The sequence below is a fragment of the Heptranchias perlo genome, chromosome 31, assembly GCF_035084215.1.
Source record: "Heptranchias perlo isolate sHepPer1 chromosome 31, sHepPer1.hap1, whole genome shotgun sequence".
Lineage (NCBI taxonomy): Eukaryota > Metazoa > Chordata > Chondrichthyes > Hexanchiformes > Hexanchidae > Heptranchias > Heptranchias perlo.
In genome coordinates, this window is record NC_090355.1 from 8,176,533 (window position 1) to 8,248,621 (window position 72,089).

Genomic DNA, 72,089 nt, shown 5'->3' on the forward strand with positions numbered 1-72,089 from the left:
GATCGGGGGGTGTAGAAGGGGAGATCGATGGGTGAAGAAGGGGTGATCGGGGTGGGGTGTAGAAGGGGAGATCGGGGGGACGAAGAAGGGGAGATCGGGGGGACATCGGGGATGTGTAGAAGGGGTGATCGATGGGTGAAGAAGAGGAGATCGGGGGAAGATCGGGGGGGTGAAGAAGGGGTGATCGGGTGGGTGTAGAAGGAGCGATCAGGGGGAGATCGGGGGGTGTAGAAGGGGAGATCGGGGGGTGTAGAAGGGGTGATCGGGGGGGTGTAGAAGGAGAGATCAGGGGGACATCGGGGGGGGGGTGTAAAAGGGGTGATCAGGGGGAGATCGGGGGGGTGTAGAAGGGGAGATCGGGGGGTGAAGAAGGGGTGATCGGGGGGGTGTAGAAGGAGAGATCAGGGGGACATCGGGGGGGGGTGTAAAAGGGGTGATCAGGGGGAGATCGGGGGGGTGTAGAAGGGGAGATCGGGGGGTGAAGAAGGGGTGATCGGGGGGGGGTGTAGAAGGAGAGATCAGGGGGAGATCGGGGGGTGTAGAAGGGGTGATTGATGGGTGAAGAAGGGGCGATCGGGGGGGTGAAGAAGAGGAGATCGGGGGGAGATCGGGGGGGGGGGGGTGTAGAAGGGGAGATCGGGGGGTGGAGAAGGGGAGATCGGAGAGGGAGATATTGGACATTGGAGCAGGGTGGAAAGGTAGGTTGATTTTGTGTTTTAACTTCGTGCAATGGTTTTTAATGTAATTTATTTTGTTTCTTTTTCCCTGATCCGGCCCTTCACACAAAGGGTGGTAGAAGTTTGGAACTCTCTTCCGCAAATGGCAATTGATACTAGCTCAACTGCTAAATTTAAATGTGAGATAGATAGCTTTTTGGCAACCAAAGGTATTAAGGGATATGGGTCAAAGGCAGTTATATGGAGTTAGATCACAGATCAGCCATGATCTTATCAAATGGCGGAGCAGGCACGAGGGGCTGAATGGCCTCCTCCTGTTCCTATGTTCCTATGTTTCACGTCTGGTTTCACCAGGCATGAATCAAAAGCCGTGGGAAAGCCGCCCAGGTAAGTTTAAAAAATCGTTCTAACTACGTAATCTGTCACAAGTAAAATGCCTTAAGTACCTCAATGAGGTACATTTGGCTCTTTAACTGTCATCCCACCGGCTTTAATTGCCGGCAGGACTTTCATATTCAGGACGCCCATGCACACACAAGTGCGTTGGTGGGGAACTTGGCGGGTTGGAGCCGGGCTCTGAACCCGAATGGGATTTCCCCGATTTTCGGAGCCCCCGCCCGCCCCCAACACACCTGCAATTTCCCAGGAAAATCGAGCCCTATGTGTTGTAGAATTAAAGACGTTGCAATTGGCCTCTAGAAAGATAATTTCAACTCACCTTGCAGCAGATATGGAGCTCATACATTGTTGCATAGCCAGTTCATTAAGAGTTCAGTGGTTTATCTGGCTATTTCTCCAATGGTTTGTAAATGGTGAGGAACACGTAAACGATGCACGTAACTCTTAGCTCTGTCGTACTTTTGAGCAGTAACATGACTTGTGGGAATGCAAGAATTTCAACTTGCCAAGATGCAAGGTGAGTTCCTACAATCATTGCGTTTTGTTGAAATATTTTTATCTGTGTGCAGTGTGTGTGTGCTTGGATGGAAATTGTCAATAAGACGCCAAACCTAAATGTTCTCAAAGCACGTTTAGGTTTGCTGTCTCTTCACATAATTTCCTGTCAGTGAAATCACTGTCAGGGCTTTCTGTAAATTTTACTCATCTGTACAGTTGGCGCTGAATAAATAAAAACGAGCACAATCTCTGGGAAATGGCCAAATAGTGAGGATATCTAATTTTATTTGTAACATCATGTTTTAAAGAATGCCACAATTACTGGAATATGACTGCAAATAAATCCATTATCCGATTCCAACGCCATTCTCAAACTGCCTCTTAAAAACACAACTTGGCAGCACAAGCCACTACTCATTTTATATTCAATCCTTTTCAAAAATGAACGTTTTGGCAAATGAATTCACCAGAGGCATGATTCTTAAAAAGAAAACACTAAAATGTTCTGCAGTTATCTCTCAACCATTTGGTATAATGTCTTTAAATCCCCAAATCCCCATAATCATTTTTGGAGGTTTTCTCATTCTCCCTGTTTTGATCAAATCACCAATTACAAAAGGGAAATGAAGCTGCAGGGACCCAAATGTTGAAGGATAATTTTTAAGTGATTTTTAATTATTGGGATGAGGGATATGATATTTTTTTTAAAATCTGGAAATCACAAAACAATTCTGTGCTTCAAGTAATACCACCTTCTCTTTCTCTCGTTTTCATAGATCTTTCAGGGACAATGTCACTCCCAAGCTTCACTAATAAATTCAATTGTTCTTGTGCTCCTCACAGTTTTTCTGCCAAAAATAAGAAATTTCAACTTGAAAGTAAACTGGCAAATTTTACACTCCTCTGTTGCATCGGTGCTAGGGAATGGAATGTTTTGGCTTACTATTGAAAGAAAGAAAGACTTGCATTAATATAGCACCTTTCACAATCTCAAGATGCCCTAAAGAACTTTACAGGCATTGAAGGACTTTTTGAAATGTTGTCACTGTTGTAATGTAGGAAATGTGGCAGGCCAATTTTGCACACATCAAGGTCCCACAAACAGCAATGTGATAATGACCATATAATCTGTTATAGTGATGTTGGTTGAGGGATAAATATTGGCCAGGACACCGGGGAGAACTCCCCAGCTCTTCTTCGAAATAGTGCCATGGGATCTTTTATGTCCACCTGTGAGAGCAGATGTGGCCTCGGTTTGACGTCTCATCCGAAAGATGACACCTCCCTCAGTACTGCACTTAAGTATCAATCTAGATTATGCGCTCAAGTCTCTGGAGTGGGACTTGAATCTTCTGACTCAGAGGTAAGAGTGCTGAGCCATGGCTGACACCTTCAGAGCCTAGTATCAGGTCAGGTGCACAGTGAAACTTCATTTACTGTGTCCTGTCCTAACAATTCACTTTTTGTCCCACCTTAGGACACCTCTGACTCTGCCAGTCTGAAGTTATTTATCGCCTCAGCCACTTTTGTGGCCTCTTTCAGTGAGATTGCAAATTTGTTATGACTGAATTGTGGGGGAGTTCTATTCCCATTTCACAATTGTGTTCAGATGACTCTAACTGGCTTCACATTGAACCTTTGCTGGCATCAAGGAATGTCAAGTCTGCCATAAATCAAAACCCAGATCTCAAGTGCAAGGACAGTAATGTTACAACTTAAGATGCTAGATTTGATGACTCTTGACGTATTATAACTGATCCAAGGTCACAGGGAGAAAGTAGCCAAGGGAAATAAAATAGATCTTGGAATTCCATGGTTCTTGTGCTGATGCAACCAAGGAAAAATCACTTGTGAAAAGAAACAAGCCACGATTGGTTATTTGGAAGTGGGTCAAGATAGATAACTTGAAGTTTTGTATTATTACCTTGCCAGGTTGAGAAGAATTTTTTTTGCAAAACTTTCCAAGAGGAGATATATGAGGTGGAATCCATGTTGGGCAAGATTGTCAGTGGTCTGTGGAAGGAGCAAGCTTGATGCCTTCATGGGCCTTTTCTAGTTCCTTGCCTTGTGTTCTCAAAGTGAGTAAAATCTGAAAGCAAAGTACTTTTGAATTATTCAGGCCACATCTGTTGGGGAAAAACCTTCCACAGCTGTGTAGAGATGACCATTTTTGCTGTGTATTGTTTGTAGTGCATCTTCAAATGGGACACACCCAAGTAGATTGGTGAGATTTGTAGGAGACTACGTTCCTGGAAGGTCCAACAGCTAGAGTAAGGAGCATAAAATCTTGGAATGCATTCATTCACTTCTTTAGAAAGAAATAAGTTTGGAATTATTATAAATGGAAAGCAGCAGATTTTAACAGCAGGGTCAAGATATCAGGGGAGATTTTCTGTATCTTCATCTGCCACAAGCACATTTTGGGAAACTACAAACCCCCAGCCATGATTTTCCATACAGAAAAAAGTTGAGGGCACACAATTGCCTGACACTCCTCGTCTAAGTGGGAGTGCTAAAATGGCCCATTTAAGATAATCCAATTGATACCTGTCAAAGTTGCAGAAGAAGTAATGTCATACCATCACCAAAGTGTTTGTGTCGTAATATCGCACAGCTTAATTTTTAGGCTCCAGTAATGGTTTTGCAAGAGATTTCAGCACGTGCCATTGCTCCTTCAAGTTCATTAAAGGTTTACAACTTAAACCATAAACATTTCACAGATTGCTGTTGGCCTTACTGTCTTGGATCCCTTATGTTTTCTTTGGTCCATGTCAGTCAATTTTTGCTTCAGCAGCAAGCGCTGTGACATCATTAGGGACATTGGCTAATGAGGGTTATTACACCCAACACTCAAGAAGCTTCAATAATGAACACAGCTAATGCTCAATTATCTCTGGGTTATTGGTTCTATTGATGTTAATTCTGCTCCTTCATAATCAAGCTCACTAACTCTTTTAAGCGGGTACACTCATAAGGGAGATTGTGGGAGTATAATTTATGATCGGAAAGATGGACTTTAGGAAGGAAGTCAAGGCCTTCAAGGGGGTGCAGAAGAGATTTACTAGAATGGTACCAGAGATGAGGGACTTTAGTTATGTGGAGAGACTGGAGAAGCTGGGATTGCTTTCCTTAGAGCAGAGAAGGTTAAGGGGAGATTTAATAGAGTGCTCAAGATTATGAGGGGTTTTGATCGAGTAAATAAGGAGAAACTGTTTCCACTGGCAGGATGGTCGGTAACCAGAGGACACAGATTTAAGATCATTGGCAAAAGAACCGGGGAGTAGTTGTGGAAAAAAAAAATTACGCAGCGAGTTGTTATGATCTGGATTGCAGTGCCTAAATGGGTGGTGGAAGCAGATTCAGTAGTAACTTTCAAAGGGGAATTGCATATGTACTTGAAAAATAAAAATTTTCAGGGCTATGGGGAAAGAGCACAGGAATGGGAGTAATTGGATAGCTCTTTCAAAGAGCTGGCATAAGCATGATGGGCTGAATGGCCTCCTTCTGTGCTATAAGATTCTATGATTCTAAGGACAAAGATTGCAAACCCGTTTGAACATGTGGAGCTGTTTTTAGCAATGGCAGAAGCACATTCAAGTTTAACAAGTGTCACTTAGTAGCTTAAACAAAAGTTGCACAACAAATTGAAACATATGGGTCTTATTCTTTGTAATAACTTAGTTTTGTTCTTGTTGTTTAGCTCTCCTTTTGTGTATTTTCAGTATTTTCTTATCCACTTCTCCCACCTCCTGAAAGTGTTGACTCAAGTAATGGTTCTTGTGTGTTTACAGGCTATTTGAGTGTACCAAAGTCAGCCCTGTCCTAACCTAGCACCACGTGGGTACACCTTTTAGAAGGAAAGTAGATAATGATCAGGAGTGGGAAAGAAAAGCTCATTGATGTTATCTTGCCCCTCTTCCCTATGGATATTTATACCAATTATAGATCTCCTACCTCCACTGCGATTGAATGTAGTTTACTCATCACAGACCGGGGTGGAACCTTGGAGTCTGTACCAGGTATCTTGCTACACCAGAAGGCGTTTTTACCCACTGTCCCATCAGGAGAGTGCTTTTAAGATTTAATAATTTCCAGTATTTAACTGTCACAATACTAATTTGATAATTAAATAGAGTTTTTTATTTTTGACAAGAATTATTATTGTATTGTAGACTTTAATCCGAAAAAGACATAACAGGTTTGCCTTAAGATATTGGGGGTCATTTTCAGCTTTTCGACCTGGGCAGTCACCTGGTGGAGCGGATCGTCCACCCATTGTAGATCCCAACTGATTTCATCCCACTGAAATCACTCCCAATGTTAGGCTCACTGGTCTACAGTTACCTCATTTATCGCTTTCTCCCTTTTTGAACAGAGGTGTTAAATTGGCAGCCCTCCAATCCTCTAGCACAGCTGTAAAGATTAGTTCGAGCTTCTGCCACTTCCTCTCTGATTTCCTTCAGCATTCTGAGATGCATGTCAGCAGGGCCTGGTGCCTTGGCTTCTTCAGTTACACCAACTTTTTTTCAATACTCCGATATCTAATTGCTCCTGCTCCTGCTCTTATACAATTTCATTCCACCAACACACTCCTCTATGAAAAACAAAGCAAAGTACTCACTTGGTATGTCTGACATTGTTCCATTCTCCATTAAAAGATTTCTTTGATAATATATAATTGAACCATCCAATTAAGTATTCTTTTTTTTAATGTTTTTAAAATCCTTGACAATTTCCCATTATGTTGCCTGCCAGTTTTTTTCCGTAACCTCTCTTAGCATTTCTAATCTTTTTTGTTACTTCTCCTCTCCATTTTCTATATCGGACATGTTTTTCTTTTGTATTTTAACCCTAGATTTATCACATTCCTCATTTTAACTTTAATTTCTCTATTGATCTGAGGAACTCCAACATTTGTTGCACCATTTTGGAGTTCTGTGTGCAGTTCTGGTCTCCATAAAACAAAAAAAAGAATATTGAAGCATTGGAGAGAATGCAGCAAAGATTTACAAGGATATTACCAGAATTGAGAGGATGCAACTATCAGGAAAGATTGAGCAGGCTGGGGCTCTTTTCTCTGGGAAAGAGAACACTGAGAGGAGACCTGATAGAGGTTTTTAAAATTATGATAGGGTGGAAGGGCAGAAACTATTTCCACTTGTAGGCGAGTCCAGAACAAGTGGGCATAAATATAAGATAGCCACTAACAGATCAAATAAAGAAATTAGGAGGAATTTCTTTACACAGGGAGTGGTGAGAATTTGAAACTCGCTGCCACGTGAAGCAGATAGCATTGATGCCTTTATGGGAAGGCTTGATGCATACATGAGGGAGAGGGAATAGAGGGATATGGGGTGGGGTTGGAAGAGATAGTCAGAGTGGGAGTAGGCTCGTGTGGAGTATAAACACTTACATAGATCAGTTAGGCTGAATGGCATGTTTCTGTGCTGTAAATTCTATGTAACCTTGAGTATTGGGTACAGTTCTGGGCATTGCACTACTGTGGACACCAAGGATGCTTAAATTGGGAGAAAGGTGGAATAGAGGCTATATTAACATGATAGTTGACATCTTAAAAGGTATCGATAAACTGGATCTCAAAGAGATGTTCAGTATCAGCCAAAGCTCTAGAGCAAGGGAAGAAGTATTCGATGTTAGATGGGAAAAGATTTATACGCAAATTGAAAGTTACCTTTTCACGTGGAGGATGCTGAAGATGTGGAATAGCCTACCCTGGGGCACAGTGGATGGAGGCCATTTTAAATTTTAAGCAAGTGGTTTAATATTTTGGGTACACAGGGCTATTGATGAGTTTGGCAAATAAGTGGAGTATGAAGTCTCTAACTTTTGCAACTGACCCGATGAATAGAAATGGTTTTTTTCTTCATCAATTTCAATGGATATTGGGGCATATTTGGGGGGAGGGGGGCAGGGAAGGGAGGAATTGGACCCCACAATGCCTGGCAGTACAGTGATGTCCTGTAATACATTATGCATAACTTTGGTTTCCTGGAGCATACTTGATTGCTTTATGGAGTGGATGATGAAATTTCTCGAATTTTCCCCGAAATTGGCCAAAGTTATTTTTGCTTTTTCTCTTGCCACCCCAGGAGTTAGATTTACTAGGTGGTGTACATAGTTTCCCTGTTTAACACAAAGGTGAGAATTTATGGGCCTGCTGGGGTGTTTTTTTGTATGCTGTGAACTTTGTCAGCTGCATTCTGAAAAGAATTCTTTTGTTTTTGAGGGAAATGAGCCAGGACATAAATATTACCATTAGTTTCATGGGGAAGTGATTAACCAGTTTCCATAGTGCTGTTGATTGCCTGTACATCAAAATTAATTGCATCACCAATTCCCTTATGTTTTTGAGAAGTTATTTCATGTGAGCCGACTGTCTCAGATTGGTGTCAAGCTATCTGTTCTAAAACAGCCATGACATTTGATATGTTATTTGGATGTCTCAAGCAAATGAACTCCTTTGAATGCCAGAAGTTTGTGGGTCACACTATTTGCCTGAAAGGTGAAACTTATGAATAACATGTTTCCTTGTGAAAGGACTAATTTGATCTGGGATGTCAAATGACCAATTGGAATAGTAAAAGTACTTCTGGCTCTCCCTATTCTGCATCAGTTGTTTGTTTACCTACTCCAGCTATTTGTTTCCGCATTGCAGTAGTGAGATGTGACTCCACTTAGCTACGAAATATCTGTATTATGTTTATCAAAGTTTCAAGTCAATAGATTCTGAAAAGGAGACTGTAGCCCGATTTTAACCTAACCTGCCCGGCAGGAACAGGACGTGCTTGGGTCGTGTGCCTGTTCTACACCTCGCCCCGATTTTACGTTCCATTGAAGTTCCCACTGGGTGAGTTAGGTTACAATCGGAGCTCATGATTGTAAGAACTATTAGCTGGTTTTGGAAACCATTTCAAGCATTCTGTAAGTCCAGCAACGTATTACTGATTGTTTGCTGGATTTTTTTGCTTCTGTGAAAATATAAACCTTATGAATAAATTCCATTACTAGTTTTAGCTTGAACAATGTGGCATTTTCCACCTTTCCGAGTGGGCAGCAATGCATGGTAGGAAAACTGTGTAACCTGTCATGCATTCCTGACTCGCTTTAGCTTTCAAGTTTCCAGGTTATAGCATGTGCAAGATTGCCACTGAGTGGTTAGGATCTGGAATGCACTGCTCGAGGGGGTGGTGGAGGCAGATTCAATCATGGCCTCCAAAAGGGAACTGGATAAGTACTTGAAAGGAAAAAATTTGCAGGGCTACGGGGATAGGGCGGGGGAGTGGGACTAGCTGGATTGCCCTTGCATAGAGCCGGCACGGACTCGATGGGCTAAATGGCCTCCTTCCGTGCTGTAACCTTTCTATGATTCTATGGAAACTGCCTTTTACGGTGAACATGAGTTGGGAGACAGCCCAAGTTAGAACAATAATGTTCTCATTTTAATCATGTCACCGTGGGCAGTTACCAAGTGGAAGCTAACTTCCCAAAGGAAGAAACAAAAAAACTATAGGAGCAATAGTTCTATTAAATAGTTGTACATCAATAGGGCCCTTCCACTCACTATAGGGAACCTTAGATCTGAATGGCATTCTTTTGCTGGCGAGCAGGAGAAGGAGAGGAAATAGCACTGAATCTCAGCTTGGTAAACATCTGACAGCAGGCTGTGTGCGAATTGAGTCTTGGAGGGGCACGGAACAGTACGTCAGCCTTCATGTGTAAAGGGGAGGTAGGCTGAAAGTAGCCGTTGTCTTGCACTACCACTGTGCAACATAGAGACCTCGGAAATCAATTGCACGCCACTCTGCTTTTGAAGAATATTAATATCAGTTTCTCCAAATATGGCCCAATTATAGGCAGGAATTTCTCGTCACAAGTATTTGATAAACCATTAATAATAGTTCAGGAAGGATATTCCCTTTTTGCAGTGGTCTTTATATATCTGAAGATTATGTACATGTGATTGCAGCTGTAGTTTTTTTCTCCTTAATCAGTTGTGGGTAAGCTGAGCTCTGGTCAGACTCGAGCTGACACAATGGAGCAACTTTGAGCCAATCACTTTAAGCATTTGGTTTTAACGTACCATTCTATGGGTGGCATGCCCTTTCAGTGCAGTGTCGAGAGGATGAAAACCTGATTATAGACTTGATGCTACATCATCATACTGGGGATTTACCTTGAGCCTGCTGAGCGACCTTGCTTGCAGACTGAAGAGAAGCTCATCTGCAGAAATTCGGAGCTCTAGACTTGAGGCCAATTTATCGTTCTTTGATTTGATTCCTGCAGCCAGTGTAAATTACCGTCAAAGTCAAAACGGGCTGCAGAGTTTGACTTCTTGCTTTTCAGTAACATATCACCAGCACAGTTGGCTACAGATGGCAGCATTGCAAAACCTAGCTCCGCAAAGTCTCCCATGATGTTCTGTGGCCTTTCAACTACAAACATGGTTTTAATTACAGCCCCTCCAAAGACACTGGTAGGAATATGCAAGTCTCTTTTGCTGAACTGAACGCTGGAGTATACTGGGAGGGTTTGCTGTTTCTTGTACAGATGTGCTTAATTGAGTCTTTAGAGCCTTAACACACATGTACTTCTTGCAACTGAGATCGACAGACTTAATGAAGAAACCGCAGAACAAAAGGTGGGGAATTGGATAACCAGTGCAGGTGAAGCTGACACTTACAACACTTAAAAAAAAACTAATAAGGTCTTGCTTTGGTTTTAATTTGTTCTCTTGTCTCTGAGCTCCAGGCATTCACAACATTTCCAGCAGTCGGCATAGCGATTAATAAATAAGAACTTGGTGCGTGGAGAGTGAAACTGACTGTGTGATGCAAGTATTGCAAGTCCAATAAAGAAAAAGAAAGTAAGACTTGCATTTATATAGTGCCTTTCACAACCTCAGGACATCCCAAAGCACTTTCCAATCAATGAGGTATTCTATGAAGTGTAGTCACTGCTGTAACAGTGGGAAACGCTACAGCCAATTTGCACACAGGAAAATCTCACAAACAGCAATGAGATAATGACCAAATAATCTTTTTTAGTGATGTTGCTTGAGGGATAAATATTAGCCAGGACACCAGGGAGAACTCCCTGCTCTTCTTGCAATAGTGCCAATGGATAGTTGACATCTAGATAGGGCCTCGGCTTAAAGTCTCATCCGTTAGACGGCACCTCCGACAGTGCAGCACTACCTCAGTACTGCACTGAAGTGCCAGCCGATATTACGGTGCTCAAGTTGCAGGAGTAGGACTTGAACCCACAAACTTCTGGCTCAGAGGCGAGAGTGCTACCACTGAGCCAAGGCTGACACAATGTTTTTCTCATATTTCTTCAGGAGGTAAAATGTCTGAGTTTACTGAATAAGAGGGTGTTTATTACGGGGAACATTCTGCAGTGCTATGTGCCAGTTGTGCCCTTGGTACAGAGAATGGCTGTATTGGAAGATTCTTAATGAGCTGCAATTCTGAGTCTGCCACATGTTGGGGGGCTTAAACCCATTTTGTTCCTTGGCCTCATCGAAGGCCCCAGATTTGATGCAAAAATAATGAAATTAAATAACTAGTACAATACTGCAGGATTTGTCCTGGTATGTGCCCACACTTGCAATGGGAGCAGGGTGAGGAGTCCTTAAAATGGCCCAGACTTTGTATTTTTTGCACTGATTACGATGCTGCTTAAGTGCTGTGTTTTATCAGATATGTTTCCATTTCTATTAAATTTATTGTCATATTTTTGAGAGAACATTTTTGGGAGACCTTGATACTCCTGGGTGTAAATTTGTTTTTAAAACACCTTGAATGACAGAGCTTTACCAATGTATACACTGCTGCATTTCCCGAAGCACCAGGGGGTCACTCCTTGAGGAATGGGGGATGCACAAGAGGCCAGAGTCAGAGGGCTGGAGAGTTTTGTGATGGCGGGGGGGAGGGGGGGTTGCGTTGTAGGGCTGGAGGAGCTTACAGAGATAGTGAGGGGTGAGGCCATGGAGGGGATTATACACAAGAATGAAAATTTTAAATTTGAGGGGTGGGTAGGGGATGGGGGGAACAGGTACTAATGCAGCAAGGGCATGGTTGATGAGTGAGCATGATGTGGAGCCGGATGAGATACAGGTGGCAGAACTTTGGATGTGCTGGAGGATGAGAGACTGGTTAGGAGTGCTTTGGAGGAATTAAGTTTGAAGATGTCAAGAGGTTTTCAGCAGTGGGCAGGAGCAGAGGCGGGCGGTGTTATGTCGGTCGAGGTATGTGGTCTTTGTGATGGAGAAGATATAGGTCCAGAAGCTCAGCTCTGTGTCAAACAGGACCCCGAGTCTGGTTCAGCGTGAGAATGTGGCCAGGAATGGGGATGGAATTGGTGGTGAGAATATGGAGTTTGTTTGGGTAGTGGGAGCGAAGATAATGGCACAGTCTTTCAAACATTTAGCCGGAGGATGTTGGTCAAGCAGTCTGATGATACAGAGGCAGTAGAGATGTCAGGAGAGGTGGGAGAGAGGTCGAGCAAGGTGTTTTGGCATATATCTCCGAGGATGATGTCAGCATGTGATTATTTGCACTTCCATTAGTGGGTTTTAAAATCCTGGTCCCAATGCTGGGCTGCAATGGAACATCTGCTGAACAGATGCTGTCCATATTCCTTTATTGGGTCTTTGAGCAACATCGGCCCAGAATTTGCAGGGAAAGTAACGGCGAGTTTAATGCGCACGCCGTTATTAATGTGTAAACAACCCAGCAATTTGTGGCGATGGAGAAATATCCCGTGAGTTGCGAGTCGTCACAAATTGCTGGATGATTTGCGCCGCTCTGCCGTTAACCTCGCAAAAACGGGAGCTCGCCCTCAACCTTCCTGTGAGTTTCAAGATATTGCTGCATTTGCACGCTTAAAACAAATTAAACTCGTCCCAGGAAGTTAGAGTTGGTACTTAACGAAATGAGGACCCTTTTAATGAGAAGATTTATGTTCCTGCAATGCCACTCAACCTCTCTGGCCCAGAAAGGGAAAAAATTGAAACTGTGGAATCTCAGCAGATAGTAAATTGTTCTTACAGGTTTTTAAAATTTAACATTTACATTTTCTTTTTTTCTCTCTCTTAATCCAATCTTTCTTTCCCTCCCTTTATTTTTCTTTTTGTATCTAATTTCACTCTAATTCACTCTATTTCCTTCTCCATCGTTCCTCTGTTTCTTTCTCGATCCTTAAATCTTTTTGGTTAAGGAGATAGACTGTTGGTCCCGTCGTTTACCAGGGTCCCAAATGCCCCGTTGACCTCGTTACGCCATTATCAGCTGGCACTTCCAGCAAGTTAAGGCACAAATCAACTTCGAGCTGAAGGGTGCAGGGAAAAGTCGAACAAACGGGGCACGCCGCGAGATGCTGTGCTCCAGCAAGTTCTGGTCCATTGACTTGGAGTCATGATAAGGAACATGGACTATCTCTGTCTACCCTCCCATCAGATACGAATGCCCATCTCACTCCAGCTCTGTGGTTATTGTCATTTCATGATGCGCTGGAAAGAAGCTTTTGTTTCATTCGTTATTATAATATTAACTGTCCAGACACTCTGGACCAAACACAAATTATATAATATTAGCGGAGATCCCAACACACTGAAAATGATTAATGCTCACCCCACAATGCCTGGCATTAAAATAATACATTAACTGATGAAACAGAAAAGAACGTTTATCAATTATTTTCTATATTTCCTGAAGCATTTATCATTTATTTTCTAGATTTTATGAAGCATTTATCATTTACTTTCTGCAATGTTCAGTTTCAGTAAGAATTTACTTAATGGTCAGTTATGGTGATCAGATGCTGGCAACCCAGGGACAGCAGCACAGATAGAGCTGTACCGTCCGCTGATTTTGGGCTGAATGAAACCTTGAAGAGGACCAGGTAGCACAATGGAGAACATTGTCCTCTTTCCTCTGAGTCATAAGTTTTAAGTCACCTTAAGTTTATGGGATGAGAGTTATTGTATACTTAGCACCTGCGGGAATGGGAAAAGCACACAGTCACATACATGCTTACATATGCAGACATATCAACGCACAGGTATACATCAATGTATATAAAATATATATTTTAAAAAATGCACATCAATGCACACATACACATATATCTATACAACATATGCATTTATATAGCGCCTTTAACATAGTAAACCATCCCAAGGTGCTTCACAGGTGAGTTATCAGACAAAATTTGACACTGAGCCATGTGAAGAGATAATAGGAACGTAGGAACAGGAGTAGGCCATTCAGCCCCTCGTGCCTGCTCCACCATTTGATAAGATCATGGCTGATCTGTGATCTAACTCCATATACCTGCCTTTGGCCCATATCCCTTAATACCTTTGGTTGCCAAAAAGCTATCTATCTCAGATTTAAATTTAGCAATTGAGCTAGTATCAATTGCCGTTAAAAAACGGGCCAGAAATCGCGCAAAGCCGCATGTCAACGCTGAACGCAGCTCCTGCGAATTAAATTAACAAAAATACATCCTGCAGGCTCTCTGGCGTCGAATTGCTTGATTTTGAACTTTAAAAAAATTGTGCGCTATCAGCCCAGCCTCTGAGCAACGTGAGTTGACGGTCATGGAACAGTCTGTGAGAATAGAAGACACGCCCACAAAATCTGTCAGGAAGAGAAGTCCCGCCCACAGAATCAGGCTGCATTGCTCAAGTGGGCAAGCAGACTTCATTCATTTAAAGTTAGTATTCTGGGTGTCATTGTAAATAAAAAAAATTAATTTTTTAATAAGACAAATAAACATTTGAACTAAATTAAAGAGTCAGAAGGGAAAAATAAAAAAAATATTTTTTTTATTTTTCAATTTTTTTTTAATGACCAAAAACTATTAAAATAAGGAGCAATATGAGACTTCACATTTTTAAAATTTAATTTTTAGTTGTTTGACAGTCATTAAGACTAAATGCGCTTTTAAAACTTAATTTAGACCTGGTAGTTTTAAGCGTACCCGTTTGGCGTAATTAGTTACTTTCCAGCAGGTCAGAAGAGCAAGTTTGTGATTTTTCAATGATTTCTCTGATTGGAGCACGCAATGGCCCTTTAATTTGAAGCTGTCACATCGCCTGCGCACCAATAGGAGCAAGTTCACGATTTCCACATTTTAGTCCGCATGTGCAAACACGGGAACTTGCTCCTTTGATTCGCCATTAAAAACGGAAAGCACTGTAGAGCTCCTCCGTAATTTCGGGGGCAAGTTCTGGCCCATTAGTTCAGGTGACCAAAAGCTTGGTCAAAGAGTTAGGTTTTAAGGACCAACTTAAAGGAGGAGAGAAGGTAGAGAGGTTTAGAGCTTAGGGCCTAGATGGCTGAAGGCACAGCCGCCAATGCTGGAGGGAAGGAAATCAGCGATGTGCAAGAGGCCAGAATTGGAGGTGCGCAGAGATCCTGGAGGAGGTTACAGAGATAGGGAGGGGCGAGGCCATGGAGGGATTTGAAAACAAGGATGAGAATTTTAAAATCGAGGTGTTGCCAGACCAGTAGATCAGTGAGCACAGGGGTGATGGGTGAGCAGGACTTGGTGTGAGTTAGGATACGGGCAGCAGAGGTTCGGATGAGCTCAAGTTTACTGAGGGTGGTAGGTGGGAGGCCGGCCAAGGGAGCTTTGGAACAATTGAGTCTGGAGGTAACAAAGGCATGGATGAGGGTTTCAGCAGCAGTCGGGCTGAGGCATTGGCAGAGAAGTGCGATGTCATGGAGGTGGAAGTAGACGGTCTTATCTCCGTTAACATATATATTAAAAAAAACGAACACACGTTATGGAAACCGTTTGAACTCTGGATAGAAAATACCAGTTTCTCTTAGTTGTGGCTGTTCTTTGATGGGTTGTCTCTTTATTCTAAACTGAAGAATTCTGCTGCACTTTAATAAAATACTCCAAAAGTCTCCCCCCTCAGATGGCAGTAAGGCCTAAAGGTAATGTGAGTTTAGACACTCTCGATCCACATTTTAGTACACGTAGGTTCACAAACAGTTGACACAAACTTACTAGCTTCTCGCTCAGATGTCACAAGTGTGCTTATCGGGCTCGTCTGAAAATGGGGGCAAGGTATATTTTTGAGGTAGAGCAGAGAGAGTGACATCAAACCTCACCTAGGAGCTCATAATTCTGACGCTGGGTACCAGAAGTGGAAGAGCATTCAATTCTCCTACATTAGTATCTGTTGTCTTCAGGAATGGCAAAAACACAACCTTCCAATAAACACATCAGAATAAAGTCCACGACTAATCCACATAGATTCCCAATAACAGTAAAATCAAATCCTTGGCCTAGTGTGGGGTCATTTCTGACAACTAAATTTGTCCTATAGGAAATTAATAATAAACCTTGCAGTTAACAGTTTGTATAGAATTATTTTCTTCAGACGGATAAGAAAAGTCTTTATGGATAATAAAGGAGCTGTTTAAATAAAACAACACAATGTTTTCATTAACAAAAATGGCTCTTTCATTGAGGTCAGCATCCCAGAGTATAATTGCTCAACCTCCTCACTTCTTTCCAGCTGTAGTAGATGTTGCTGACCTCAAGTTAAAATGTCCAGAAATGCAAGGAGTGCTACGTGTGTGTGTTGATGTTGGAGCAGGAGGAAAATGACAGGGATGAACGTCTCAAGAATCTGACCTCAGTGGCTCGCTGGAAACCACAGAAAGACTTTGGGGGAGTTTGCTGTGTGACCAAATGTGTTTTAGGGAGTGATGGTTCAATCCTGGATATTATGGGGATAATGTCGTGAGATCTCATTCCCAGCAGGGAGCCTCACCCACAGGTTGCAGATGTTGTAATTTTGTGTGTGTGTGTGAGAGAGCGGGGCCAATTTTCCATCCATTAAAACTAACGCACACCAGAATTTTCATTATATGCTGACTGTGGGCGAGACTCCCTGCCAGGAATGACAGCTCAAAAAAATTACCTCATGACTATATTCTTCCCGCTGTGAATTCAAATTCTGTTTCTTCAACGTTTTGCATTTGAAGTGCAATAAAATATATATTTTATATATATATATATATGTTATAAGTTTAGCTCCAAAGATCATGGTATAAATTGGATTGGCCGTCAAGTTGTTTGAAGGACCTCTGGGCTGTGTAGTTCAATGAGACAGCTTCTGATGAGTGCGAGTCTGGAAAAAGAAACCTTGTAGAACGCAGCCCCAAGCAACCTCACTTTTCTACCTACATGACATTTTAAAAATTAAACCTACCTCTGCAGGGAGCAACCATTGCCTTTCACATACAGTGATTTAAACTGCAAATCTGCTTTGATTTCCCCCAAACCCCGCACCTCCTCAGATTCCGAATTCTGCATATGACTAGATTTATTTACAAACCAAACTCCCATTAGGAGCAGAAGCTTTGAAGCAAGACAGGCCAACTTAACGGAATGGGAATGTCTTGGGATGAGTATTGTTACTGGTTGATTATTTTAGCTTCCCATGTACCCCTCTAATTGTCTGTTTCTCAACAACCCTGGGACAACAGGCAGAAGGATTTTGATGTTATGTGTTGGTTGCAAGGTACAACTACGTTTGGTGTCTGGCTATTGAGGACAACCAGCGGAAATAACTAATTGACTTGTATTTTTGGTACCTATTTAATAAACTTCTGCATCTGTTAATTTTAAAGGTGAGTACTAATGGAATTAATGGCCAATTAACTGGTTAGATTGAAAACTGGCTTAGCAATAGAAAGTGGAATGTAATGATAAATGGACAAAGGTTTACTTTAACAGGGCACTGGACCATGTTATTGCTGCCCCATTTTGGTATGCATCAAAACAATCGGCTAAGATACAACTGCAACCAAAGACAAACAACTTAAGCATTTAAGCGTTGAAGGAGTTAATGGCAGCAGTAATACAAAAAAGGGTTTTTTTTTAAAAAAAGCTTCTTAAGTCCGACCTGTAGCAAAACATTTTGCAGGAATTGAATCATCTTGATCCCATTATAATTCAGGTTTGTTTATCCTGTGAAATCTATCAAGCAGAATCTGTGATTGACTTCACTAAATTGAAGAAGAGCATCAGTGCTTGTCAGTAAAACAAAGCCGCTCATTGTGTGTATGGACACAGGTGGAATTAAATTTAAGTTGAAAACTAATGTTTTATAATTTGGCACGTCATCCAACTGGCTTCTTGCAACTTCCTTTTATCAGTGTGCTGTTTGCTGTGGTAACTTTTGAAACAATTGGACACCTTCTTTTGATTGCAGCCTTCAAAAAGAAATGTAACAATCTGCCAGGTTTAACACCAATGCTGGAGATTGCAGTGATCCAATTCTGGCAAAACTTTGCCCAATTATAGAATTATAGATACCATTGGTATTAAGTCACCTGGGAAATATTTGCCAGTATTCCTAATGGCTTTGCCACTGAACTGTTTGGAGATAGAAAGAGGCTCCTCTCTCTGGTCAAATCCCTTCATGGCCTCACCCCCCCACCCCCATCTCTGTAACCTCCTCGAGCCCTCCAAGATCTCTGTGTTCCTCCAACTCTGGTCTCTTGTCCATCCCCCACTTCCTTCACCTTACCACTGTCGGCTGTGCCTTCAGCCGCCTAGGCCCTAAGCACTGGAATTCCCTCCCTCAACCTCCCCGCCTCTCTGCCCTTCTCTCCTCCTTTAAAATGCTCCTTAAAACCTCCCTCTGTGGCCAAGCTTCACCTGTCCTAACATGTCATTTGGCTTGGTGTCAATTTTTGTCTGATTACGCTCTTGAGAAGCGCCTTCATAGTATCATAGAAGGTACAACACAGGGGGAGGCCATTCAGCCCAAAGAGCTATTCAATTTGTCCCATTCCCCTGCACTTTCCCCATAATCCTGTAAATTGTTTCCCTTCAAGTATTTATCTAATTCCCTTTTGAAAGTTACTATTGAGTCTGCTTCCACCGCTCTTTCAGGCAGTGCGTTCCAGATCATTACAACTTGCAGCCTAAAGAAATTTTTCCTCATGTCGCTTCTGGCTCTTTTGATGATCACTGTGTCCTTTGGTTACCAACCCTTCAGCCACTGGAAACAGTTTCTCCTTATTTACTCTATCAAAACCGTTCATGATCTTGAACACCTCTATCAAATCTCCCCTTAACCTTCTCTGTTCTAAGGAGAAGAATCCCAGCTTCTCCAATCTCTCCACATAACTGAAGTCCCTCATCCCTGGAACCATTCTAGTAAATCTCTTCTGCACCTTCTCTAAGGCCTTGACATCCTTCCTGAAGTGTGGTGCCCAGAATTGAACACAGTACTCCAGCTGAGGCTCAACCAGTGTTTTATAAAGGTTCAGCATAACTTCCTTGCTTTCATACTCTATGGGCTCAATTTTACAATGGTGGCAGATTGGCAGTGGGGGAGAGGGGGGTGAAGGTGCGCGTGGCAAACCTGCATGAACCAAACTTACTGTTTCTGACACAATCGCACGTTGATTGATAGTGATTAATGTCCTCTCCGGGTTTCACGCCAGGTAGCTAGCCTGATTGACAGGCTGGCTGCCGTCACGAGCTGCAACGTGAGGGGTGGAGGGGTGAGAAAGGGAGAGAGTGAGATATCATCCGGTGCTGGAATGGAAGATCGGGGTGGGGGGGACATGGGGGGAAGATCGGGAAGGTATCGGAGCGGGAGACATCGGATATCGGAGCAGGTTTCAAAGGTAGGTTCATTTAGTGTTTTCACTTCCTTCCATGGTTTTTTATATAATTTATTTATATTCTTTTTCCCTGATCCAGCCCTTCATGCCTGGTTTCACCAGGTGCGAATCAGAAGCGGTGGGCAAACCGCCCAGGTAAGTTAAAAATCTTTCTAATCCCTTCATCTGTCACAGGTAAAGTGACTTAAGTACCTCAATGAGGTACATTTGGCTCTTTAACTGTCATCCCGCTGACTTTAATTGCCGGCGGGACTTCTGTTATCGGGTCGCCCGCGCGCACACACGTGGGTCCCTGGGAAACTCGGAAGTCGGCGGGTTGGAGCCGGCGTCCAAATCCGAACGGGATTTCCATGATTTTCGGAGCCCCAACGCACCCTCAATTGCCTCCTAAAATCACCCTCTATGTCTCTATTAATAAAGCCCAGAATCCCATATGCTTTTTTAATCGCCTTCTCAACTTGTCCTGTCACCTTCAAAGATTTGTGTACGTGCACTCCCAGGTCTCTCTGTTCCTGCACCACCTTTAAAATTGTACCATTTAGTTTTATTGCCTCTCCTTATTCTTCCTACCAAAATGCATCACTTCACACTTCTCTGTGTTAAGTTTCATCTGCCATGTGTCTGCTCATTTCACCAGTCTGTCTGTGTCCTCCTGAATTCTGCTACTAACCTCCACATTATTTACTACATTTCTGAGTTTCGTGTCATCTCCAAACTTCAAAATTATACCCTCTATACCCAAGTCCAACCAAGTACAGGACATTAATATATACCAAAAAGATCAGTGGTCCTAATACTGATCCCTGGGGAACAACACTGTATACTTCCGTCCAGTCTGAAAAACAACCGTTCACCACTGCTCTCTGCTTTCTGTCCCCTAGCTAATTTTGTATCCACACTGCCACCGTCCCTTTAATCCCATGGGCTTTAATTTTGCTAACAAGTCTATTATGTGGTACTTTATCAAATGCCTTTTGAAATTCCATATACACAACATCAACTGCACTACTCTCATTAACCCTCTCCGTTACTTCATCAAAGAACTCAATCAAGTTAGTCAAGCACGATTTTCCTTTATCAAATCCATGCTGACATTTATTTATTAGCCCATACTTTCCCAAGTGCCAATTAATTTTGTCCTGGATTATTGTCTCCAACAGTTTTCCCACCAGCGACGTTAGGCTGACTGGCCTGTAATTGCCAGGTTTATCCCTCTCCCTTTTCTTTGAACAGGGGTATAGCATTTGCAATCCTCTAGTCCTCCGGCACCATCCCCATATCTAAGGATGATTGGAGGATTGTGGCCAGAACCTCCGCAATTTCCACCCTTACTTCCCTCAGTAACCTAGGATGTATCCCATCAGGGCCAGTGACTATTCTACTTTGAGTACTGCCAATCTTTTAAATACCTCCTCTTTATCTATTTTTATCCTATTCACTATCACTACTACCTCCTCCTTTACTGCTACAATGGCAGCATCCTCTTCTCTCATGAATACGGATGCAAAGTATTTGTTTAGTACCTCAGCCATACCCTCTGCCTCCACAAGAAGATCTCTTTTTTGCCGCTAATCGGTCCCACCCTTCCTTTGACTACCCTTTTACTATTTATATATTTATAAAAGACTTTGGGTTCCCTTTTATGTTAGCCACTAATCTATTCTCATACTCTCTCTTTGCCCCTCTTATTCCCTTTCTTAGATCTCCTCTGTACTTTCTATATTCAGCCTGGTTCCTTGCTGTTTTATGAACCTAACATTTGTCATAAACCTCTTTTTCTGTTTCATTTTAATCTCTATATCTTTAGTCATTCAGGGAGCTCTAGCTTTGGATGCCCTTCCTTTCCCCCTTGTAGGAATGTGTCTACTCTGTACCCGAACCAACTCCCCCTTGAAGGCCTCCCATTGTTCAATTACTGTTTTGCCTACCAATTTTTGATTCCAATCCTGAGCAAGATCCCTTTTTAACTCAGTGAAATTAGCCCTCCTCCAGATAAGCATTTTCACATTTGGTTGTTCCTTGTCTTTTTCCATAACTATTCTTAAGCTAATGATATTATGATCACTCGTCCCCAAATGCTCTCCCACTGAAACATGCCTTGGGACATTTTACTACGTTAAACGCGCTATGTAAATGCGAGTTGTTGTTGTTGGTAGCTACACTACCTTTATACATGTCTCCTCCAGGAGCTGTATTTGCTGATGTGACTGAGAGCTCCTTCATCAGGATTTCATACTGATAAGCAAATGGTTTGAACCACACTTATGTTAAAGGGAAAACAAACAACAAAAAAATATTGCCGGTGCTGGAAATCCAAAAATAAAAACATCGGAAGGTGAAAGCATCCATGGAAAAACAGCAGTCAATGATTCAAGTCCTTGGCCCTTCCTCAAGACTAAAGGGACACCACCCACCAGGTACATGGTTCATACTCCTGTGACTCGGCCAACGTTGTCTACCTCATACGTTGCAGGAAAGGATGCCCCGGAGCATGGTACATTGGCGAGACCATGCAGACACTGCGACAACGGATGAACGGACACCGCGCAACAATTGCCAGACAGGAGGGTTCCCTCCCAGTCGGGGAACACTTCAGCAGTCAAGGACATTCAGCCACCGATCTTCGGGTAAGCGTTCTCCAAGGCGGCCTTCGAGACACACGACAACGCAAAATTGTCGAGCAGAAATTGATAGCCAAGTTCCGCACCCATGAGGATGGCCTCAACTGGGATCTTGGGTTCATGTCACGCTACACGTAACCCCACCAGTGAAAAAAAGTTATCTGTTTTTAACACAACGGGTCATTCTCTGTCTTTCTCTTCCTTTCGGATGTTTCTCTCTCTCTCTCTCTCTGTCTGTCTTTTGTTCTGGCCGTCTGTGTATTCGGTGGTCCTGTAGGTAACATCACTCTGTCTGAATACTTTGATTGCCTTGACAACAGGCAGTTGGAAAGATTATCTGTAATCACCAGCTTTGTTCTCTGACTATAAATGCGGTAACCTTCCATGGAATCCCACACTTGCTCACCTGACGAAGGAGAAAGCCTCCGAAAGCTTGTGATTTTCAGATAAAACAGTTGGACTATAACCTGGTGTTGTAAGATTCCTTACATTTGTCAACCCCAGTCCATCACCGGCATCTCCACATCAAGACTAAAGGGCCCAATGCCTGCTGGTATTGCCTTGGAATTATATTTTCATTCTCTATGATCTCCAATCGGTCTATCCAAGTGAATCCTTGTGCACATACATTATTGGAGACTAGACAGATAAATGAAAAATCCATTACTTCTGGGCACTGAGTGGATACTGCCTCAACTCATTGTAGTTCTATCTAATATATCGTCCGTTTAGATTGGATTTCAATTCATCATCCAGAGGTAAAAGAACAGTGTTTGAAAACATTGCTCTATCAATATTCTGATTTTAATGGTTTCCACTTTACTGCAATGTTCAAGTTGGAGTACAAGCAGAGTCACAACTTCAATCTGTCTCCGTACCGCATGTGGGAAGTGAAACTCCCAGCAATTGTCGGTGGTGCAGGAGCGGAGCGTTTCGGAGCAGATGCACAAACCGCCTTGCACAGTGTAACTCAGGTGCTCAAAACAAGGTTGCCTCAATGCACAACATTGTGACACCATTTCACCAACGTCATGAATGCAGGAACCTCCATCGAGCTGTAAACCAGCTTCAGAATCACCGATTGAATGGCAACTTTAAGTGGCAGTATAAATTAGCTCTCCACAACCACAGTGAACGCAAGACACCATCGGTTCCCATAAGCAGTACAACTTGACCCTCAAACACTATGGCTAGCTGACTTCTTACCCTTTCTTTTCTTTTTGACTACATCAGAAAAATAGAGTCCAAAAGCAGAGTCAATAGACCACAAAGCACTAGCGCAAGTTATTTTGATGTCAACGTTTGCACCAATAAACCGGAAAAATAAATGACCTCCAAATGACCATTCTTCATGTGTGAGCTGGAGGGGTGAGGGTGGCACAGCTGAGGCCAGCTAAATACACACCCGGGCACTTTCCAGCAGGATTACTGGACAGAAATCAGGGCCCCGATATTTATGGGGAGATGGGGAGGGTACGGGTCAAGCAGAAAATGGCCGAAGAACCCGGCAAGGCCGGGGACGAGGAGGTCCAACTGATGTTTAAGGCGGGACCTCGTTAACATTTGTTAGCTCCGTCTCCCTCCCGGCCAAATGGACAGCCTGGCAGGAGGCCGCAGCCGTGGACTCTTGGGGTTGGTCCCTGGCAATTGGGATGTGGGAAGAGGCCCGTAATCAGGACTGGGGGGAGTAGGCCCGCGATCAGGAGGGAGAGGCCCGCTATCAGGGGGGAGGTGGGAAAGGCCCGCGATCGGGAGGGGGAAGAGAGAGGCCTGCGATCGGGGGTGGGTGGGGAGAGGCCCGCGATCGGGAGGGGGGAGGGTGTGGTCTGCGATCGGGAAGGGGGAGGGAGAGGCCAGCGATCGGGAGGGCTGGAGGGTGTCGGCAATCTGGTCTGGGGGAGGCCGCAGGTTCCCTTGACGGGCCTGGGGCGAGCACTCCTGCTCCTCCTGGTCCATGTGGAGTGCCAGAAGAGACACTTATCTCGTGGAGCCGGCAGCTCCCGCCTCCCTTTCACTGCCCTGTTTCCCGACCCCTGAGAAACCTGTGCAACAGCAGTGAATTTCAAATCGACTCCCAATTGCACTGTGGGAGCCCGATTTAAATATCTTAGTGAAGTGTCCTGCCTCTCCAGTGGGAAACTCGGATGCTCTGGTATCCTCCGCCGTAAAAATGGCGGCGGGCATAGGTGTGCGCGGAGAGTCGGAGTCGCGTTCCCCGTAACCAACCCTCCTGACCCTCTCCCGCATGTCCGGAGGGGCTTAATATCGAACCCCAGGAATGGGTTTATGTTTTTTCCCCTTTTACTGGCTTAGTAGAACTGAAACCAGTTGTGCTATCCCCAGCAACAACAAGATATGATCATCTAACTCAGCCCAGATCAGCATTTGGACCTTCATGGCTCAGTTTCTGGTGTGTGTGGCCCATGCCGGGCCATTGCTTTACCAACTGAGCTATTAAAGGAGCCAACAAATTTAGGGTTTAGGGTTTGACTAATAATTAGAAAGAGTGTGAGTGATTAAGCAGGTTGAAGTACAAATATTACATCTTACTTTCTCTTTTGAAAAGTGGAAGACCTGATCCGAGATTAACATTCCTTTGCATTCTAGCTATCTACGCTCATCAGGATGGCACAAACAGATTTATTGAGAGTGCTCTTGCCAATAAGCAGCTCTTGTGGTTTAATGAAACACCTCAGACTGAAGCTGTTGTCATTTAATAAAGACAGGAGCCAGGTTTTGTCTTCCACACTACAGTCAAACGGAAGCTTGCTTCAAAATTAAGCCAAACGCTGTCATTGCCTTTGAATGTCTTTACTAGGAATAATACCATGACCTGAACCTTGCCTGTTATTACTATTTCTGTCAAAGAACAGAAATTAAAACTAGGGCAGCACTTGTAGTGGATTCCAATCTTACCGAGGGAAGCAGGAAAAAAAATCAGCCAGGGTTCCCATTTCTCATGACCAGAGCAGCAATTGACATTATATTGTATCTTCGTAGGTGTCAGTCATTGCTCAGTGATAGCACACTCTTCTGAGTTAGAAGGTTGATCACAAAATCTAGGTTGACGTTCCAGTGCAATACCGAGGGAATGCTGCACTGTCGGAGGTGCTGTCTTTCAGATAAGACGTTAAACTGAGGCTGAGTCTGCCATCTTGGCAGTTCTGCTGGTGTCTTGTCCCATATTTATCCCTCAACCTACATCACTAAAGCAGATTACCTGGCCATTATCACATTGCTGTTTGTGGGACCTTGCTGGGTGCAAATTGGCTACATTACAACAGTGACTACACTTCAAAAAGTATTTAATTGGCTCTAAAGCACTTTGGCACATCCTGAGGTTGTGAAAGGTGCTACATAAATGCAAGTTCTTTTCTTTATGTAGCAAAACTTCCATAGGTATTTCAAAGGTGAGGAGGAGAGGAGTCCAGCTGCTGAGCGGAAAGTGGGAAAAGAGTTAGGGAAGGAGGTTGCAGGCAAGGGCGAAGAGCTAGGTTTTGAGGAGGCTTTTGAAGGCAGGGAGGGATGAAGCAAGGTAGATGGATTTTGGGAGAGAATCTACAAGAGCAAGGCTATGATAGGCAGAAGGCTCCAACACTAATGGTGAAGCAGACAGAAAGGAAGGACATACAGCAGTCCAGACTGAGAAGAACTAAAGTTGCAAGCGGGAATATAGCTGTGGGCAAGGATTCAGAAGGAGGATTGAATGAGACTTTGGGGGGAATTTGTAAACAAGACAAGGATTTTGAAATCAATATGTTGTGGCACAGGTTGTGAACATCAATGAGGAGACGGTGATATGTGAGTGTGATCTCATGTCGGGTAGGTTTATTTACTTACTGAGACTGAGACCTCCTCATATCAAGCAACACGAGGCAACCCTTTCATACCAGGTATCTCTGTTCCCCTTCAGCACTGTAAACTTGTTTCTGGCAGTATGCATCAACGCTGCATCTTTTCAGTCTTCAGGGAAGAATGACCAGTTAATCTGTTTTTAGATATTGGTTGAGGGATAACAATTGGCCAGGACACCGGGGAGAACTGCTCTGCTTTGAATAGCATCATGGGATCATTTACATCCATCTGTGAGCGCAGATAGGGCCTCCGTTTAATGTCTCATCCAAAAGACAACACTTCCGACAGCTTTCTGACTCGGAGGCGACATTGCTACCACTGAGCCAGAGCTGCCTTCTGTTAAGTGCCATCAATTTAATCATCTAAAATCTGAGAGGATACGGCATATTGCAAGATTCCAACGTGTTCCTTTCACTTCTGGAGTCAACAATCAAATTTGACCCACATATTACCTGAGATCTTTGTCCAAAGTTAGAATGTAAGCAAAATAACAGGAGTGAGAAGAGAGCCATTTAGCTCATCACTTTACTTACCCCTCGACTCAGACCTATATGAACAAACTTTCACCTACTTCCTTACTTGCTGCCAAACCTTAAATTCTCAACTTCCTATTCGTTCAGGAATAGATGAATTCCCTTTTTGAAAGCATCAACTGCACCAGGTCTCCATAAATTAGTAAAGTAAGTGCAAACGACTGTGTAAGAGCCAAGAAATAACATACACCAATAACTTTCCTCCATCTGGTGGCTGTCAGGATTAGGGAAATTAATTAAAAATCTTGATCCAACATAAATGCATGGTACAAAATAAAATGGCATTCAGACGGGTCGCCAATTGGCATCTTAATTTGGTCAATCGTTGGAATTCAAAACTAGATAAATGCAATTCGTAACTGTCTTGTGGAGGCTACTCCATTGAGGCTTCACATGAGGCCTACTACTCCTGCTACAGTAAAGTGCGGAAATCTCACTGCTGTTTTTTGCCTGACTATCAGCATTGTAGCCCTTCACTGAAAAATGCATCCTTAAAAAAGACCTTATCTGATCAGTTAATTGATAGCAGAATACCAAGGTCTAATCGCTTTGGCCTTAAAATGTTGCCATTTCCAGAGCTGCCGACGCCTCCAGCACATTGTGTTGCTTTATTTTGGAGCTGGTGCCCACTGGCAACAGTTTACCAAAAAAAAGTGACAGCCTCAGCAGGATTAACACAAAATCCGATGGCAAGCTGAGCAGTTCTGGACACCTTGCCTTTCATGATTAATTACACTCCCTCTGCATTACGAGAGAACTTGGTTTCAACCCCTGTTAATGACGAAGGCTGAAGTGCAAAAGCTAACTACAGATTTTGTCAGATTTGGGTCGTATGCGATGGAAGTAATTTTATTTGCTCTCCGTTGGCATCTCACGCACATGTCAGTCGGCTGGAAATGTGATACCAGTCATTTGCCAGATTAAGAATAGTCTATAATTATTGAAGATCCACATTAGGCTGTGGTTGAACATAAAAATAGTGTGTTTAAGAGGATCATTTCTCATGTCAGAGTTTAAAAAGAAGTTTGTTTTTGTGTGTTTGAATAAAGATGTTCTGTATGCATAGCTTTACCTCTCACATATTTTCAGATAACACACTCAGGAGTTGAAAGAAGGCTCCACTACTGCCTTCAACTGCCTAGGCCCGAAGCTCTGAAATTCCCTCCCTAAATCTCTTCACCTCTCTACCTCTCTCTCTTCTCCTCTAAGATGCCCCTTAAAACCTACCTCTTTAACAAAGCTTTTGGTCACTTGTCCTAATATTTTCTTATGTGGCTCGGTTTTGTTTGATGATCCTGTGAAGCGACTTGGGATGTTTTACTACGTTAAAAGCGCTACATAAATACAAGTTGTTGTTGTACGTGAGCGTGCTTGGGCAGATCCTGGCGAAGATTGGGACTGAAGACACACGTACGGTCAGGCCCAATTTCAGCGATGAGAGGAAAAAATGGAAAAATTGTCATGAGAATGATGAAGCCTGGAATGTGTGCCAACAGAAAAAGGGAGGCAGCGAAAGAAAGTGGCAAGCATCAACGGGTCATGCTTGTGCGATTTGGCCTGATTGTGAAACAATGAAGCAAGGAACAAAGGCCAAGGGAGGAAATCAAGTTGGAGATAAGGAAGAAAATTGAATCCCTAGGCCGTGAAGCACAGGTTGGCCTCTGGAAAGAAAGGGCAATGTAAGAACAGGCAGTACCGTAGAAGCCAGTGTATGAGTAACTTTCATGCTTTTAAGGGGAATTACAATTTTTTTTATTGTTTTGTTATCTTACAGATTTTATTTATATGGCTATCTACAACAACAACTTAGAAAAATCTCCCAATGTGCTTCATAGAAGCTTAATCAGCTAAAGGTTTACACCAAGCCAAAAAAGGAGATATTAGGAGGGATGACTAAAAGCTTGACTCAAAGAGATGGGTTTTAAGGAAGGTTTTAAAGTAAGGGAGGGAGATGGAGAGGCACAAAGGTTTAGGAAGGGAAACCCAGAGCTCAGGGCCTAGATGCTGAAGGCATGGCTGCCAATGTGGAGCTGAAAGGAGCGAGGGATGCATTAAAGGCCAAAGTTGGAGGAACAGCGAGTTCTCAGAGGATTTTTGCCCCCCTACCATTGGTGGCCGTGCCTCCAGAAAGTGTCTCCCATACTCCACTCTCCGTAAAGTTAAGCTCATCCAAAACTCTGCTGTCTGTATCCTATCCCACACCAAATCCTGCTCATCCATCACCCCTGTGCTTGCTGTCCTACATTGGCTGCCGATCGCCCAATGCTTCAAATTTAAAATTCTCATCCTTGTGTTTAAATCCCTTCATGGCCTTGCCCCACCCTATCTCTTTAACCTTCTCTAGCCCTGTAACAACAACAGTTTGCATTAATATAGCTCCTTAATGTAAAGAATGCCCCAAAGCACTTCACAGAGGTGTAATCAGACAAAAATCGATGCCAAATCACTGCATTTTTTTAAAAGTGGTTCCAGCCACCATCTTTATTGCTGCCAGCGTCTTCGGCTCCCCACCACAAACTTGCAACCAATTCCATCGTCCACCCCGGCCAGCGTCTCAGGTTGAACCAGATTGTTTGCAACCCCGGTGTCCTATTTGACCAAACCAAGCTTCTGACCCCATATCCTCTCCATCACAAAGATCACCTACTAGCACTTCTGTGACATTGCAGGTTGAAATTGCAGCCCTTCAGATGGTTGTTTTTCTGTAGGTTTGTGTTGGATCTTTGATGATCTATATTTCAATGAATCAATACACTGTAGTTGTTCACTTGAGTCAATGAGAATAAGTGCGACACACGGACCCCGATATTAACTCTGGTGAGGTGGGTAGCGGTCTGAGTTAGAGACTCATCCACTACTCCAGAATTGAGGCCAAGGCTATTTTAAGTCCTGGGCCTCATTTAAATCCCGGCAGCTGACTTTCAACCTGCTCCAGGCGGGAAGCAGTGGGAAATCGCATGGCCAGAAAGTAGGTGGCAGGATTGGTTGCTGGGGCCATCTTGCGATCGTGGAGGGGTGGGGGTTGGCTGGGGTAGGAGAGGCCTAAGGTTTCCTTGTGGGGTGCAAAGGAGCACTTCTGCTAACTCCTAGCACCATAAGAAAAGTTACAAAAAACGTAACTGTTTGGGCCCCTTTGGTCCCTGATCCTCTTCTCCACTGTCTTCACCTGGCAGGAAAGCCACTTCAGCATCTCACTCAGGCCGTTGGGTTAAAATTGCAGTCAGGTTCCAGTGACATAATCAGGACCCGACATGCCTAAAGGATCCCTCCAGAGCTTTGGGCTGGTGTCCTAGCCGCCGGCTCAGTAGAGTAAGTTAAAATTGGGACCAGTCAGCTCCTGGCGGCTACAGGATGGGTAAGTAATGGGGCGGACATATGAGGAGAGGTTGAGTAGATTGGGACTCTACTCATTGGAGTTCAGAAGAATGAGAGGCGATCTTATTGAAACATATAAGATTGTGAAGGGTCTTGATCGGGTGGATGCAGTAAGGATGTTCCCAAAGATGGGTGAAACTAGAACTAGGGGGCATAATCTTAGAATAAGGGGCTGCTCTTTCAAAACTGAGATGAGGAGAAACTTCTTCACTCAGAGGGTGGTCGGTCTGTGGAATTTGCTGCCCCAGGAAGCTGTGGAAGCTACATCATTAGATAAATTTAAAACAGAAATAGACAGTTTCCTAGAAGTAAAGGGAATTAGGGGTTATGGGGAGCGGGCAGGAAATTGGACATGAAGCTGAGTTCGGATCGGTCAATGCCCTGTGGGTGGCGGAGAGGGCCAGGGGCTATGTGGCCGGGTCCTGCTCCGACTTCTTGTGTTCTTTAGATTTGTGGTTGGGATCAGATCAGCCATGATCTTATTGAATGGCGGAGCAGGCTCGAGGGGCCGATTGGCCTACTCCTGCTCCAATTTCTTATGTTCTTATGTTCTTATGTAACCTGGGCAATTTTAACTGCCCACCCACTTGGTTTCTGCCATGATTTTTTTTCTGCTACTGATTTGAAGTGGCATGCACAGATTTAATTGTGATCTATGATATACAAACCCATTAATTATAATAGATAAATGGATGAATAAACACTTCAGAAACAAAAGGATATCTATATAATTAACTTGCAAAATAAAAATTCTCCTGCCGCGTTGCTCGTGATGAGTTGTGGATAAGCATGGGTGCACTGAGTATTAACCAGAAGTCTCAGTCATGCTCGGCACTTATGAAGGGAAAACCCACTGTCAGAAACAACAGTGCTGTGGCTCTCTCAGTGAGAACGCACATCTTGCTTCCAACGATGCTGTTTTATGTATCCAGTTGGTCCAATGCATATGTCCGCTTCACTCCTTTAGTCAGGCAGCAGTATCTGGGCTGGCGACTTATAGATCTTTGCAGTGCCCATTTTGTAATCTGATTAGGTCAATATTAATGGTATGGTTGTCGGTCACATCAGAAAGCCATGCAGGAGCCCTGCATTCATTCTGAGACACAAATCTTTCAATTATGAAGGTACGTTTAGGAGGCGTGAGAGCACAATATGAGCACAGTATTCAGTGCACTCAGGCTCAAATCGCTGTTGAGGCTATGTCAATTCAAAATTTCAAAACTGAGATTGATAGAATTTTGTTAGGCAAGGGTGTTAAGGGTTACGGAACCATGGCGGGTAGATGGACTTAAGATACAAATCAGCCATGATTTAATTGAATGGTGAAACAGGTTCGAGGGGCTGAATGGCCTACCTCTGTTCCTATGTACCCACGTGAGAACATCTCTGACTCAGTTGGATGGGGTTTGAGTTCCCCAGGCTTCTGAGTTTCGATATCAGCTGCATTGCGTTAGCAGAGGCCTGACTGCTTGTAACCCTTGGGCCTTCACTCAGCCACAAGTGATGGATAGCTAGCGGGATATAAGAAGGTAAGAAGACCTGAGAACAAGAAAAGGCCATTTGGCCCCTGAAAGCTCACCTACTTACCCTACTTCTCCTGTTTTAGCATCCAACTGCATTTTGCACGTCCATAAGTGTTTTTGTCTCTGTTACCCTGCCTAGCAGGTCATTCCAAATATGTATTGCTGTTTGAGTAAAGAAACTCTTCCTAATTTGTGTTTTTAACTTCACTTATCAGGGACGATTCTGCAAAGTCAATAGCACACACCCATAAAATCAATTGAATCCCAGAAAGACTTTCAGCTTGTTTCCTTCTAGATATCTTGAGTTACTTCAATAACAACTTGCATTTGTGTAGTCCTTTTAATGTAGAAAAAACATCCCAAGGCTTTTCACAGAGACGTGAGAAAAACAGACACTCAAAGGAGATATTGGGAGGAGTGACCGAAGGCTTGGTCACAGAGGTTTGTTTTAAGGACGATTTTAACGGAGGGAGGTGGACAGGGGATTCCAGGTTGTTGACAGCGTGGCTGCCAAAGATGGAATGAAGGGGAGGGGGGAAATGCACAAGTGACCGGAATCTGAGGAACTAAGAGTTCAGGGATGGAATTTGTCGGGCTGGAGGAGGTTACAGAGATACAGGGAGCAGTGAGGCCATGGGGGGATTTAAATACCCATATAAATATGAATTTCAAATTTGAGGCATTGTGGGGCTGGGTGCCAATGTAGGTCAGCAACAAGTGGGCAAGTAAGACTTAGTTTGGGATTGCATATGGGCAGCAGAGTTTCGGATGACCTGAAGTTTACAGAATCTGGAGCTGGCAACTGGCATGGAATTAGGGTTTCAGCAGCAGATGGGCTGAGGCAGCAGCGGTAGCGGGTGGGATTAAGGAGTTGGAGGCAGGCGGCCTTCGTAATGGAGAGCATAATTGGTTGGAAGCTCGTCTCAGTGTGAAATAGGACACCCGAGGTTGCGAACAGTCCAGTTCAACCTGAGACAGTGGCTGGGGAGGGAGAAAGAATCATCGGCGAGTGTACGGAATTTATGACAGAGGGTTGAAGCCAATGGCTTCAGGAAACCCTCCCTTCCCCCTTTTCATACTGCCGGCTCCCCCTCTCCATAGACCACCCCGGGATGCTCCATTTCCGCCCGAAACCGGCCAGCCCAATGCTAGCGAGGCCCAGCCCTTAAAATGGACCAGTCCTCCTGCCTCCTGCTGGCGCTATTGGGTGACCAGCTGGCGCAATCTGCCCAAAGTCCGCTGGGGTGGGTAGGGGGGAGAAACGTAACTCCGCTGTTTCTGAAACATCAACTCATTTGAGCACATTTTCATAAGGATGATCAGCTCTACCTAACACGGCCACGTTATTAGTGTTCGGATTGATTCTGCGTCTGGTTTAATCGAGCATTTTACGCAGTCCTGGGAGAAATTACTGACACTCTATTTTGTTTTATTTTCCTCTGCCACTGAGTTAAATAACTGGACATGTTTTGATCTTAAATTATTCGCTGATAAAAGCAGATTTGAAAAAGAAACTGGTAGAATGCTACAAAAATATTTTGAGCAACCTGAGAAAAATCTCACACCTTATAACCTTGTTCTGTATATTAACACTTGATAATAAGCTAAGGATTTTCTTTACTGGCTTTATTTTTTTAACCCTCCCCTCCCTTCCCCTGAAGGCACTAGGGTCCAGTTCCTTCTGGCTCCCAGTCACCCTCTGGAACCTCCCTTGATTTGGCCTGTTATCCACATTGACAGTGAGTGTTGGCAGAAGCATCTTTTGATGCCCAACTGTGCCCTTGCCAGCCAAGGTTTGCTGTGAAATACAACGAGAAACAGGAACCCTGAGGGATTTTCCTCTCTATAAGTCGGAGGCACCGAGGTGGCAACTCACTCATTTCTCTGACTGAGATCAGCCAACTCCGCACAGACTGACAGCTGAACCTGGGGTTGTGTGCTGAGCCGCTCACTGCATAAACTGACTCAAGTTCCACACTTAGAATTGAAGTTAGAGACAATTGCTGTAATACCTGGAAAGCAAGTTGATCAGCATTGAAGATCGAACATTTCAGCTGGGACCCTTCATCGGAACTGTCGTCCTCAGTTAGAGATGTGCCATTATAGGATCAGCGAGGAAAAGTCAGGACACATGCAGGGAAAACTGGGATGGGAGAAAAAAAAACAGGGAGGAAACTGGGTTGAGCAAATGCATGATCACCAACAAGAAGGGAAAGGGACAGTAGTAAAAGTCAATAGACCAAAAGACATGAATAAAAATGATGGCAAAAGGAGACACAGAACTTCTTTAAGGCTGACATTTAAAGTAGAGAAATGGCAGTATATTGCATGGCAGACAAAAAAAACACATAACGTATTTTATTGATTGTTGTCTAGGGTTTGCACCCTGAAGGCAAACAGTTATTTTAAATACACTAATTTAAAATGTTAATATTACAGTAATTAACTGCCTGGCGTTGGGACTGGAGATTTTTTGTGCAATTAAACAATCTTCATTAACATGAATGGAGGGATTGGGCTCGTAATGCGATCCCATATTATAAACATTTATATTTCTGTATCTGGCCTGGCAATTTCCAAAAGAAAGCAAAGAAATGGCAACGCATTGAAATAATAAAGGCTTTCAATCCTGGGTCAGATTTATTTAACTCTAGGAAGCAGTGTAGTCCCCAGTTTTAGGAAATCAGGGCCAATTTGACTCGAGCTGCTCAGTCCAAGAGTGCAAATAGTGATAAAATACAGAAACAAATTACCAGGGATTGCTCTGAAGGCTAAGTTCTTAATTAAAGGAGTAATTTATATGTGTGTATATGTGTGTTTAATACAGGACACCATATTTATATAAGAATTAATGAAAGATAATATCAGAACTTTGAACTTTCACACAATTAAGTCAATTCGGCAATCTCATTGTGGTTCAGAATAGGTGTGAGTCCAAAGCTCAAAGCTGTCCAAATTCTACAAGCACTAATTGCCACTAAATTAGCTTCCTCTTTCAGACAGGGCACAGGATTGCTGTTGTGGGAAATGGAAAATTCACACTGGTGCTCACTCTACTCGGGTCGTGGACAAGACCTATTGTCAGGACAGACCAAGAAGATTTCACTCTGCATCTGATCGGTGCTATGCCTGACCTCAGGAGTTTTGATACTGAGACTGGTTCCTTAGCATTGACATCTTTCACCTGGATGGGAAGGGGTACTAACCTGGAATGGTAAAAATTACATTACCTTGATGGTTCAATTAGGTAACATCACTGCCCAGTGTGAAACTAAGCAACAGGAAGATCCCAGTTGCAATCTCCGCTCAGTGCTAAGTCAGCCAGCTTGCAGCCCTCAGCTTCTCTGGGCTGGGAAAGAGGAAACATAAGACAGGGTTCCCACTCCTGATTGGGGTCAGCCTGATGGTCCAGAGTCAAACAGCCTGTCAGCACATAGGAATAGCCACAAAGGAGAAGGGAAGAACTAGGGGAAATATATTTTTAGAACGATTGCATAAAACAATGACGATTTTTGTTGACAACCTAGTGGCTTATATCAGAGAATCAGAGAATCATACAGCACAGGAGGAGGCCATTCAGTCCGTCATGCCTATGCTGGGTCTTTGAAAGAGCTATCCATTAAGTCCCAGTCCCTTTGCTTTTTCCCCATAGCCCTGCAAATTTTTCCTTTTCAAGTACATATCCAATTGCCTTTTGTAAGTTACTATTATAAATACTGGTTTATATATTTTTTAATAAACAGAGGTGAAGGGCTCTTATTGCAGGACAGCACCCAAAATTGATAAGGGAAGGCAAGAAGACACGGTCGATCAGAAAGTAGTGATTATTTGATGCCAAACTTGGGTTTTAAAGCTGGGATATTGTAGAATATATGAGATCACGTTGATTAATTGTACACTTTGTTTAGTTACTGTGAAAAGAGTCTGATGCATGAAGTGCGACCGAGTGGGAAACAGGAAATTTTAACTGACATCTAGTGGATCCCGTGGCGATGCTCATGGTGAAAGGTTTTGAAACGATCGAAGAAAGAGGAAAGTTAGAGTTCCAGAGAATTCGGTGGCAGCGAGTGGTGAGCATGGAAGAAGTTGGTAGGGTGAAGTGTGGGCAAGAAAGAGAGTGTTCGGACAATTATGATTAAGAGAACGGAGAAGGAAAAGGTATAGAAGAAAATTTAAAATATTTATAGTTCTAAGCATTGCAGTAGGGAGGGGAGTCTTGGAATTTAAGAGCATTATTGAGCAGGAACGGGAATAAGAAACACAAAGGTGTGAGAGAGGAAATAGCAGTAATGGGGTAGGACCTTGGGTGGTGAGAGGGGAAAAGATTTGAAAGGGGCTCAGTTCTATAAGTTTAATCAGTCAGCAATGGGGAGGAAGGTAACACTTTATAAAACTCAACGCTTGTTCAAATGCCACCAAGAGCAGTCGCATCACGGATCCATCAACCATTCCCCCCCCCTTCCAGTCTTCAACGCTGCCTCTTGCACTTTCCCCTTCTCCAAACTTCCAGCTTTTAAAAACTAAAATCCTGTTTCCATGCACTGAGATGGGTCTTGTAAAGCTTTTATAGTGCAAGGTCTATAAGACAGTAAGTACCAGATCCCCACTGATTCTAGAAAGCTGGCTCCAACTTGCCTTGGTCCCAAGCCAAGAAGAGCAGCTCCCTACTGCAACAATGTGATATTTTTAACCCACGTTCCAGAGGTGGAAGTCTAACCTACTGTGTCATCCAGTTCCCCATGCAAGGCTTTTAATATATTACATAGAGTTAGAGTCTACAGCACAGAAACAGGCGATTTGGCACAACTGGTCTATGCCTGCATTTATGCTCCACACGAGCCTCCTCCCACTCCTCTTCATCTAACCTTAACAGCATACCCTTCTATTCCTTTCCCCCGCGTGTGCTTATCTAGCTTCCCCTTAAATGCATCTATGCTACTTGCCTCAACCCCTCCCTGTGGTAGCAAGTTCCACATTCTAACCACTGTTTGGGTAAAGAAGTTTCTCCTGAATTCCCGATTGAATTTATTAGTGACTATCTTATATTTATGACTTCTAGTTTTGGACACCCCCACAAGTGGAAACATTTAATATATTATAAATATAGAGAATAGATCTCCATTTGCCCAATGAAACAATAGTCATTTGACTGTATTTATCCATTTTTCATCCTTCCTTCCTCATAAAATTCCTATTGCTTTTCACTTTTTTTTAAAGCTTCCCACTCAAAGAACTAAATGTGTTCCAATTCAATGCACTGAATAATTACCACTCCTGCTTGATAATGAAAATTTTCCAACAATCTCTTGACATAAACTGACATAATAATTCATGCAGATTGAAATTTCACCAGAATCTGTTTTCTGCTATAATTCATAACGCACTGAAGCAGCCTCGCATGCCAGCGTAAGTTATGATTAAAATTAGAATCCCTCCGTGACGCCAATGGATTTCAATGTGGAAGAACCACCAGCTACTGCCCTTGATGGGAAATAAAATGCAGTTGGAGTTGCACGTATCCTTTCCTATTAATCAGACACAAATCGTATTTATGAAGGTTATGGCTTGATCTATCATGAAGTGAGAAAAAAATAATTAGTTGTTTAGCAGGAGTTTTCGCTTGATGTGAGTTGGTAGAGTGCAACACAGTTGTTCAGGCTCCCCCGGCATTATATTGCTAGCGAAACCAGGGAGTGAGATCAGCAAGCAATCGGTTTCCGTGGAGAATACAAATTGGCTCACATTCCAGTTTTCCCCAGTTTCTGGCGTAGTTTTCTTTAATGTTTCTTTTACTGGTGAATATGAAAGTCTTGGAGGTGATTCTTTTTTGAACATGTCGAACATATCAGAAATATACTTTCAGCTGGCATCATTCTTAGATCTGCTCTTAAGTTGTTTTCTTGATCATAAAGACTTTTTGAGTACATCCAACAGGCAATGCTTTTCTATTCAACCTTAGATTTCCAATAGACACAATGGGCCAGAATTTGCTGGAGCAGGGCATCTCGCAGCATGCCTGGTTATTAGATATGTTTCCTCATCCTTCAGCCTGAAAATTTTTTTGTGTCGCAAACTGCACGGTCAACAGGACATCTGCGACCTTGGTGAATGACAGGACCAACAATCTAACTCCTTACCAATTAAATTTAAGGCTAGAGAAAGAAACGGAGGAATGACAGAGATGGAAATAGGGTGAATTAAAGTTAAAATTTGATAAAGAGAGGGAAATAAAAAGAGAGGGTGAGTAAAAAGAGACAGGAAGGAAAAGTAAGAAAAAAAAATTAAAATGTAAAAAACCTCGAGGAACAATTTACTACCTGCAGGAATGAGATTCCACAGTTTCAATTGTTCCCTTTCTGGGCCAGAGAGGTTGAGTGGCATTGCAGGAACATAAATCTCGTCATTAAAAGGGTCCTTACGTCATTAAATACCAGCCCTAACTCTGTGGTGAGTACAATTCGTTTTATCAGCCCAAATGCAGCATTATCTTGAAACTCACGGGGAGGTTGAGGGCGAACTCTCGTTTTTGCGAGGCTAAAGGTGGAACGGAGCAAATCATCCAGCAATTTGTGGCAATTCGCAACTCATGGCCTATCTCTTCCTCGCCACAAATTGCTGGGTTATTTACACACTAATAACGGTGTGTGCGTTAAACTCGCTATTATTTTCCCAGCAAATTCTGGGCCAATGAAGTCTTGATGCGTGAATGGAGACTTTTTTTGGGGGGGGGCACAGGGGAGTGGGGCAAGAGATTGAGCTAATCTAGCATTGTGGCTTCTAACATTCAGATGTTTTCAAAATCAAAACTAAAGATGCATCGTTATACCATCATCAGGTGTGGGAACCATTTTCAGCTGTCAAGAAACATCTGCCACATACAGTACATTAGTGGATGTAGACATAGTGCAGAAAAAAATTGTTGAAAGCACACAGCAAGCCCATCAACAACTTGAACATGTAGACTCTTCATCAGAACTGAATATACTGCTCTCCGTATTGGCAATGTTGATTCAAGGGCAACTGCTCACAACACAGATTGCACACAAATCTTCTATCCTCCTCCTTTTCCCTCACTATCCAGATTGATCGGCCCCATCAATGTCGTGAGTGAAAGTGAGCACTCCCCAAGGAATCTGAACACCGTGTCCTTTGAGATCACCATGAACCAGTGTATTTTCAGTAGTACATCACCAAAGATCAAATGTGTATCATCTAATTACTGTTTTCCCCCCTCCAAATACTGGACTCAATCATGAAGCACATTAAGTAACTTAGACTACTAGTAATTGATATGCCATTGAATCAATAATTTCAATCCCTTGATTGGAAATTACACTTGGAAATGCATGGGTTAATAAATGGCAGCCAGCATGGATTTGTTAAAGGCAAATCGTGTCTGACAAACTTGCTTGAGTTCTTTGATGAAGTAACGGAGAGGGTTGATGAGCGTTATGCGGTTGATGTCTATATGGACTTTCAAAAGGTGTTTGATAACGTACCACATCACGTAAAGTAACAAATACTGGACCCGATGGCTTGCATCATAGGGTTCTAAAAGAGATGGCTGCAGAGACAGTGGATGCATTGGTTGTGATCTTCCAAAATTCCCAAGATTCTACAACGGTCCCAGCAAATTGGAAGGTAGCAAATGTAATCCTGCTATTTAAGAAAGGAGGGAGAGAGAAAACAAGGAACTACAGACCAGGTAGCCTGGCATCAGTCATTGGGAAAATGCTGGAATCCATTGTTAAGGAAGTGGTAACAGGGTACTTAAAACATCATAATATGGTTAGGCAGAGTCAACATGGTTTTATGAAAGGGAAATCATATTTGACAAATTTATTAGAGTTTTTTGAGGATGTAACTAGTAGGGTAGATAAAGGGTAACCAGTGGATGTAGTATATTTGGATTTTCAAAAAGACATTCGATAAGGTGCCACATAAAAGGTTGTTACGCAAGATAAGGGTTCATGGGGTTGGGGGTAATATATTAGCATGGATAGAGGATTGATTAACGGACAGAAAACAGAGAGTAGGGATAAATGGGTCATCTTCAGGTTGGCAGGCTGTAACTAGTGGGGTGCCGCAAGGATCGGTGCTTGGGCCTCAGCTATTTACAATCTATATCAATGATTTAGATGAAGGGACCGAATGTAACGTACCCAAGTTTGCTGATGATACAAAGCTAGGTGGGAAAGTTAGCTGAGAGGAGGACACAAAGAGTCTGCAAAGGGATATAGACAGGTTAAGTGAGTGGGTAAGAAGGTGGCAGATGGAGTATAATGTGGGGAAATGTGAGGTTATTCACTTTGGTAGGAAGAACAGAAAAACAGAATATTTTTTAAATGGTGAGAAACTATTAAATGTTGGTGTTCAGAGAGATTTGGGTGTCCTCATACAAGAAACACAAAAAGTTAGCATGCAGGTACAGCAAGCAATTAAGAAGGCAAATGGCATATCGTTCTTTATTGCAAGGGGGTTGGAAAAGGAAGTTTTACTACAATTGTACAGAGCTTTGGTGAGACCTCACCTGGAGTACTGTGTACAGTTTGGGTCTCCTTATCTAAGGAAGGATTTACTTGTCTTGGAGGCGGTGCAACGAAGATTCACTAGATTATTTCCTGGGATGAGAGGGTTGTCCTATGAAGAGAGGTTGAGTAGAATGGGCCTATACTCTCTGGAGTTTAAAAGAATGAGAGGTGATCTCATTGAAACATGTAAGATTCTGAGGGGTCTTGACAGGGTAGATACTGAGAGGTTGTTTTCCCTGGCTGGAGAGTCTAGAGCTAGGGGGCATAGTCGCAGGATAAGGGGTCGGTCATTTAAAACTGAGATGAGGAGGAGTTTCTTCACTCAGAGGTTGTGAATCTTTGGAATTCTCTACCCCAGAGGGCTGTGGATGCTCAGTCGTTGAGTATATTCAAGGCTGAGATAGATAGATTTTTGGACTCTCGTAGAATCAAGGGATACAGGGATCGGTGGGGATCGTGGAGTTGAGATCGAAGATCAGCCATGATCTTATTGAATGGCGGAGCAGGCTTAATGGGCCATCTGGCCTACTCCTGCTGCTATTTCTTATGTTCTTATAGACTTGTTAGCTAAATTGAAGCTTATGAGATTAAAGGGGCAGTGGCAGCGAGGATATGAAATTGGCTAAGGGGCAGAGAGTAGTGGTGAACGGTTGTTTTTCAGACTGGAGGGAAGTATACAGTGGTATCCCCCAAGGGTCAGTACTGGGACCATTGCTCTTCTTGATATATATTAAGGACCTGGAGTTGGATACACTTGGCATAATTTCAAAGTTTGCAGATGACACGAAACCCAGAAATGTAGTAAACAGTGAGGAGGATGGTGGCAGACTTCAGAAGGACGTAGACAGATTGGTGAAATGGGCAGACACATGGCAGATGAAATTTAATGCAGAGAAGTGTGAAGTGATGCATTTTGGAAGGAAGAACGAGGAGAGGCAATATAAACTAAATGGTACAATTTTAAAGGGGGTTTACGTACACAAATCTTTGAAGGTGGCAGGATAAGGCTGTTAAAAAAGCATATGGGATCCTTGACTTTATATATGGAGGCACAGAGTACAAAAGCAAGGAAGTTATGCCAAAGATTTATAAATCACTGTTTAGTCCTCAGCTGGAGTATTGTGTCCAATTCTGCATCCTTTCTAGGGCCTTGACATCTTTCCTAAAGTGTCAAGGCCCTAGAAAGCCCTAGAATGGTACCAGGGATGAGGGACTTCAGTTATGTGAGGAGACTAGAGAAGCTGGGGTTATTCTCCTTAGAGCGGAGAAGGCTAAGGGGAAATTTAGTAGAGATATTCAAAATTATGAGGGCTTTTGATAGAGTAGATAGGGAGAAACTCTTTTCACCAGCAGGTTAGGCCGGTAACCAGAGGACACAGATTTAAGGTAATTAGTAAATGAACCAGAGGGTAGATGAGGAGAATTTCTTTTACGCAGGAAGTTGTTATGATCTGGAATGCACTGCCTGTAAGGGTGGTGGAAGAAGATTCAACAGTAATTTTCAAAAGGGAATTGGATCCATTTTTGAAGGTGAAAGAATTACAAGGCTCTGGAGAAAGAGCAGGGGATTGGGACTAATTGGATAACTCTTTCACAGAGCCAGCACGGGCACGATGGACTGAGTGGCCTCCTTCTATACTGTATGATTCTAGAGCATGCCCAATTTTTCTTGTGGATCAGTTCTTGGATATTAGTTCTCCAGCATGATAACAGTAGAGAAAATTATTTTATTCAAACACATAAGGCACTCTGTCTGTTTTTACATGCAGACTACAATTTTTAAAATTGGACATGCACAAATATATCAAAAATTGTTCAATTATTTTGGCATACTTTGGTCCTTATTTTTAGTTTTTCACCCACGCTTCAAGTGAGAGGTGAGAGAAGCTGCTTTCAACATTAAGGCGACATTCGATCGAGTATGGCACCAAAGAATTCTAGAAAAACTGATGCTAATGGGGTTCAAAATGAAATCCTTCCAGCTGTTTGAGTCATACCTGATGCACAGAAAAATGCTCATGGCCAATCAGTATGGCCCCATGATGTTGCAGGAGTTCTTCAGAGCAGCTTTCTTGGCCCAATCATCTTCAGCTGTTGGATCAATGACCATCTGTCCATCATAAGGTCAGGAGTGGGGCTGTTCAATGACAATTCCATAGAATCCAGCTCTATTCACAATCCCTTCAAGAATGAAGCAGTGGAACTTGGACAAGATCCAGGCTTGAGCTGTCTAGTAGCAGGTAATATTCAAGGCACATAAATGCCAGATAATGACCATCTCAATCAAAAGGAAGCCCAACCACCTCCCCCTGATATTCAGTGAAATCATCACCATTGAATCCCCCACCATCAACATCTTGGGGGAGTCACCATCGACCAGAGGCTTGACAGAACCAATGACATCAAAACTGCGGCTACAAGACCACGACAGACTCTGGGTACTCTTCGATGAGTGGCTCACCTTTGTAAAGCCTCTCCACCATCTACAAGACCCAAGTCAGGAGTGTGATGGAATACTGACCACTCACCTGGATGGGTGCAGCTGCAATAATACTCAAGAAGCTCGACACCATCCAGGACAAAGCAGTTTGCTTGATCAGCACCCCATCCACTGGACTCAATATCCACCCCCTCCACCACTGTCATCGTGTGGCTGCCCTCTGAATGATCTACAGGAAGCAGTGCAGCAAGCTTCCTTTGACAGTTTCTTCAGCACAGCAACCTCTACCACTGAGAGAGACAAAAGCAGCACTAGCCCGGGAACACCATCACCTCCAAGCTCCCCTCCAACTCATGCATCATCCTGACTTGGACCATATACCATGTTCCTTCATTGTTGCTGGGTCAGAATCTTGGAATTCCATACCTAATACTATCGTGGGATGACCTTTACCACAAGGACTGCAGTGGTTCAAGAAGAAGGCCCATCACTATCTAGGTATGGGAAATCAATGTGGCCTTGCCACCGTCACCCACATCCATGAACAAACATATAAAAACACGTTACAGCTTACCTTAAGCACTGCCGCTAGCGACACCCCTGACTTCGAAGGTACCAATACCCACCTGAAGAGCATTCCCAAGCATTGCTAGGATCAGCAGCTCTGCGAAAGCAACATGGACAGTGGCACTGGTAATGTCAGCCACCATTTTCTTGAACTGACTGATCATCTCACCCATACAAGCCACCAAAGCAGTTTCTATATTGTCACAAAGCACAACTTTTTTAAAATTACTTATTTATCTTTTGCTTTGTCAGTTGTATTTGTGCCTCTGAGTCAGAGGGTTGTGGGTTTGAATGTGTAATCTAGGATGACACTTGAGCGTAGTACAACGGGAGGTCCACATCATTAGAGGTGCTGTCCTTTGGAGCAGATGTTCATTGAAAGGCTCATCTGCCAACTCCAGTGGTTTTGGTGGACATTAAAGATTCCAAAGCACTCTTCAATGAAGAGCAGGGAGTTCTCCTGGTGTCTTGGACAACATTGCTCCCTCAACCAACAGCAACAGAAAGAGATCACTGATCACTTGAGTAATTTAGTAAAAAGCAGAATACTGCAGATGCTGATAAACCTGAAACAAAACCAGAAATTGTTGGAAACGCACATCAGGTCAGTCAGTCAGCATCTGTCGAGAGAAGAGAAAAGTTAATGTTTCAGGCGCAGACCCTTCTTCAAAACAGATTCACTTCATTGCTGTCGGTGAGAGCTTGCAGTGTTGAAAAAGACAGCTGTGCTTGCCTGATTAACAACAGTCCCTGCACTTCGAAAAGCAGTTAATTGTATGTTAAACGCTTTGGGATGTTTTCAAAAGATGTGATAAGGTAGCAATATAAATACACGTTCTTCCTCATTGCCACCACCGCTGTGAAATCCCCCGCCCCCTCCAGCATCAGAAGGTGAAAAACTGAGACTTGAAATCGTTCTATAAATGCAACGTAAGATACTCGCAGGAAACACAACAAGAGAATAGACAGCTGATTTCCGATGAAGTTATATGGTTACCTGTGACAGTGATGTTGTCTTACTGTTGAATTGCTGCTGACAGCATGGTTCCTTTGGCGTGCCAGATTATGTTGCAGTATGTGATACCAAAAGCGAGTTCAACAAAGCTGCCTGAGATTGAAGAGACGGTCACGTGTCCCTCGTCAGCTGCTGAGATACAGAATAAGAGTTGAGGTAAAGCAGCACAATACATCTCAACTAATTGAAAACACATAGAAACGGATTGCACCTGACAGTGGCTCTTTCCGCTCAGATTCTTAGTTAAAAAAAAATGAAATACTTACCAGATGATCCAAAGAGCCTGCAGGCATTTTGTTAAAGTTGAGAGTCAGAAGTACGAGAATAAGAAGCTTCATGCGTGTGAATTTAATGCTATTTTACACTGTTAACAAGAAATATTCTACAACTAATATCAAATACATGAGCAGCTTTATTCTTTTCTCTGCAAAAGAAAAATGACCTCAATTTTACAGCAGGAGGGCAGAAACCGAAAACAAAATCAGTGGAAAAAGACCGCTGAGAAGGGTAGTGTGAGTTAAACTGAAATTTAAAACTAGGTTAATTAGTAACTGTTCCTCCCGCATGCCCACAGAGCTCAGTGACCTCAGCAACAGACGATTAGAACCTGCAGTATCAAGATATCTCTTCAGGTTAACTACTCTGGTTCAGTTCCCCCTGAGGGCCTATTGGGTGAAAGCAGCACCCAGTGTTACACTAAGCCACACACAGATTAGGGGATCTCAACAAAGAGCAAAAAAACCCATTGGACTATCATGTGTTCCAACCAGTACACAGCTCTGAAAGCACAGTGGATCAGGCCAACCAAAGGGAGACTGTATAATAATTGTGCAGATGCTGGAAATCTAAGTCAAAAACAGAAAATGCTGGAAACGCTCAGTAGGTCAAGCTGCATCTGTGGAGACAACAGTTGAGGTCACAGATTGGGTGTGGAGCCTTTGTTCCAGTGAAGATCCCAAGGTTGCTTCCTGGTGTGCGTTTCAGTTTGCTGATCTCAATCAGGGGAGCAGCTTGGCTCTCAGTCTTGGCACCATTGTCCTGGGAAGGTGACAAAATCAGCCAGGGTTCCCGCTCCTGGTCGCTGGTCTGGTGACTTCTGCATGAATGGGTGCATACGCCAATGTCAAATAAGAACAGGATCGGTTTGGCTGTAGTGTCCTCTTTTTGTCAAAAGAAATTGCTGATGTCCAGCGCTCACACATGAAGGATGACCTGAGGGTCTGTCAAGGGATGTGGACTGTACCCCAACAAATGTCAGCGCCTTGAAAAGAGGAAGAAAGAAAAGAGGACAAAGTGACCCAAATAGCCTCACTTCTAACTTGTAAGTGGTAAAATCAGCACAAGTAACAAGTGAAGCAACATTCAAATCTTTTAAAGGAGTAAAGAACCTTTGTAGTAAATGCAGTATATACAAAGGTTGTGGGTTCAAGTCCCACTGCGGAGGCTTGAGCACAAAAATCTAAGCTAACACTTCAATGCAGTACTGAGGGAGTGCTGCAATGTCGGAGGTGCCGTCTTTTGAATGAGACGTTAAACCAAGGCCCATATAGCCTCTCAGGTGGACGCAAAAGATTTCATGGCACTATTTTAAAGAAGTGCAGGAGAGTTCTCCCAGGTGCCCTGGACAATATTTATCCCTCAACCAATATCACTTATCGTTATCACATTGCTGTTTGTGGGACCTTGCTGTGCGCAAATTGGCTGCCGCATTTCTTACTTCAAAAGTACTTAATTATCTGTAAAGCGCGAAGGGATGTCCTGAGGTTGTGAAAGGTGCTATTTAAATGCATATCTTTCTTTACCCCTTAATGTATTGTTGGTCAGTAATTCACTTTGAAAATAATCATTGGAAAAATTAATCTTTGGTTCCTTCAGGAGTCTTCCATTCCTGCAGTGAGGGAATCTCCTTGGAGATGACCAATCACTGGTGGCCTCATCTTTAACGTGTTTTCAGACAGAGTATGGACCAGCTTTTCTTTCCTCTGTCTCCTTCAAAGTTTTGCTGAGACATGACAAAACCTTGGCAGAGACTGTTAGCTCGATCCAAAAACAGAGCAAAACACTGACGCCGAGACTAGCCCACGGGGAACCCCTCTGACTCATGTTACTGTACTAACCTCTAGATTTAACTGGGTACCTAAATAATTCAATTTTCAAATGATATTTGTTGATGCTAAAGCAAAATATGCATCGGAGATTAGTTTACGCCATAAAAGTGGGCCTAACGCCCATTAGATGTGTAGGATTTAGGGAACTTGTTGCAATGAGCAAAGTTGCAAAGCCACAGCTAAATAGTAACCTTGCAATCTGATAACATTGGGCAGCATTATTTCTCTATGGAAGCCAATATATTTATTTAAAGCTAGCTGCGTATATGAATAACATTGTTGAAAATATCCGAATTGCAGTGGTACTTTCAGATTCTAAGGAGAGTGGAAACCATCGAGACTCTTCAATATCATAAAATCTCAATCTTGCACAGCACGTGACTTCCACACTGATGGGGTATACAGTTGATGCACCCACCATTTAATTCCCATAATGGATTACCCCCGCTGCACATCCCAACTGTGCTATAGATAATTGTACAATTCATGGTACAGTGCCATCGGACTGTCATATGTTTCAACCAGTACACAGCTCTTAAACCACAGTGGATCAGGCCAACCAAAGGGAGGCCATCTAATGTTATTAATTGTGCAGTAATTACATTGCATTATCAAAAAAAAAATGCACCATAAATCCAAGGTTTAATTTTTCTTCCATTAAAGAGTGAATGACAAAAATCTCAGGGCATGACTTTCCAATTTGTAACGAGCATCCTTAAGTTCTTAATTGGTTTTTAAAAGCCGGAGTAATAATTCTATCATTAACATCTTTCCATTAACAGCCATCAATTTGGGTAGCTGATTCCCAGTGAATTCATCAAGGGCTGGATTTAGTCAGGTATTGAAAAGATGGTTATAAATGTTGCTGAATTTTATAAAACGAACTGACTTCTAGATGGCCCACATGCTTAACAATTAAGCGAGAGTTTTCCCTCCCCTCCCAAGGGTGCTTAATTGTGCTGTGCTATGGTCCGTGGCTATTGGCTGCCCTCTAGTACTTCATCCAAGCGGGCATTCTCCACGTGTATACCCAGACAGTGACTGTCACAGGGAAGTCAGTAAATACCTATGGGCACAGAGCAGAGAAGAGTCACGAGGTTGATCCCTAGTGTCTGGTTTATGAGGAAACACTGGAGAAACCTGGACTTTTCAGCCTGGAAAGTAGACATCTGAGAGGTGAACTTATAGAGGTTTATAAGATAGTTATGGGAATTGTTAAAGTAAAATTTAAGCTGTTGGGTTAAAGGTAAAAATGACCTTTTGGCGACTAGTGTGTGCGTGGCTGCGGTCACTGCCCCGAGACCACACTGAAATGTGCCTTGTGCAAACCAGACTAACCATAATTAAAGCTTAAACATAACAAATGATGATTAACAAATTAATGTACTGCTAAACAAAATGGACTCTGCTAAACAAGATGGACCCTGTGAAAAGACATTAAAAAATGCTGACTGAGCACAACGAACTGATAAAAACTACAGAACCAGACTGAATAGACAAAGACCAGACTGTCTTAAGTTGATAACAGTTGTTTTAATGTGATTGGAGGTCAATTGCTGCTGTGGGTCCTAATTGGCTAATGTGTCACTAACCAAGGCTAATAATGTGTAAACTGCTGAAAGTTTGTACTTGTAAGGTATAAAAGAAGCTCAACGACCATTTTAAAGTTGAGAAAAGTGACTGTGTACACTGCGGAGTGTCCAGCCGTTCTCCCAAAGCTTTGTCCAATAAACTGCATGTTGAATCTTTAAGTCTGACTCCGAGTGGTGATTTTCCCACAACAGAATGGAAAAGGTAAATCTGGAATATTATTTTAAATTAAATGGCAAGAGAAAGACAACGAGAGAGAGATTAAAACAACTTCTTCTTTTTCTGAGTAGCACGTGAGACAACTCATTTGTTCCACTGCTTTACATTTCAGCAGGTGGTGCTCTGGATTGTTTCCGTAACAAAGTCTCTTTTTACATGGACAGGTCATCAAGGGTTAAGTTACGAGCAGAGATTACACAAATTGGGGTTGCATTCTCTAGAGTTTTGAAGGTTAAGGGGTGATCTGATTGAAGTTTATAAGATATTAAGGGGAACAGATAGGGTGGATAGAGAGAAACTATTTCTGCTGGTTGGGGATTTTAGGAGTAGGGGGCGCAGTCTAAAAATTAGAGCCAGACCTTTCAGGAGCGAGATTAGAAAACATTTCTACACACAAAGGGTGGTAGAAGTTTGGAACTGTCTTCCGCAAACGGCAATTGATACTAGCTCAATTGCTAAATTTAAATCTGAGATAGATAGCTTTTTGGCAACCAAAGGTATTAAGGGATATGGGCCAAAGGCAGGTATATGGAGTTAGATCACAGATCAGCCATGATCTTATCAAATGGCAGAGCAGGCATGAGGGGCTGAATGGCCTACTCCTGTTCCTATGTTTCTATCAGCCTGACTCTGAACTCCCTACAGGAGAACTGGCTAGATATGATGGGGGTTGTTAATCCACTCCAATCAGAAGTGAGTACCCTGCTGGATGTCACCCCAGTACTCAGAGGGTAGAGCTTCTATACTCCTGCTCACTGGGGCTGAGGCAAGGGGGGGAAGGGTTTCCGCTCCCATTGCACACTAACATCCTGCTGGATGTCAACCCAGCATTCGGAGACCGGAACTCTCATCTCTACTAATTGGGACTGTCTGGAGTGGGGCTCGAACCCATACCCTTCTAACTGGGAGGTGGGAATGCTACTACTGAGCCAAAGCTCACGTCACAGAGGTTCACACTAATAAAAGGTAAATTTAAGACTGGTGTTAGGAAATTTATTTTACACAAAAAGTGATCAATTTGTGGAATAAACTTCCAGGAAGAGGCAGAATCCCTGGAATCTTTTAAGGAACAGTATAATGCCGAAACGGGGGACTTTAGGATCTTTCTGGATGGATGAATTCAGGTGGGCTGAATCCGTATTTATCTTGTGATCACAGCCAAGCTTTATTTTTCCTCATTTAGTGTTGATATATGTGTTTTCTTTTGTCTCAGCACAAATCACTGGATAATATCTGAAAACCTAGCTGATTTTTTCACCCTTAATAAAGGTCAATTTTGGGATCCCTAATGTGAAGTGGACACCAAGATATTTTGGCTTTTATCTCAGGTGTGCACAGCGAAAAACGGAACCCAGCATCTAACTTAAACAGATGTCATGATGTGGAGATGCCCATGATGGACTGGGGTGTACAAATGTAAGGAATCTTACAACACCAGGTTATAGACAGTTTTATTTGAAAATCACAAGCTTTCGGAGGCTTTCTCCTTCGTCAGGTGAGTGTCGGATTCCTTGAAAATTACCGCATATATAGTCATGGAACAATGCCAGGCATTGTTCTATGACTATATATGCGGTAATTTTCAAGGAATCCGACACTCACCTGACGAAGGAGAAAGCCTCCGAAAGCTTGTGATTTTCAAATAAAACTGTTGGACTATAACCTGGTGTTGTAAGATTCCTTGCATTAAATAGATGTGATAGATAACGTTAACATTGTAATATTGCAAACTGATCCAATCTTGGTTTTAACCTTGCAATATATATATTTTGACGTTAGAACCAATTATTTTGGGTTCATTATACAACTCAATATGATTTTTTTGGTGAGAGGATGCTTTCTTTGTGCTTATCATTCTTGAGGGAATTGATTTCTTTTTGTACTTAATAAGCAGCTTCCTGCACACTTGGAACTGAGTTGAAAGTGCCCAAACGAATCTTAGTTGGTACGCTTACAACCACTGCAAGAAGAAACATTCAGCCCAGAGCCCTGAGATGAAAAGACAGTTTCAAACTCTGTGCCACCCAGTTCCGTTCCCCTCCTTCCAACACCACAAAAAAAAACTCCTTTAAAATGCAATAAAGAAAAAAAAATACATCTGCTGGAAATCTGAAACAGAAAATGGTGGAAACACTCTGCAGGTCAGTCTGCATCTGTGGAGAGAACAGGCGATTTAACAGAACAGCTGGAAACGTTTACTCATCTGTTCTCTCCCCAGATGCTGGCTGATGTGCTGAGTGTTTCCACCATTTTCCGTTTCTGTTCTATTGAAACTTGTTCAGTTGCTCGTTCATTAGCACAGAATTTGTTTTGAATATTCGAAATGCTGACCCCACTGTGTTTCATCACGAGGTTTCCCAGGGACATTTTTTTTTCAATGGGGTTCTTCGCTGAATGCCTTGCAGGGATGTTTTTTTTTACGAGTTGATGTAGTGCAATGCGTGTATCATATTAACAAATTCTTCAGGCGATCGATTTATACTTGGAAGACACAACATCAAAATGCCAAAACGCCAACCTATGTTGGACAGTAAAAATATCAAAACGTCCCTGGTTAAGACAGCTTCTGCTTTTAGTTACTCTCCAAATAGCCTTTGGCAAGAGAGGCAGACAGCGTTGCATAGATAAACAATTTGGACTTACCGGCCCTTTAATTCCTAGTGATGTGCAGTATAAGTGTCAACGAACATGTTGTCTAAGGCTCAGGATATCATCTGTTGAGATTTCATTCTGACCATGGTGAACAGTTCTGCTAGAGGTGGCCATTTAAGGTGCCATCATTTTTTTTTCTGGCCTGTTTGTGCCCTCACCTGATGGCTACTCTCACATGCATTAATCAGCAGAAATAACAGCTTATTGGTCAGATATGAAAACCTTAGTTGACTCTTTCTTTTCTTTTCCAGGACCCAAAGGTATTGCTGGGTTGCCTTTCTAAAAAAAAAAGGAACGCCCACAAATTTAGTATTGTGACCAACGCCTGCACTGATTGGGTTTAGGCCACGCCAAGGCTAAATTGACATACTTTGTGGGTGTAAAACGGGCAAAATTGACACCAGTTTCTACCTCATTATCTTTAGTTAAATTTAGTATTCTGATGAGGGGAGAAGAAGTGATGGTAGAATGAGTCATATAATTTGAATTGTTGAGAATTTCAAGTTATGCATGCTCATTTTTCAATAATATATGAGCAGTCCACAAATGTTGACGAGCCATGTAAAAGTGCTCAGCTCCTTGCTTGTTGAAATGTATACCTTGTGCCACTTCATCCTATTAACCCTCCCCTCCCCCTGCCAACCCCTGCTTCCGTTCCGAAAAGGTCTGTTTTTGTGCCCTTGTAAGTTATATATTATTTATGCAGTCTGTCAATGGTTGATTAGTATGGGCAGAATCTGTTCACATTCACATGCAACAGATTCTCCTGAAGGCAGCCTCTCCAGTCAGTCTGTTTCCCATTTCCCTTGGCGCTGTCTCCGTGATCAGCCTTGCTTTGAGAAGAGTTTTACATTTAGCTGTTGAGGAAGGGAGGCCTGATCTCCCCGAGCACAATTCTGTGGTTATCTCCTAATTTTCACCGTATGTTTTAGCTTCAATTCTCTGTGCTGTTCCATGCAATGATATTACGGGTCAACTTAAAAGAAAGAAATAAAACAAAAGCAAAAGATTAAACCTCAGAAATGTTTGAATCGACGTGATTGCAGAACGGGAAAGCACGACATCAGCCGCTGAATGAGTTTCTGTAAGAATCAAGCTTTGTAAAATATATTTTCCAATTTGCTCAAAATTAATTGGTTCACCCAGAGACCTTTTAATTCTGTAATGGGTTTTTTAACCTTTTATGAGTTAACCAGACTTATCTGCGCTGCAGGGCTGAGAAAGAATGACATTTACATACGCGATCGGCTGGGCCAATGGTACTGGAATCAGTGACGTGGAGTCATCGGTGTGAATTGATGGCTAATTTCCATGTTTAATCTTTTTTTTAATAAGTAAATTTGGTTCCCTTCTCCCGAAGGTTGCGGCTCACGGCGAGGCCCGGTTTCACAGACACCAGAACTTAGCCCAAGTGTCTTCTCCAAGTATAAACCTGGGCAGGGAGTGTCAGTGGGCCATTCTCTGGCCAATTCTGTTCTCTTCCCCCCCCCCCCCACCCCCATCGAGACCTATGCCATTTGCAATCCAGTCGCTGCATGAGGATAAGGAGTATGTACTTAGCTGGCTCATTTTTCAATCCACAGCTGCTGAGACCAATTGGAACACATTAACTGTTACCCTGGCTGTGCACAGCACAGGCCAAGAATTGTACCTGAGACCTTGTAGGGTGTTTCCGATCGTGTGAGGGTCGTTCAGCCTTGCTGGTCACAACAGAACTCACTTATTTACGGTCGAAGGTCTGGGCTTACCTTTATGAATCACACTGAAGGATGATGAGTAATGCAATCGAGACAGGTTTCAGATTTTGAATAGTAAAAGTATGTTTAATATGTACAGCGAATCTCAATATGGCAAAACCGATGCTAACTTTCCTGTATGACTACGAACAAATAGATTACTCCCCCTTGGACTTCTTAAACTAAGCTCCTCCGTGTTCCCTTACTCATGGCTGTTAACTCCCAACACTACACTGCTAAGGTTTGGTCGGGACATGCAGAGGGAACTCTCCACTCGGCTGTGAGTTGAGTATTCTGCAGGCTGCGGTTGAAATGCTCACCCTGCTGACTTTGGCTGCCGGGTCGTGTCTTCTACGATCGAAGTCCTTGGGGCCGTACCCGTTCCTTGGGGCATGTGACTTCCTTCGGTCCTGGTTGTGGAGAGAGCGGCCTGCTCTGATCTTCTGATGTTGTGGAGCTGTGTGTCTGGTGTCCGTTTGACATCCGCTGTTCGACCCCCTCCTTCCTGAGGCAGCAACAGTTGTACTGTTTCCTGTCAGACGGTGCAAAATGCTACGATTGGTCCCTGGAGAGAAAGCTTTGTTTGAATGTGTATTATTTTCCTGTCTCTCATCCGGCTGGTTTTGGGGGACAGTGGGAACTGCTGATCTTGCGTACTATATGAGGTGTGAACTGTTTTCAGATGGGTTCTGTTGTCCCGACCGACTGACTCAATTATATCAACTGGTGGATTTCATTGTCTCCTTAGCCAGCTTGGAGCCGCTGATGATGTAAGGCAATGTCTCTGTTGGGTGGGGTAGGTTTTAGTTCAAAAACTTGTCCTTTCTGGTCTGAGAACTGTGTTTTCACAGCCATTTTCCCAAAACTGGGATTTTCCCCTGGCGAATAAAATCTTGGATTAAAAATGATAATCCTACAGTAGTCCCTACGAGGGTCTTCTGTCTACCGAGACTGAGACCCCTTGCACAACTCTCTTCCTTCATCGTCTTCTTGCCGTTTGTGATCACCTGTCATGTCCAGATCAAATCGTATCCTCGCCCGTTAAACTAAAACACTGGGGAAACCCTCTCTCCCGCTTTAAACAAGCTTACTATTGCTAAAACAGAAAGGAAAAACTATATACATACAAACAAGACAGTACATTCCTCTTGCCAAAACATATAGCCTTGGGAAAAATTCTCCTCTCTTATGCAACACAGAAAACTTCACTTTACAGTATACAGAAAAGAGAAAAACATTTGTGTGTACAAGTTCTGGTTTCATACAATCTGCAAAAACAGCTCTTCCCTCCTGACCCAAAGCCTTAAAATCAGGATTTTCTCTCCGTGAGAGCAATCCACGGAGGGCGTCGGACGGCTTTCTTGCGTTCCCTGCAGGCGATAAAAACCAAGTAACACACGACTCTAGACTGTACCACTACCAGGAGGTGAGACGTCAATCAGATCCATGGCGGGATCTCTACATTTAAACCCTAATCCCACCATGGTGGGGACGTTATGTCTTTTATTTATTCCCCCGTCTCCCTGTTGCGTTGCTCTAATTTGTAAAAATGTTTTTGGGACACCTCCACTTGTTTTAGGAGTTTTGTGAGACGTCCAGGTATCTCATACCCGAGCGTGGTGATGTAACTCTGTAGATTGTCTACGGAGTTGTTAATGTTGAGGTGAACTGTGGTCTTGATTATGGGGAGAATTCTCACATTCGCCACCTGAACCCCTGTGCGGGGTTTAAAGCAGAAGGGCCGCTCGGTCACAGGACACCAAGTGTCGTTGTGAACCCTGTACTGGTCGACACCAGTCATCATGCAGTTTGTTCCCCTGCTGGAATATGCGACCTGAGGGCCTTGGCAATCACCTCCATAGTGCAGTTCACTTGCTCTGCGCCTTTGGATTTAAACCCACACACAGGCCTATCTAAAGTGTACAGTTGCTGGGGACACAAACTACATGCGCTCCCCTTACCTGGCAGCCTTTGAGGTCACTGCCGGTCATAGCATGCTCCCACCTAACCACGTAGGGTGGGACCTCACGATGGCGCACGTATACCCCACCTCGCATAACTCCGATGTTCTCCACGCGGTACACTGGCACAGGCTTTTTGGCCTTGCTCGGTACCGGCATCCGCAACACTATCCCCATAACCATGCGGTTTGACTGACCACAGTCCATGGGAACCGGGTAGGCTTCTGAAGCCAGCCGGAGCTGACACAGGCTCAAACGGTTGATGTAAGGACTGAGCATGGTGAGGTGCCTGTTACTAACCCAAGAAGGAACGCAACCTTCCCTCAGGTCCTCCAGATTACTGCGTCCTTCATTTTGCAACCAGGCCCCGTAAAATACACACGTGTCATTCCTTGCAGCCTGAGCCGAGGAATTCCTGTCCCCCTTGATTAACTCGTTAATGGAGCATGCATGAATCTCCAACTGCGCTATGACCTCCCTTGAATGGATAGTCATAGCCTGGTCTTCATGCAACTCCCCTGGCTCTACCGCATTCCCCTCCCCCAGGACATATCGCAACTGGTCTCTGAGGGTATTGACCTGAATCTGCAATTCAGCATCATCTAGACTGTTGATGGATGACGTTCCTGTGCTGAACGCAGTCACGGCTTCATTTATCAATCCCAGTTTGTACCGTATAGAGCCAACGCTGCTCTCCTTATCCTGTGCATACGATACATCAAACTGTACATCCCCGTAACATGACTCATAAAATTGATGGTACATTTCCCGGAGCAGGGTTTCATACAAACACTCCGTTTCAACCAGACACCATCCTGGCAGCTGCACACGAGTCAGGTTTAAAACGACTGAAACCACCTGATGGTGCACTTCGTGGTACAGGACCTTTCCTGTGGGGACTAAAACCAAGCCGTTCCCTGGGCTCGGTGTGATGGCAGGGTGACCGATCTCCGTTCCCCTTACCGGTGGGGCTGTGGGCAGAGGCTTTCTTTCCTGGGCAACAAGTCCTGTGGCATTTACTGTGTTGGGAGGTCTCAGGGTTACACAGGAGACCAGACTCCTGCGCCAACACACCCCTGCCCCGGAACCCCGCCATTGCTTCCTGAACGCAATCGACATTCCTATGGGACATGCCCTCAGTGACCCCACACACACACACACACACATAAATGGCCTGTTCCTCCTTCCACCACTTGTTCAGGCACACCTCCACACTCCCTTTCTGCCCTGTGATCGTCCGATATGTGTCGTTCCCCAGTTGTTCCCAGTGCGTGGTCTGGTTCCCTTTTACTGGATCTAACTATCTCAACCACCACCAAAGTCCCAGGGGAATGTTCCCCTCGCATCTGAGACAGACGCTCTTCCCTTCAGTCACCCTAACCCTCATGGCAGTAACCTTTATTTTTACACACGGAAGCCTCCCCGAAAGTGTAGCCAGAGTGGTTCATGTACCTGGTGGAATTCGACCCTACCCACCCTGGCCACTTTCCCTTGTGGAAATAGGCCCTCCGTCTGTCACCCCTGTACCCCCTTTAGTCACAGTGGGTCCATGTCCTCCAGTGTACCCATACACAATGGATGCTTCGGTGTCTCCCCTTCTCGCCCTGCCGGTCTGTACGGCCATCAAAAATACCAATCCCCATAGGGAGGTCTGAATCCTTCGTTCTTCTGATGTTTCTCTGCTTGAAAACAAAACAGACAGAACGCATAATTCTCTGTGAGAGGTTTGATCCTTCACAGGTCCAACTGGTTAATTACAAAACATGGAAAAAACTATCTACAAAACGCCACCGCCTTACTCGAGGCACTCACAGCCTAGATGGTATCAAGCCGGGGCCTCTTGCAGTTCAGCACTGGCTCGGAGAGAGGCGACCACAGCACTCTTAGCCTTGGGGTCCTGTTGCTCCTCCTTACAGCCCCGGATACTGGGTCCTTGTCGTTGTCCCAGATGAACGGCGAGAGGCCCGTATCCACCAGACTCGTGACTGGGCCTGGGCTCCTTTTGTTCTTTACCTTCCTTTCCTCAGGAGTAAACAGTTTACACTGGTTGATGTGAAACCATTTTGTCCTCCTGGGAAGCTTCACTGCATAGACCATGGGGCTGGCCTTGTCAACGAAGTTGGACGGCCCTATGTACAGTGGTTCGAACGCCCCCACGCGGGTATAATTCCGTACCATCACCGTGTCTCCTATCTTCCATTCCTGGCAGCGCTGTGGTTCTAGCAGCAACTGGTTCTGGCGGTGCTGCTTCCCCAGATTGCTGGCAGCCCGCCAGTGAATGCTCCGGAGTGTCTCGTACAGATTCTACACGAAACGATCCCGGGTGACATCCCTCACCTGTAGCTCTGATAGCCCCGGAGCTAGCACGTGTGTGGGAGTTTTCATTACTCTCCCTGTCATGAGCTCATGCGGGGGAGTACCCTGTGCTTTTAGAAGAACTGGCTCAAACTCCCATTAGAATCAACGGAAGGACTACATCCCACTGCTGAGGGAACGACCCTATCTCCTTCCTCAGCCTTTCTTTTAAAGTTCGGTTCATGCGCTCCACAATCCCTGAAGACTGGGGATTGTGAGACACATGCCACCTTCCGTGTATTCCCAAGAGTCCGAGGGTACCCCTCATGACCTGGCCCGTGAAATGACTCCCCTGATCGGACTCCACCAGGTGTGGCAATCCCCACCGGGAGAACACTTCCCTCACCAGCGACCTTGCGGTTGCTAGTGCGGTGGCTGATCTACAAGGAAAGGCCTCAACCCACTTGGAGAAGACATCGACCAGGACCAAGCTGTACTTGTTCCCGGCCTTTGTCCTGGGTAGCGGTCCGATAAAGTCATTTGCGAAGACCGCCACGGCCCCTCCACCCTTCTCGTGTGTTCTAAGGGCGCCTTTTTTGGGGACTGGGGTTGTTAGCCGCGCGCACCAAACAGTTCGCGCAGAACTCCCGAACTTCTTCCCCGAGCTGGGGCCACCACCCTACCTCCTCGACCCTCTTCCAGGTAGTTTCTGGCCCTGGGTGCCCTGCTCCCGGACCCGCGTGGGCCAACTTAAGAAATTCTTCCCGGTGCTGTTCGGGAACCACCCACCAAAAGAGCATCCCCTCTTTCACAACCACGTCCACTGTCCCGAGCGGACCCTCAACCTTTTCTCCCCTAACCAGCTTTCCTACGACAGCTCTGATGGCTGGGTCCTCTGCCTGGACCTTGGTTAGGTCTGGGGCTAACACTACCCCCTGGGTCCCTCCTTTGTCCCTGATCCCTGCGACCGGCCCTGCCTGACAGGGATCCCACAATTCTCCCTCTCTTGCTCCCTGTTTTGTCAGCTCGTCGGCCTTAAAGTCTCCCTGCCACCTTGGCTCTGACCTGGAGTGGGCTTTCACTTTGTGGATGTATAAACCCTCTCCACTGCCTGCGGCTGCAAGGATCGAAAGGAGCTGTTGTAAGGGGTTTCCTGTCTGCCGCTTTAAAGCCACGGAGGCTCCAAATCGCCAGATAATCGTCACACGAGTTGCAGGTGAACATCGAGTCCGAACAAATGGTGTAAGGAGTGGGGAATTCCTCGGGGTGCGTGACCACATACACCACCACCGAGAGTTCTACGTATTGGGCACTCTTGGTGTCGGGGAGTTTAATTGCCTTGGCCACCTTGGCCTCAGGGTCATAAATCCCACATCCCGTGAGTCGCGTCCCGTTTACCACAGAACTTGAACCATTAACATAGATGTCCCTGCCGGTGGGATGGACTCCGGCCTTGAACCCGACATCGTGGTCCCAAACCCCTTCAACCTTGCACCTTTGAGCTTCCCTTGCATATGGGAGGTTCATGGTGAGTTTGGGCTCCGTGAGCCCCTGCACTTTCAAATTCAGCTGAGACAGTGGTAAAGTCCAGCGCACAATGCGAGCACTGCTCACCATGCCGTCCTTTATCCTACTGTCCAGCAGCATTTGAGGGGGGGGTATGGTGGGTTAACAACGTGATGGGCGAGCACCCCGTGAAAAGCTGAGAGCGTTTAACGGCCCAATGCGTGGCTAAAAGATGCCTTTCGCAATTGGAGTACCCTCGCTCCACAGCTGTGAGGACCATTGAGTACACCACGGGCCTTAGCTTGCCGTGCCGCTCCTGGAGCAACACTGCACCTGAGCTAACCCCGCTGGCGGCTACTTCCACGAAGAAATCCTCACCCCCATTAATCGCCCCTAGTGCTGGTGCCGTTTGGAGATCCTCCTTGAGGCGCACAAATGCTGCCTGGCAGTTCTCATCCCCACTCCCATTCGGCTCCCTGTCGGCGGAGCCGGAGCAGAGGGGCTGCTGTAGCGGCGTAGCCCTCAATGAAGTCGCGGCAGTACCCTGTGAGCCCCAGGAAAGACCTTACCCCAGTAACGTCTTTTGGCACTGGCAACTCCAGTACTGCCTTCCTCCTTGCCACATCTCCTGCCCAGATGGTCAAACCTAGAAATTTTACTTCGGGCTGACCAATCTGGGCTTTCTTGGGATTCACCTTGAAACCCACCTCCTTCAGTAGCCCGAGCAACTCTGCTGACAATGGGCCACGTTCCCCCCTCCCCCTCTGAGAAGAGCAACAAATCGTCCACGTATTGGACTAGCTGGTGAGGTCGGCTGAACACTTTGAGTGCATCAGCCATGCTCTGGTGGGAGATAGACGGGCTGTTGTGGAAGCCCTGGGGAAGACAAGTCCAAGTATACTGTTGACTTTTAAAGTGAAAGCGAACTTATACTGGTCCTCCCGTTTTGACCAGAACCAGTTTGAAATATCCAGCACCGAAAACGTGGTTGCGGTGGCTGGAATGCTCCCTATGAGGTTGCCTACTTCTGCCACAGTCGGCGAACATGCTGGAATGGTTTCATTAAGGACTCGATAGTCCGCGGTCGCTCTCCACGAATTGTCCTGTTTCCTGACCGGCCAAAGTGGCGAGTTCACGTGGGTCACTATCGCCCTCAATACCCCTCGCTGCACAAGGCATCCCAGTGCCGTCTCGAGGTCAGCCTCGGCCTCCTTGGGAAAACTGTACTGCCGCTGTGGCCATGACATCAGGTCTCCTAGGAATCTAACCTCCACCCCGGTCACCCTACCACAATCGTGTTTGGGGGTTGCAAACGCTGCGAGATTGGCTCGCACGTAGGCCTGGTACTGTGCTGGGGTGTTCCCGACTAATGCTTCCAAGTCGTAACCCCACTTTGGACTCATTGTATATATGTTTCCCCTCTTATCCCAAAACTATCACTTCCTCCACTTCCTCAGATCCCCCTGCTAACCATAAGCAGTGGTTCCTGAGATCCACAATCACCCGGTTTGCTAACATAAAGTCAGCACCGAGGACTCCGGATCCCGGTTGCTCCCACTTCACCAGCACACATTTCCACTTGGTGTGAAGCACCCCTAACATATTGGCGAGGGGTTTTGAAATCGCCCCAGCCTGTTCATTCCCAGTGAACCCCACCAGACTGAAGGGGATCCCGCTAGACCAGGGTGAAGTGGTCGGGTTATTTGCATGGACTACCCGGTATCCACCAAATATTCCCCCTTAACCTTCTCCACCCTTATATTCACACAGGGTCTGCCCCACTCGTCATAAGTGAGTGGACACAGGTACTCAGGCTGGCCTCTCTAGTCAGGGTTGTGGGGGCCATATGGGAGCTGTGGAAACTGTACTGGACACTGCATCGTCCAGCTTTCCCCTGCTCCTGGTAAAAGCCTCCTCGAATGCAGTCATGAAGCTTATGAACTCAGAGCCCTTGGCTTCCTTTGCGCGGGGCTTCTGCCCTGGAGGAGATTTCTGGACTGGCTCCCCCCCTTTGGGGCAGTCCTTCCTCCAGTGGCCTGCCTTCCCACACCCGTAGCAAGTTCCTGGCTTGCTGGTGTCACCCCCTTCCTGACGCCATTCTTTCTTAGGCTCACTGGCTCGAGCCTCACGGATCTTGCCCTTTGGTTTGACCTCCCCTCCGGACTCGGCTTTAAAAGCCAGGCTGAGCTTCCTCAGCACGCCTGCCTCCGTGTTTGCGAGGTCTTCGGGGTCAAGCCAATTCTCGGCCCTGCTCCTGACCCCGGGCAAGCTGTTTGCCACAAGGAGCCTGAGCCAGTGATTCCCGGGAGCCCCGATCTACGACCACCCCCGCAGCTGCCTTTGCATAGACCGGCCACAACCGATTCCGCAAATGCATCTGGGGACTCTCCGGGCAACTGCCTGGTCTTTCCAACCTGTAAGAATGGACTCCCCTGGTTATGCCCCATGGTTACCAGGATCTCATCCTTCAGGGCCTCTGTGGTGCCTCCCCCCATCTTGGTAGCTGTGGGGAGATTCTGATACAGCCTCCCATCTAGGGAGAACAGCATCAGCCTGTTCATTTCGCCCTCGCTGCACCCGTTGATCCCCCCAATCTGCTCCATTTCCATGAAGTGAACTGAGGGGTCCCCATCCCGTCTTAACTTGGACATTCCTGCAAGCATGGCTTGCAGCTGAGGGTTGGTGTAAAGCACCACATAGTCGCTCTGCAACGGCCCTCGGTCCCCATTTGCTGCTGGTGGACCAAACTTTTGCTGTCGCAGAGGACGCCTGGGATTCCCTAGCATCTGTTGCTCTTCCTGGGATCCCATAACCTGAGCCCTACTGGCAGACTCTGGGGTAACCCTACTGGCGGGCTCACCCTGACCTTCCTCGTCCCTGACTAGCTCGGCTGCCCCCGGGGCTATCAGGCTAACTTTCCCTCTGGCCTTCGACAAGGCTTTGGTCAGCTTTCAGATCGCCTCCCTACAAGGCCTGCAGATCACAGGCCTCTCCTGCACAACCTTGTATGCTACCCTCTTGTCGCTGAGGTGCCCCGCGTCTGTACCAGCCCTGGCCTGTAGCCTTTGGTTGTCCTCTCGGAGACCCTGAACTTTCACTTGAGCTTCAGTTACCTGACATTTCAAGTACTCGTTCTGGATACAAGATGCTTCCTCTCGAGCCCCACACTCCTTCCTTGCGGAGTGGAGATCCTCCAGTGATCTACTCCCAGCCATCCCTCTAACCTCACACTCTTCCTTGGAGGCCTGCAGCTCTATCTCAAGCCGACCCACTTGCTCCCTGAGCTTCTGGATTTGCTTTTGCAGACATAGCAGCCACACGGCCTTTTCCTTGGACTTTTATGTGACTCTTGCTACCTGTTCATTCGGCTGCTCTCTGCTGAGGGCGGTCAGAATGGATCATGTCCAGAATCCACGGCTGGGCCACATTAATTTTCGCATACACCTGTGAGGAAATTCGTTCCTCCACACCCAAACATTCACCTGAAACCATATTCATATCTTTCAGTGAGTTCACTGCCAAACCTCCTACCTGGCTCGCCAGATCTGTAGGGTGTTTCCGATCGTGTGAGGGTCGTTCGGCCTTGCTGGTCACAACCGAACTCACTTATTTACGGTCGAAGGTCTGGGCTTACCCTTATGAATCACACTGAAGGATGATGAGTAATGCAATCGAGACAGGTTTCAGATTTTGAATAGTAAAAGTATGTTTAATATGTACAGCAAATCTCAATATGGCAAAACCGATGCTAACGTTCCTATATGACTACGAACAAATAGATTACTCCCCCTTGGACTTCTTAAACTAAGCTCCTCCGTGTTCCCTTACTCATGGCTGTTAACTCCCAACACCACACTGCTAAGGTTTGGTCGGGACATGCAGAGGGAACTCTCCACTCGGCTGTGAGTTGAGTATTCTGCAGGCTGCGGTTGAAATGCTCACCCTGCTGACTTTGGCTGCCGGGTCGTGTCTTCTACGATCGAAGTCCTTGGGGCCGTACCCGTTCCTTGGGGCATGTGACTTCCTTCGGTCCTGGTTGTAGAGAGAGCGGCCTGCTCTGATCTTCTGATGTTGTGGAGCTGTGTGTCTGGTGTCCGTTTGACATCCGCTGTTCGACCCCCTCCTTCCTGAGGCAGCAACAGTTGTACTGTTTCCTGTCAGACGGTGCAAAATGCTACGATTGGTCCCTGGAGAGAAAGCTTTGTTTGAATGTGTTTTATTTTCCCGCCTCTCATCTGGCTGGTTTTGGGGGACAATGGGAACTGCTAATCCTGCGTACTATATGAGGTGTGAACTGTTTTCAGATGGGTTCTGTTGTCCCGACCGACTGACTCAATTATATCAACCGGTGGATTTCATTGTCTCCTTAGCCAGCTTGGAGCCGGTGATGATGTAAGGCAATGTCTCTGTTGGGTGGGCATGATGTGGAGATGCCGGTGATGGACTGGGGTGGACAAATGTAAGGAGTCGCACAGCACCAGGTTATAGTCCAACAGCTTTGTTTGAAATCACAAGCTTTCGGAGCTTTGCTCCTTCGTCCTGACGAAGGAGCAAAGCTCCAAAAGCTTGTGATTTCAAATAAAGCTGTTGGACTATAACCTGGTGCTGTGCGACTCCTTACATCTGTTGGGCAGGGTGGGTTTTAGTTCAAAACCTTGTTCTTTCTGGTCTGGGAACTGTGTTTTAAACAGGGTCCTTTTCACAGCCATTTTCCCAAAACTGGTGGTTTCCCCTGGCGAATAAAATCTTGGATTAAAAATGATAATCCTACAACCTTTTGGTGTATACAGTTCCCTGCATCCGCGATTGGTGCCTTTTTGCACCATTTCCAACTCGCACTTCCAGAAACTTGCGCAAAATATCATCAAGATTAAACGGGCAAAGGCAAGTCTAACTAATGGCAGACGCCATCCGTTGCCCTGCTACAGCAAATTCTGTGCCCATATGTTGGACATGAACTGAAAATGTTGATTATTCATAGTTTTGCATTTCACTTCCATTAAGATTGCTTTTTCACTCAGTTATCATTGAAAAGGAGGTTGAGTTTTGTAGAAGAAAGCTAGAAATAACAGCATGTAGCCTACAGCTAATGCAGGTTAAACCCAGCATACTTGTGAGTGTGAGTTCCTGTAAGACTCATTGCAGGTTGTCTGGAAATATTTACAGGCAGTCTTTAAGCCTGTGAATATTTTTCTTGTAAAAAAAATCGTTTGACGAAATACCAATTTTAAATCAGTGAGACCTGTGGAAAATGAGTGGAGATGTCTCTATTTTACAGTACCTCCTTCTCCCTCTAGAGGGTGTTCTAATATTTATATAGCTCATTGGGAGAATTCATGGTTAAACTTGTGGCTTGTTTGAAAAATACTTCACGATGCACCTGTGAGGACCTGTTTTAGCAACTTCAAGTAATGGGTGAGAATTCCCTCAATCTTCTTTCCAACATTCCTGCTGAATTTACATTACAATGCTGACTTCAGTAGCCATGATGTGCCAGGAATTCAGTAGGAATTCAGTAGCCAGGAATTCCTGACATTTACCTGAGGAAGGAGGAAGCCTCCGAAAGCTTGTAGATTTCAAATAAAATCGTTGGACTATAACTTGGTGTTGTAAAATTGTTTACAAGACTTCAGTAGCAGCACACTAAGGTAAATGAGGTGGTGCTGCTGTCTCTGGATGGTCCAACAATTAAGGGCAGTTGCCATTGGTAGTCTAGTGGTTATGTTACTCGACTAGCAATCCAGAGAGTGTGAGTTCGAAATCCCACCATGGCAGTTTGAGAATTTCAACTCAGTTTAAAGAATCTGGAAATAAAAAGCTGCACTTTATAGTGTAAAACAGCACAGCTTCCAGGAACTAATGGCATCAGACATGCTTGAAAATGCTGGACTATAATTCTGCAATTGGGACCTAGTCGGTTATGTAACCGAATGGTGCTCCATGCTCACTCTTAGTGGGTCTCTGTACAAAGTGGAATGCAGTGTGCCAACAGAGACTGGCTCCCAAAGTCCAAGTTTAAAAGTGGGAAACAGGGTAAGGATGTCAGTCTCCTGAAACAGAACACAGTGGATTGCAGCTGTAGAAAAGCACCTTTCAAATGTGTTTTACTTCTAGAGGACACAGTACAAAAATTCACATACCCAGCATAACCTTTCATTAAAATTCTTGTGACAATGCTGCCAAACGCCCAGAATTAAAACTTCACATGCAGAGAATAAGCTCTTAAATAAAGCGACTTCTAACCCCCGCTGTTATTCTGTTTACACGTCTGCAAAACTACAAGCATTGTATTCCTGCAATAAGATGTGACTGGTGCTGTTCTGATAGCAGTCCAAAATAAACTAACTATTATATACTTGGGCATGAGGTGAAAGTCTCATTACATATACCAGCTACACCTGGGGAGAGAAATGAATGTGTTGCTTCTCAGAGCCAAGTGCTATGAGATAACAAACCTAACTGTAAAAGCAGACAATTCCACAGTGAAATGGTTTTCACACTATTCAGATGAGGGCCATTGAGCACAATTTATTTTCATGCAAAAATGTTTACATTGCCCATTTAATGCAATTTCCATTATGTTAAATGGTGCACCGTCAGTGACCAAAGTTTCTGATGCCAAAAAAAAAGTCCATTTTAGGAAGCTGAACAAAATATTATTGATGTTGAAACACCTAGTCCCGTAGCATTGTGGATCAGTCCTTTCAATAGTATTTAAATGGAGCTCAACATCGGCAAGATCAAAATCTCCCACCAAAAATGCCACATTCTAACTTTTGGGTTATATTGTCTCCTCCCTGACCTCTATTTATGACCGCGATGTGTCTTACCTAATCTGAATTCATTGCGGGACCATTTGTGCGCTCATTTTGGGTGCCAGTCAGGACGGGAGCCCATTGCTTCTTCTTCCCCTTGGGCCCTCCTCTACTCTTTCCTCCCCTTCCTGTGACCCAGACATATCACCTTTTATTTCTCCACTCAGGTACTTTGGCCCCCAATCCCTGTCCAAACCCATCACTACTCATTTGCCTTCCTGTGTCAGCCTTGCTACAGTGAGAGCACACTGGCCTGTGACTCAGAAGATTGTGGGTTTAAGCCCTACTCCAGAGACTCTAGGATGAAACTAGAGTGCAGTAGAGACGGAGTGCTGCAGTGTTGGACTTGGCATCTTCCAGATGAGATACTGAACTGAGGCCCTTTCAGTTTTTTTATTTCCACCCAGGTGGAAATAAAAGATCCCATGGCATTATTCCAAGAAGAGTAAGGGAGTTCTCTAAGTGTCCTGGACAATGTTTAGTCCTCAACCAACATGACAGAAAACAACATATCCCCTGCCTCATGGCCTCTTGTCCTTTCACTAGCAAGTATATTGATACCAGATTGATATCTTTTGATGAATCATGCCCAGATGATTTATGTTTCTCATGGATGCACTCACACATCCTTTCCCTAACATCTTTGATTTGGGTTCCTGAAATTCACCCATAATGACCTGGGCCGATGATTTTGGACCCCATTTGGTGGTGTAATTTCCTGTTTCTATTTTAAACCCTCAGTCACTTCCTCTTTCCATATTTACAAATCCCATTATATTACCATTTCATCTCCTTCATGATCCCTGGAGGAATCTTACTGTTCAATAAACAAAAAATCATTTCCCCTTAAAACATAGATTTAAAGTTTCCAAATTGGTCCAAGTTATCAATACATTTTGTTTATTTTACTTTTCTTGGACTTTATTTTCTTAAAAATATCCTGCTGCATTGTGCCTGAGTCCATTTTATCTTTTCAAGATATAACTGAAGAAAAAGTTAACTTCTGCAGTTAAACAAAGATTGAAATCTTCTAACATTCTTGATGTTAACTAAACAAAGGCTTGTCTGAGTCGAAGAACAACATTATTCCCAAAACATAACATAATAATGTCCATTCACAACACTGCCAATGTTTGAATACAAATTCTTGTAGCCAGACTTTCAGGATGTCATTAGCACCCCGCTCTCCAAAAGCTTGTTAAACTGCAGTACTGGTACCTGTAGAATACGACGCAGAGCCTGAATTACACTGGGAGATGGGAATGTGCAGCCAGCAGTGTTACTCGGGTCCATGTTAATGTCAGGAGAGAGTCAGTGAAAGAATAGACAGTCGCTAAAAAAAAAAATGAACTTGGCTTTGCACCAGCTACAGTTATGCTGCAAAGTGAGGCTGCCACTTGTCGATGGTCTCACGCCTCTTGGTTTTCGGTGGGCTCCGCAGTTATAGATCTCAGACCTGACTCGAAGTTGTACACCAGTTCTGCATTGATGTGCACCTAGAAGCACTGAGAATCCATACAAACGTTAACATTATAGTTGGCCCCAACAAAGCTTATTGGGTCATGTGCAGCAGAGCATGCATTTATGACAGGGGTGATCAGGTTGTGACAGATGTTTGGTTATTATGATACAGCCCTTTGAGAACTCTGCATTCCTCCAATTCTGGCCTCTTTTGCATCCCCGATTTCCTTCGCCCCACCATCGGCAGCTGTGCCTTCAGCTGTCAAGGCCCTAAGCTCTGGAATTCCCTTCCTAAATCTCTCCACCTCTCTCTCCTCCTTTAAGACATGGCTTAAAGCTTACCTCTTTGACCAAGCTTTTGGTCACCTGTCCTAATGTCTCCTTTGTCTCAATGTCAATTTTATTTGTCTGATTGTGCTCCTGTGAAGAGTTGTGGGAAGTTTTACTACGTTAAAGGCACTATATAAATGCAAGTTGTTGTTGTGTGAAGCACAGGCTCCAATATCAACCACCAATTGGTGCCAGTAGCTGTTGGCAGCATTTTCATGGTAGCTTCCTCATTACAGCAACACACTCTAAGGCTTGCAGTATTAAATTATAAATAAGATTCAGCTCGCTGTTTTATTAGATTTAAATAAGACTTAATCATTACATATGCTCAGAAACTGTGCAATTAGTAGTGCAGCTATTAGAAACAAAACACATTAGAATGCAGTGAGGGTTTTTAAATGAAAAATTAATTCGCACTGGCAAAATAATGAGTAGCATGTGTCCTTTTTTTTTGCCCATAGAATTTTCATTTGTAAACTTTGAGTGTCCTTGTGTTCCTGAATTGGGGAGAAATTTATGAAAAAGTAATGACATACTCATGTATAATTTACTTGTTTGCAATTGTTTAATATCGAGCAACTGGAGCTGTCACACAGTCCTACAGTGCAGTAGATATGAAAGGAATGTCTTACAATTAGATAGGTCATTATTGCAAGCCCAAAGATCTCTCTTAAACTGAATAACTATTAAATTAAATGTGTTGATTGAACACCGATCAGTTCCTATGGCTGTAACGGTGAAAGGCTTCTTGCCAGATGAAATTATCACTTTTTCCAAATCTCCTAGCATCCCAATTTTTCAACTTCCTAACACAGAGAGCAATCTAAAGGCATTTTTCAGAATTAGTAACCAGTTGGCAACCATGAATTTTTAAAGCACTTTTTTGGTTTGTTCTCTGGGAATATTGAGTCCAGCAATTTCTGGGCCTTGAACAGAAACAGGACGGAAGTCTTTATTCTGTTTTGTTTTCTCCCTTCAAGTGCAATTTGGAAAAATGAAGAGGAATATTCTTTTCATTTAAAGTTGAGTGTTGACTCTAAAGAAGTGTTCCAAATGCATTTTGCACGGGCACAACACATTACAATTTTTGTTTATTTTACTTACTGCTTTTCAGGAGCAATTTGCATTTTGCAATCTCTTCACCCGCCCCCCGCCCTCTCTCACCGGCTTCACATTGGCGGTGAGTGCCTGTGCGGAACCTGGAATGCTTCCATTGGATGCTTTAACTGGGGGGTCTTACTGAACTAGCTCTGCTCCACCTGAAATTCCCACCTTCCCCCAGCCCCTGTTGTTGTCCTTTTATCACTCTTTAAGAAAATTAGGCAGAACACAGAGACGTGAACCTAAATTTTAACAGTGAGGCGGAGTCTCAGCAGGAGGGGGGTCAATAAGTGGGTGGGAAACCCAGAAATTTTTTTCGTGTGTGTTCCCGATCGATCACGCCTTGATGAAGCCACTTAACCGAACTTCCGGGTTTCGCGTCCTTAAGCTGCGCGGCGGGCGCACTGCGCACCCGTATGGCGTGATTTAAAACCTGCGATTTAAAGGGCCACTCCAACAATGCATTTTGAAGGAGAAAGGAGGAAAAATGAGTATGGAATGTCCTCGTGCAAAGCCTGCACCCAGGTTCTTAGACGCCGCCCTGGAGACACTACTGGGCGCTGTCAGAAACGGGAGGGAGCTGCTATACCCACTGGGCAGGAGGAAGGAACCTGGCTTTGCCACAAAGAAGGCATGGCTGGAGGTGGCAGACCAGGTAAGCAGCAAGAGCGTGGTGACCTGGTCGTGGCTGCAATGCAGGAAGCGATTTAATGACCTAACCAGGTCAGGAAAAGTGAGCACAGACACTGCTTCACCTGCATTCTGTGGTGAATATTACCCCACCTTACACTGCCCTGCAAAGCCTACTCCATCACATCACTCCTCACACCCACTCAGTGCCAAGCTGCCTTCACTTTCTGTGCACTTTTTCACCCCCCCCCCCACCAAATCTGTGCATCCACCTCTCCCACTCATCCCAATCCTGATGCACTGTGATCAATCTGTCTGATAGCCATTCTCTGATGCATCTGCTTCATTGGCATCCTGACCAAAACCAAGGCATCCATTGGTTGACCATGTCACTCTCACTCACTCACACGTCTGTACTTTCTCCCCTTGTAGGAGAAGAAAGCGCAAAATGCACGGGAGAGGGCGAGGACTGGAGGGGAGGCCGCCACAAATAGTTGCCTTCACAGAGGCAGAGGAGGAGGCCTTGGAAATAAGAGGAACAGTGGAGTTCCTAGCAAAAAGGAAGATGGTAGTGGTTGTTGGAGGCCATTCATCTCAGCCCCAGGACATTGCTGCCGGAGTTCCTCAGGGAAGTGTCCTAGGCCCAACCATCTTCAGCTGCTTCATCAATATCAACCATCATAAGGTCAGAAATGGGGATGTTCGCTGATGATTGCACAGTGTCCAGTTCCATTCGCAACCCCTCAAATAATGAAGCAGTCCGAGCCCGCATGCAGCAAGACCTGGACAACATCCAGGCTTGGGCTGATAAGTGGCAAGTAACATTTGCACCAGACAAGTGCCAGGCAATGACTATCTCCAACAAGAGAGAGTCTAACCATCTCCCCTGGACATTCAACGGCATTACCATCGCCAAATCCCTCACCATCAACATCCTGGGGGTCACCATTGACCAGAAACTTAACTGGACCAGCCATATAAATACTGTGGCTACAAGAGCAGGTCAGAGGCTGCGTATTCTGTGGCGAGTGACTCACCTCCTGACTCCCCAAAGCCTTTCAACCATCTACAAGGCACAAGTCAGGAGTGTGATGCAATGTTCTCCACTTGCCTGGATGAGTGCAGCTCCAACAACACTCAAGAAGCTCGACACCATCCAGGACAAAGCAGCCCGCTTGATTGGCACCCCATCCACCACCCTAAACATTCACTCCCTTCACCACCGGCGCACAGTGGCTGCAGTGTGTACCATCCACGGGATGCACTGCAGCAACTCGCCAAGGCTTCTTCGACAGCACCTCCCAAACCCGCAACCTCTACCACCTAGAAGGACAAGAGCAGCAGGCACATGGGAACAACACCACCTGCACGTTCCCCTCCAAGTCACACACCATCCCGACTTGGAAATATATCGCCGTTCCTTCATCGTCGCTGGGTCAAAATCCTGGAACTCCCTTCCTAACAGCACTGTGGGAGAACCGTCACCACACGGACTGCAACGGTTGAAGAAGGCGGCTCACCACCACCTTCTCAAGGGCAATTAGGGGCGGGCAATAAATGCTGGCCTCGCCAGCGATGCCCACATCCCATGAACGAATAAAAAAAAATAACAGTGGAGTGCCTGGCTGTCAGGGATGCCGAGACTGGCACCCGCAAACCTCTGGTGATTGAACGTTAACATCCCTCACACACAACATGGATTGATGTTATCAATGATTGATCTGTTGCATACCTCAGTATACTCATCGCAACATTACTTCTGAAACGATTCTTAATATTCCTATATGTTCTCTTCCAGGGGTGTCACAGACTGAAGACGTGGATGAGGGCCATTCCTCAGAGGAGCTCCCTGCCTCTGAGGGCGCACCATCACATCTTAGTGAGCCATGCACCAGCGCAGATACTCATACCTCAGTGGGTCCTATTAGAGAATTGTAAACAATTTTACAACACCAAGTTATAGTCCAGCAATTTTATTTTAAATTCACAAGCTTTCGGAGACTTCCTCCTTCCTCAGGTAAATGTTCAGGAGCTCCTTGAAGCCTACGCATTTATACATATAGAACAATACATGGTGTTACACGATTAGAGAGGTAGTTGGGTTGTCATCTGGTGAATCACCACACACAAGTGAGCACGAGCAGACACTGGTGGGAGGGGCAGTGGTGGAGTCCCCGCATTGGTGGGTGCACTCCTCTCCAGGCTCTGCTCAGCTTGGCACAGATGCCGACCCCCAGGAAACCATCCTTGAAAAGGAGGATGATAGAGGTACAGACACACCTTTGCGATGTACTGGAAGACTTACCACGCTCAGTCTCCACATTGATGCAAAGGCTGGAGGAGTCCACCAGCAGCATTAGTGGACTGGCAGTGCAGCCAATTGCGGGAATGTCTGCGATGGAGGGAATGGCAGCCTCCATTGAGCTTCAAGCACGGCCCAGGAGAGGGATGATGGTGAAAAGGGGATATGGAAGTGGGGACGCAACTCAAAGTGTTCCCACGTCTCACCCCCCCACCAACTGGTACCCGCAATGCTGCCTCCTCTCTTGATGGCCGAGTCTGCCCCTGCACAGGTGCATGTGGAGCAGTCTTTGGCGGGGCCCTCTCGGGCTCCAAATCCCAGAGGTCGTAGGCCGAAAGCATCTAAGCAGCCCGGACATGAATCTGAGCAACCTGCCGTTACCTCTGCTGCAGCCACAGGGAATGCACCACGTAGAAGCATTAGGACGAGGAGACTAAGGTTTTGTAATCACCAAGGGTATGCACAAGAGTGTCTGACAGGATGTCATGTTTTTCATTTATATTTGGTTTTTGTTACATTCACATTAAATGTTATGATTCTCACCACCACGGCCCATCTTGCCCATTCTTGAGTCCCTTTTGTGAAAGCACCCTTTTATGTGCTACATCATGAACGGTGAGACTTGATGCCACCATTGGGTGCGTTTACAATGGGTGTATGTGTGGTTGTAGGACTGTTTTGTGCAACCTGGGTGGGTGGATGGGTGGGTGGGAGGGGTGGTGTTGGTGGTCGTTCCAGGTGGTCTGAGTACTTGACTACAGTCAATTTGAGAATCTATCAAATATGAGTGACTCCCTGGCATCACGAGCAGCCAGGTGAGACGCTGCTCTGCCGATGGTTCACCCATTGTCCTCCTCCTCCTCGTCTTCTTCAATGTTGATGGCAGGTGCATCTGCTTATTGAGTGCATGGGTCCTCATCCACCAGTAACCCTCACCGTTGAGCCATGTTGTGCAGGATGCAACATACGATTATTATTCTACACACCCTCGCTGGTGAGTACTGAAGGGCTCCCCAGGTCGATCCAGGCACCTGAAGCACATGTTGAGCATTCCTATGGCTTGTTCAATGACAGACCTGGTGGTGATGTGACTGTCGTTGTACAGCTGCTGTGCCTCGCTGGTGGGGTTTCTCAGAGTTGTCATGAGCCATGTCTGCAGGGGGTATCCCTTTTCTCCAAGGAGCCAGCCCTTGAGTCTGTCTTTTACGTGGAAGAGAGCCAGGATGTTGGATTCATGCAGAATGAAGGAAAGATGGCAGCTGCCAGGGAATTTGGCACACACCTGCAGAAACCTGTTCCGCAGGTCACAAACCAGCTGCGCATTGATAGAGTGATATCCCTTTCGGTTGATGAACAGTCCTGGCTCATGTGGAGGTCCTCGGATTGTTACGTGTGTGCAATCAATTGTGCCCTGTACCCGTGGGAAGCCAGCCAGAGAGTGGAAACCCACTGCCCTCTCAGTCTGGCTGATGTCGATGGGGAAGTTGATGCACTGGGATGCTCTGCCAAACAAGCCACCCGTGACCTGTCGTATACCCTTGTGGGCAGACGACTGAGAGATCCTCCAGTGATGTTGCCGGTGACGCCCTGGAAGGATCCAGAGGTGAGGAAATTGAGGCCAGTGGTGACTTTAACTGCGATGGGCAATGCGTGCTCACCAGG

The 72,089-nt window shown here is 44.7% G+C and overlaps 1 long non-coding RNA gene across 1 annotated transcript; it reads right to left on the bottom strand.

The window, feature by feature from the left end:
• Positions 1-33,188: 33,188 nt before the first annotated feature.
• On the bottom strand, positions 33,189-44,134 carry LOC137300389 (uncharacterized). Its single transcript, XR_010958065.1, has 3 exons — positions 43,988-44,134; positions 43,704-43,853; positions 33,189-33,311 (listed from the first exon to the last, which is right to left on the bottom strand). It is a non-coding gene; the product is annotated as an uncharacterized lncRNA (long non-coding RNA).
• Positions 44,135-72,089: the final 27,955 nt, after the last annotated feature.